General features: G+C 30.8%; 3 protein-coding genes and 1 long non-coding RNA gene across 4 annotated transcripts; 3 read left to right on the top strand and 1 right to left on the bottom strand.

Annotated features, from left to right (window-relative positions):
* The first annotated feature begins 18,865 nt into the window (after positions 1-18,865).
* LOC107886013 (probable protein phosphatase 2C 4) lies at positions 18,866-22,334 on the top strand. The gene is made up of 4 exons (XM_016809801.2): positions 18,866-20,828; positions 20,917-21,030; positions 21,589-21,853; positions 21,947-22,334. The coding sequence occupies exons 1-4, from the start codon at positions 19,131-19,133 to the stop codon at positions 22,060-22,062; spliced, it is 2,193 nt and encodes a 730-aa protein (XP_016665290.2). The 5' UTR covers positions 18,866-19,130; the 3' UTR covers positions 22,063-22,334.
* Positions 22,335-41,498: 19,164 nt separating this feature from the next.
* LOC121224388 (uncharacterized) lies at positions 41,499-46,978 on the top strand. Its single transcript, XR_005921995.1, has 3 exons — positions 41,499-42,379; positions 45,770-46,089; positions 46,169-46,978. It is a non-coding gene; the product is annotated as an uncharacterized lncRNA (long non-coding RNA).
* Positions 46,979-50,553: 3,575 nt separating this feature from the next.
* LOC107886014 (epsin-3) lies at positions 50,554-52,837 on the top strand. The gene is made up of 4 exons (XM_016809802.2): positions 50,554-51,127; positions 51,225-51,347; positions 51,437-51,598; positions 52,036-52,837. The coding sequence occupies exons 1-4, from the start codon at positions 50,985-50,987 to the stop codon at positions 52,553-52,555; spliced, it is 948 nt and encodes a 315-aa protein (XP_016665291.1). The 5' UTR covers positions 50,554-50,984; the 3' UTR covers positions 52,556-52,837.
* A 494-nt stretch (positions 52,838-53,331) lies between these two features.
* LOC107886016 (actin-like) lies at positions 53,332-57,070 on the bottom strand. The gene is made up of 5 exons (XM_016809803.2): positions 56,910-57,070; positions 55,894-55,966; positions 55,238-55,631; positions 54,371-54,984; positions 53,332-53,859 (listed from the first exon to the last, which is right to left on the bottom strand). Exons 2-5 carry the CDS (start codon positions 55,951-55,953, stop codon positions 53,794-53,796), a joined length of 1,134 nt encoding a protein of 377 aa, XP_016665292.2. The 5' UTR covers positions 55,954-55,966; positions 56,910-57,070; the 3' UTR covers positions 53,332-53,793.
* Between the last annotated feature and the right edge of the window lie 15,019 nt (positions 57,071-72,089).

Raw genomic sequence — 72,089 nt, 5'->3', positions numbered from 1 at the left:
GTAATTAAAATATATTAACTATTTTAAAAGCATAACACTAGAAAAACTATAACTAATCCTAGTGAAAATAGTAATGAAATTTTGTATGATTTTTTTTTGGTAGAAGAAAACATAAGTCAAGCCTAGTTACAAGAAAATATGCTAATTACTAATTAACTTCTCAAGAATACTCGGACGAGTATCCTCATTTAAAAAGGTCTTGATTTCATGCGACGGCTCTTCAAGAACCACAAAATGCTCAATATCACTACTAGTTATCTTGGTTAAACGATTCGCCACTTTATTATTTGTTCTTCGGATACTTCTAAATTTTACTCTCCAATCTTTGAAAGACAAGTCATGAATTAGCTGAACTTCAACAACACTACTCACCGATGCAAGACTCGTTTGAAAATTTTCAATAAGCAAAGCATTATCACTCTCCAATTCCACTTGCCTAAACCCTTTTATTCCAAACTAGTCACAAGCATTCGAAAACAACTTTGGCTTTAATCTAGAAAATATTTGTGATACTTACTGACATCTTGAAACCAAACAACTAGTCACCGCTTGGTCCTCGAACCACTCCGCCAATTGCTGCTATTGAACCGCATCCTGATAAGGAACCATCAACATTAATTTTGGTCCATCCAATAGATGGTTTTTGCTAACTATTTAATGACATAGTAGTGCATGCCCATCGCCCAATTGCACCTCCAATTTGCAAGGACTTAGTCTAAGCAGCAGTGGAAAAAATAATACCTATGGTATTTCTGTTCGCCCTGTTAAAAATGGCATCATTCCTACTTTTCCAAATAAACCAACAAGTAATCTAAAAAAAAAAAACCTCCCATTGGCCACAATTAAAAGCATAATTACCCTCATTCTTTAAGTTCCATGTGATCCACTATTCAAGAGGAAAGCTGAAAAAAACATCTCCAAAATTTCATAGGGAGAATTGCATTCCAAACTGATTGAGTAGAAGAACAGTCCCTAACAGCATGTAAAGTAGATTCCAATATAGCACCGCAATGTTCTCAACAGGGAAAATGGCTCATACCTCTTCTAGTACGTTCCTCATTTGTCAATAGATGACTTCTAATAAGCAACCAAAAAAATCTTGACTTGTTGAGGTGCTATAGATTTCCATATTATATTGTCGTTTCTAAAAGATTCTGAATCAAACTCGACAAAAAGATGCTTGTAAGTTTTCGCGATAGAAAACTTCCCTGTTGATGTCCATTTCCAAGAAATAAAATCCAATCCAGCAATATTAGAAAGTGTTTTATGGGCAATAATATGTGTTACAACTTCACGGGGTTGATCTAAAGATAACCATAGCATGTTCCAAATTCCATCCGAAAGTGCCACATTGCATACTAGGATGGATTTATCTGGTTCTCCAGATCCAAGGTAAATTTGTCTAAGAGGACCAATTTCTCACACCCATTCGTCGTTCCAAAAATCAACAAGATAACCATCCCAGATAATCCAAACTATACCTTCTTTGACCTTGTTCCAAATGTGCATTAAGGATCTCCATAAGTAAGACGGATTACTATGTCGAATATCATCATGTATCAAACTTATGACATTATATTTGTTCCTTAGGATCTTGACCCAAAACGCATCTGTATTAGCAATATGATTATAGCCAATCTTTATAAGGAACAACTTGTTTTGGACTTGCAAGCTTCTTAACCCCAGACCACCATTATCTTTGGCTTTACAATAGACATTCCTGCTTACTAGTGATGGCTTGTGATTAGAAGTAGAAGACCCCCACAAAAAAGTGCGAGCCAATCTTTCAATTTTATTACAAATCGTGATAAGAATTCTTGCAGTTGACATGAAATAATTGGGAATGAACAACAGCACAGATTTTACCAATGTGAGACATTGTATGATACTTGGGATGATGTGAAAGGAGGAAGCTTCTGGCAGTTTGATTATCTGCATTATTTGGTGGTTTAATCACGTTTCTATTCTAGCAGCTTGGTTGCAATACAGTGGCTTGACCACATGTATCCAATCTGGCAAATATAACTGCAAAATTCTGGTGGCACTACCCACAGTTATCTGTTAGTGTGATTTGGCTGGACGAGTTTTGGGGGGACTCTATTTTGGTATGTAGCTGAGTTGGGTAGGATGTTTTCTGATAAATATAAATTATGATTTGTTTTGAAAAATACCATATTTGTATAAACATACATTCTTTGTGTAGCTTTGTTTAGTTTTGCACTACTCTGTTCAATTCAGTTTAGTTCTGCTCTGCTCTGTTCTGTCCTATTCTATTGGGTTCGTATTGTTCTATTATATTATCATGATGGCAACCTCTGTGAAACTCTGGTCTATTCCGTTCTGGTCTTATACTCGCTATTAAGTTCTCTGTATTACTCTGATTTGTATACTATGTTTTGTTAATTGTAATTGATGTTGGTTATACACTGGACTTTATAGCCCACCTTTTGGTTTTGCATTTGTGCGTTCAGGTAAGTCTCTAACTTAGGACTGGACGACGTATGGGAGCTTGGATTATTTTGCAAAAATGTAAAAATACTTTTGATCTTTCGGATTTGTAGTGTGTTTCTGAGCTCATCTTGGTTTTTACTAAATTCACCAGTATTTGTTATTTTTAACGCAAAACTACAAAACCACTCAAGTCGACAAAACGAATTTCAGTTTTCAATGTTAAACTCATAAAAGATTTTTTATCACGAATCAAATAAAGTTTTGAATGTTTTCTGGATAATTTCTAAAATCAGTTTTCAATACGTTGGTGTAACTCATCCAGATTCGGTTTAAACTTCTAGGCCAAGTTTGGGGTGTCACACAAAACAATAGTTGATTAACATAATTAACTCTAATATATTAATTAAGTGATAATTATTATGCTTAGAATTCTATTCAAGTAATAACTCTATTTTTATATTAATAAAATTAGAAAAAAAATTAAAATAAAATTAGTTTACATAAAAAAATTCTTAAAATTTGAATTATAATTATCACAAGTTTTTCTTATATTTTCTCTATAGAGTTCTATTGTAAATTAAATTAGAATATTTTTAATGTGTAATAATTATCACAATTTTTATTAAATTATAATTAATTTTAAATGTATAGTTATCACAACATCTACTTCACTTTTTCGAACTGCCGCTAAATCCATGGGCAGACAAGAGACAACCTGGCGAACTGAAACATCTTAGTAATTGGAGGAAAAGAAAGCAAAAGCGATTCCCGTAGTAGCAGCGACTGAAACATCTTAGATATAATAAGAATATATAATAAGATTAATGTTAAAAAAAACTTATTTATTAATTTAAATATAATATAAATAAATTTTCAAATACCATATTAAAATTTGATATTTTGTAGTGTAACACTCCTCACCCGTATTTAATGCCAGAATAGGGTTACAGAGCATTACTGAACTTACAACATATACATTTCATATACATTTAGTCAATTCTTAAACAATTCATTCACAACCAAACGTTTTGGTCCCTAATACGAGCCTACGAAGCCCAAACATACATTAGGAGTGGTTCAAGACTAAACCGATAATTTCGAGAATTTTTTGAACACTTAAGAAATTTTCTCAAAAACAGGGGACACACGCCAGTGTGGCCTAGCTGTGTGTCTCATACAGCCAACAGACACACTCATGTCACAGGCTGTGTGGACATTCGAAATGGGATCACATGGCCGTATCCCAACCTGTGTAACTCTCTGACTTGGGTCACACAGCCAACACACACGCCCGTGTGCCATAAAAATAGCCATACACGCCCATGTCAGGCCGTATGCTAGGCTATGCCAAACCTATAAGGTATACTGACTTATGCCACACGGCCAAGTCAGGCGCTCGTGTGTGAGGCCTTATGAAGCATACTGACTTAATTTTAATCTCAACACCAGGGGACACACGGCCGTATAACATGACCGTGTGTCGCACACAGCTAAGACATACGCCCGTGTCTCTACCCGTGTGGACAAAAATAGACTATTTACGAAGCCATTTTGCCATCCAAACTTGTGCACACCTATATTAACCCATTTGACACCAAAACATAACATCAATAGGCATTTTAATCAACCAATTCAACCATAATTCATGCACATTCTATTTTCTCATTCTCCATACACACAAATCACAAAAACATGCCATACCATTTATACCAAATTCACATTTATAAATCAACTAATTATACACTTCTGAACTTACATCATTTTGCATCAAAATCACAATAATATAACTATTCTAAAATCAACCACTTAACATCCTAATCTTTATAATTCATAAGCATTATATATTCATCCATGAACTCACAACAGAAAACATATATGCACATATTTATAAATAACCAAAACAACCAAATTAAGCAAACTCTCATGGCTATATTTAGAAATAAAAACAAACACAATTACAAGCCATTTCACATGACCAAAATCATTATCAACCCATAATCAAAATGACTCAAAATACCTATACATGTCATATACTCAAAACATAAACTTAAAAGTACTAAATTTATAGCTTGATAGTGTGATGTAGTCTATGACGATCCCCAAATCCAAGCTAGAAATCACTATAAAACACGGAAAAACAAACAATGTAAGCTTTATAACTTAGTAAGCTTGTATGAAAATAAGAAATAAATATCACCATTCATTTACATTTCAATATAAATAACATAACTGGCATCTAAACATTAGTCACCAAGTTAACATAGAATTTAACCACATAAATGATCGTAAGCTCTCAACTTCCATTAACTCATTGTTCGAATAGTTTTCCGTACATACCTGTACTGATACGTATCTATTTCTCATCAATTCACATATTTAATATTCCCGTTGAACCATTCGGAATAGAAGTTGGATACTCAGGAATCTCGCACTCTAAGTGCTAATATCATGGCCCGAAGCCAAATCAATGAAGCTCGCACTCGAAGTGCCGATATCATGGCCCGAAGCCAAATTAATGTATCCCCTAATGACATGTCACTAGAATCCTAATCTATTCCTAAGGTTCAACCGGGATTTCGAATGCCGAATTGTTGTCGAATCATTATCGTACATATACGTAGTCTCGTATTCACAATTTATGCAATATCAAAGCATACAAAATACATTTGTAATGAAACTTTTAACATACGAACTTACCTCGGATATAAAAACGACGACACGAGTCAACTAATCTGAGACTTTGTTCTTTCCTCGATCTAAGTCCGTATTTCAATTTTCTTGATCTTAATGAGCAAAAATTAGCGTAGCCGAATGAGAAGAATAAAAATGGTTTCCTTTAGCCCGAATTTTTGATGGTGATAGCTTAATGAAGATGATGATATTATGTTATTATTATTTTAACTTAAGTTATTTTACAATTTACTAATTTAACCTTTATTAAAATATTAAAATTTCATATAAACCATGTTTATCTTTGTCCACTTATTTTCAAATGGTCTAAATGCAACATAAGGACCTTTACTTTTGTATTCCATAGCTATTAAATACCTTTAACTATGAGAACATCATTTTTACACTTTATGCGATTTAGTCCTTTTTATCAAATTGATTAATCAAACGATAAAATTTCTTAACGAAATTTTCACTCAATTATTCTATCATATTGGTAACATTAAAATAATAATAAAATAAATATTTTGACTTCGAATTTTTAGTCCCGAAACCACTTTCCGTTTTGACTAAAAACGAGTTGTTACATGTAGATCAATTTTTTAATATTTAAAAAATTTAAAATCATAATTAATGCATATGTACTATTTTTAACATACAATATACTTTTACTTCATGTAATTTTTATTTAAAATAATTACTAATAAACGTTATAAAAATATATTAGTTATTTTTATAATTCAAATATAGTATGGACTAAAAGCTTCTATTATTAAAGGATTTGTACAAATTATAAAAAATTAATATATTGTAAAATAAACTCTTCACTATTTAATTTTTATTTTCTTAATAGTTAATAAAATGACTATAATAACTTTTAAATAATATATAATTAATATGTAATAAAAAATAATATAAATGTAAAAATAAAAATATTTGTTTTAAAAAAACCTTTTCTAAACGATGGTAAAAATTGTAATTTTTTACATGAACTTTTACTTCAATTATAATTATTTTAACTAAACTTTTTTAAGTAATATTTGTAAATTAAATTATAATTATTTTTAAATGTATAATTATAAAAAATTATATTTTATGTTGTTAGGAATCGACCCGATTAAGTAACGAACAATAAAATAGCGGAATAAATTGAGAAATTGAACACACAAATTTAACGTGGAAAAACCCCTCTAATAAGGATAAAAAACCACGGGAAAAGATAATTTTACTATAATGGCAAAAGAACGAAGAGTACAAAAGATGGAGATTAAGACTAAACCCCGAAAACCCAAAAACAAAGAACCTTCAAAACATAAATACAAAATTCTCTAAATGTGTTATGAGTTCTAATCTCTAATAGGTCTATTTTTCTAAGGTTGTAAAATAGCCTATTTATAGGCTAAATTCATAGGTCAAATAATAATAAAATAATTTAAACTAATCAGTGTTTGATTGAAACTAATAAACTGAGTTTAACTGAAAGATTATTTCTCAAAATTGACTAAAAATAGAAGTCATATTTAACATATGTCAATTTTTTAAAATTATTAATTCTAAATTAAATATTATAATTATTTTTAAATATGAATTTAGTAATATAGTAGAAAATAAAAGGTATTTTCATGGATTCAATTTTGTTTCCAAATTCATGTTTATATATATTTATATATATTAAGGTAAGAAAAATCTTGAACACATAAACGGAACTCGAACATAATTTGAATAGAAAAATGAATCAATAGGACAAGGTTCCAAGGCGTGTATCAAACTACTATATTTAAGGTTCTATTTGTCTCTACCTAGCAAATGAGCTTCAAGAAAATGAATTTCGAGGATACAATGAAACTCTGTGGCTATTTGTGTCTTGCACTGATGAAAATAGTTTACTAAGTATTGAGCAGAGTATAATAAGAAAATCAATTTCTATAAAGAATTTCTGCAATAATTTTTTATATAACAATCTAAGAATAGTAAAAGATGGAGGAAGAACATAAAGAACTTTTGAGAACTTTTTAGGTACATTATCCAAATAAAATCTCACTCCTATTTATAAGAATTCTCATGTCTCTTTATAGATACATATCTTTTCAATAGGTTTCTTTTCTAAATAATCATATATCTTAATTAGACATGATTATTCAAATAAGAGATGTAATTATTCAAGTAACATTATAACTTGAATAATTATATTTCTTTGTTAAAAAAATCATGTGATACGAGTCTTCATATTTAAGAGACATTGAAACACGCTAAACCCGATCCTTTAGAAAGATTCAAGTATGACATGTCACTACTTAATAACCGATTTAAGTCTAAAACCAGTTCTGACATAAACTTTGCATAACTTCAATATTTAAATTGTTAGGATCGTCCCGATTAAGCAACGAACAAGTAAAAATAGTAGAAGAAATTGAGAAGATGAACACACAAATTTAATGTGGAAAAACCCCTCAAAAGAGGATAAAAAATCACGGGCAAAGATAATTTTACTATAATGGCAAAAGAATGAAGAGTATAAAAGATGGAGATAAAAACTAAACCCCGAAAACCCGAAAAACAAAGAACCCTCAAACGTAAACACAAAATTCTCTGAATGTGTTATGAGTTCTAATCTAATGGGTGTCTCTTAATTCTAAGATTGTAAAGGAGCCTATTTATAGGCTAAATTAGTAAGTCAAATAAACTATACTAATAAATGCTAAATATATTATACTAATAAATACTAAATCTTCTAGAAAGAAAATATATTTTTGTTTAACTTGACTTGCAAGCAATCTCTTAGAATTTGGGTCACATAATTCTAACAATTTCCACCTTGACACGAATTCTTTCAATGCCATCTTTGCCAAAACCCGCCACGGGCCTATCTTGAACTATGCAGGGAATTAACTGAGTCGAATCTATGCTTAGAAGCTGGAAGACTTCTAGCCTTCGACTTGTGCACTGCCAAATCAAAACTAACCCGGGTCTGATTTTCACGAATACAGTGCCATAACTTTTCAAAACCTGCATCCAAAAGAGAACCTCTCTTCAACGAAACGATCATACCTTTTTCCCTCCTATGACCAAGTTGCCTCCGCTTCAAATGAGTTGACTTTGACTCCGTAACGGACGAGGGACGTCCGATTTCACCGGTCACTGTAGAACCTTCCAGAATATAAAGACTGCCGGTTCTTTTACCTTTTAACAAAACGAGAGCTCCACGAGATACTTTAATGTCGCTCGACTCGATGTTGATTCTGCATCCTTTCAAGTCTAAAATACTCAAGGAGATGAGATTCTTTCGTAAATCAGGTACATACCTGACATCTGAGAGTGTCCTAATCGTCCCATCGTGTATCCTAATTTTAACAGTACCAATACCGATTATTTTACTAGATGAATCGTTTCCCATGTGCACAACTCCACCTTCAACTGAACTGTATGTGGAGAACCATTCTCTATTGGGACACATGAGGAAAGAACATCCTGAATCTAGGATCCACTCAGACGTAAGCTTGGAGTTATCGCTCGTTGACACTAACAAGAAATCATCACCGCCTTCATCGACCAAATTAGCACCAGCTACATCTTCTTCGTTACTCTCAGCAGCTCTTTTATTTCGCAGTTTATAACAATCTGCTTTGACGTGACCTAACTTTTTGCAATAGCGACACCTTTTGTCTCGTTTCTTTGATGCTACCAAAACGGAAACTTGTCTATCTGCTTTGCTGTTCAAATCAAACTCATTGTCGAGTTTGTCTCTACTCAACAAATGACCCTTCACATCTTCGAACGAGAGTTTGTCTCTGCCATAAATCAGGGTCTTCCTGAAAGACTTGTATGAAGAGGGTAAAGAGCACAATAATAGCATAGCTTGATCTTCATCGTCAATATGAACCTCAACGTTCTTTAAATCATTTAAAAGAGTAATGAATTGACTGATGTGATCTTTAAGAAGCTCACCTTCGTTCATGCGAAACGTAAATAGACGTTGTTTCAACACTAAACGGTTAGCCAGAGACTTAGTCGCATAAAGAGTTTCTAACCTTTTCCACAAGGCGAATGAGGTCTTCTCCATCAATACCTCCTGCAATACTGTATTCGCGAGGCACAACTGGATTGCAGACAAGGCCTTTTCATCAAGCTCTTCCCATTCTGTTTGATTTAGATTCTCAGGCTTTTTCCCTGTAACAACCTTTTTCAAGCCATTTTGAACTAGAATTGCCATCATCCGAACTTGCCACAGATTGAAATTTGTCTCACCATCGAACTTCTCAATTTCAAACCTTGTTGCTGCCATCTCTGACTGGGCTGATCTATGAAAGTTAAACTAGCTCTGATACCACTTGTTAGGATCGTCCCGATTAAGCAACGAACAAGTAAAAATAGTAGAAGAAATTGAGAAGATGAACACACAAATTTAACGTGGAAAAACCCCTCAAAAGAGGATAAAAAACCACTGGCAAAGATAATTTTACTATAATGGCAAAAGAATAAAGAGTATAAAAGATGGAGATAAAAACTAAACCCCGAAAACCTGAAAATCAAAGAACCCTCAAACGTAAACACAAAATTCTCTGAATGTGTTATGAGTTCTAATCTAATGGGTGTCTCTTAATTCTAAGATTGTAAAGGAGCCTATTTATAGACTAAATTAGTAAGTCAAATAAACTATACTAATAAATGCTAAATATATTATACTAATAAATACTAAATCTTCTAGAAAGAAAATATATTTTTGTTTAACTTGACTTGCAAGCAATCTCTTAGAATTTGGGTCACATAATTCTAACATAAATAAAACATTTAACAAATAAAAAATAAAAATGGATAAGCCATGTTGCGTATAGGTTGTAGAATGCTATTTCCAAGAACCAAAGTGTAGTTCTTTGAAACCAAACCATAAAACTTTAAAAAGACTTCATTAAGAACATAATTTAACAAATAATTGTTCTTTTATAAATTCTTCTCAAAATACATATAGATGTCACCCTTACATATCATGCACCGTCCAAATGAAACAGATATCTCACAATGGCAATAGCGCTCTGGCGTAGTCTTTTAGTCCTTTAAACATCAAGCTTGAGAAAAAAAAAAGGTAATGCTATAAGTTCATAAAAACTTAATGAGTTCCAAAAATATCTTAAATAAGAATATTGACTGCATAAATGGGCCTTTTAAAAAGGATTTCATAAACATTAACATAGAGTACGCCTAATGGTGTATATAGGTCACAAATAGACCCAATACGCCGATAGCGTGTCATATGGGTGAATTCTATACACTAACTCAACATAACTCAGACAATCCATTTTCATGTCAACCATATACCCAATTTTCAGAATCAGATACATAACATACAGTTTCAGTTCATTCATATGCATTCTCCCCCCTTAAATCCTCATTTTAGTATCATACGATATAGTATGTTTTATTGTGATTTGCCAATTCGCTTTGCAATATATCTGCCCTACCGGCAGCTACACAAACATATCTCCTCATCTTAATTTCCACATATTAGTTTATTTCATATATTTCTTATCAGTAGCAGATGGTAGTAGCTTAACATGAGAATGACTTTCACTTTATAACATAGACATACTTAACTCAAACCAACAATTCTAGACAATCACAATTCACACACATAAACTTTTCATACTTTACAGAGAGAGTATTTACCTTAATTAACTATCAAATAAAGAAAACCACAACACATGGAAGTAAGAAGGAACACATTAGAAATAATAGCAAAGTCTATAAAATAGGTCATTTGCCTTTATCATTCAGACATTCAGTAGCTTCTTAAGCTAAAATAAGGATAATTAAACATATCAGGTTACTGACCTATCAAATTAATTTGAACACGCATACAAGAAACATCAACATTTAATCCAGAACTAGGATCAATAATTACCAGTGAACTAAAATGAACGCTTATGTTAGTTGAATACAACGAACCCAACTAGAGAGGTTCTCTGGACTTAAGTTTTCAGAAAGTTCAAATAAAATCAAGGAAAAGAAGAAAACAAAGATAACACAAAGGTTTTCAGAGAAGACACAGTTATTCTTATATACTTAAGCTCGGAGACAAGGTTCAGTGAAAAAATCAGATTATTCCACTAACACTCTTGATTCCCGTGATTAGGTGTGCTTATCATAATTTAACTCATTTCATCTATAGTAGCTTAGTTCCATTTTAACTAAACTGCAACTTAACTAATTGAATTATCTTACTAAATAAAATAAAATAAAAATAAATCTATTCAACTGCGAACCTAATGAGTTTGCCAGAGCATACGAGGTGGTGTATTCTTAATAGAAGGATCCACCAAACCACAGATCTCGCCAAAACTAAGAGTTCACCAAGTGGAGCATAAATAGAATCCTATACTTAGTCAAACAAACACTTAAGTTACTCATATCTATGCTTATTTTACCAAAATAGATCAAACAGTAACCATATATAGAGACTTCGTCGGGCGAACTGTTACCGACATAATTTATTTTTTAAGAATAATTATTACTCTTGATTAATAATCAAAAGTTATAACTTTTAATTATTTATACCATTTCATTTATGGTGATTGAAACACTATAAATATTTAAAAATGTTCAAACATTATAAATATTATAAATTATAAAATGAAAATTTGAAAATTATGCTTCATCTTGTTGGAGTCATTCCAAATCAGAGTTCTTTTTATTGTTATTTATTATGGTTTCTTTGTTTTACTTAAGAATAGATATTTTTTATGTTAGCATTTGGGCAAAAAAATCTCACCAACAAATCAGATTAAGACTTTTTCTAAATTGGAATTTATCATATTTTTCATTAAAAAAAACAGATTTCAACCACTCCAAGTTTTGATTTTTTTTATCTTTATACCATTAGTTAACTCTCTTAATATTTGAAATTAGGTGTGCAAAATTATAAATTCTCAATTTTGCCCATACAACCAAAATTTAATTAACAAAATTGTTTATATTTTTATTACTTTATTAATATATATTTTTAAAAAAATCAATACTCGAATTGTTTTTATATTAAATTTATTTCATTCACGCACATAGTGCATGTACCATAAAACTAGTAAGAATAATTCAAAAATAATTTTTTTTAAGAAATGATAAAATAAGTAGAGTTGAAACATATTCTTGCTTTTGCATAAGCAAGGATTAATATATAAATAAAGTTTAAGAAGAGGTGGTGGGGTGGGTCAAGGGATTAAATTAAAGAGATGGTGGCTTAGCATTTAGCCAAGGTTTTCTCCACTATCAATTTCTGATATCATGATACCTTTGAATTCTTGTGTGTGGGATATTATTATGGAAGTGGGAAATCAAGCTTTACCATTGTTTATTAAAAAGAAAAATCAAATTAGCAATAATCTATGTCTTCTTGGACTCTCAATTTTATCTAATTATATATATATATTAAAATATTTATTTTAAGACTTAATTGGTATAGATATTGTTGTCAATGCATTAGGACATAGGTTCGAGTGCGTTGAAGCGCATTACCCTCTTATTTATGAGTTGAGAACAAACTGAGTAGTTCTAGACATTCTGTCAAAAATAACAAATATGATCAGAATTTATAGGATTTAACCCGTCTAATTAAAGTAACGATTAAAAAATATATAATAATGAATTAATAACAATAAAATTATAATTAATTCTTTTCAACTTATATCTATAAACATTGATTAATCATTTATTAAAATATTGGTATTAAAGCACTTAATAATAAATGATCAAATTATGGTTTTGGTCCTTCTACAGTTCTAAAGTTTAAGATTTTAACTTGACATAATTTGTATGTTATAATTTTATGATGTTATTAGTTAATTTAAATAGTATCAAATTTATTTTTTATATTAGAAAAAAAGGGTAAATAAAATATAGATATATAAATATTGGGGTAATCACTTAGTCTCCATCCAACATCGTTGTGGAGGTGTTGGCCTCTATCATTCAATTATTATGTACCTAAAAACCATTTAACTTTGTCTCATGATACACCATATATTGATTTTTTTAGGTGTCATGTGCCAAGCATTTTCTAGCACGTGTCCATATACTAAAATAACATAACCCAAGAATATTTCATATAAACTTTTAGACAATTTTTTTTGGAAATTATTTATTTTTAAATCAATCAAATTTAATTATTATTATTAAATTATGGCACACCTGAATAATAATTTTATAAAAATAAAATATAATTTTAATTGAAATGATAAGTTGAGTTAATGAAAGTTATGAGATTTCAAATTTAAATCTTATTATTTTTATGTAACTTTCTCTATTTTTATATAAATAATAATATTTGTTGCTTTAAATTAAAGTGCTATGATCAATTATTCACAATATGAAATGAAACATAATACAAAAACGAACATATATATATACATAAAAAAAAACATGAACTCAATATGGATATTCAAGTTAGTATAATGGCCAAATTACATTTCGGTACAAAAGATTCTTTCATTTCGGCCAAGTTAGTATAATGAAAATTTGCCCGTTTTAGTCCTTGAGTATTTGTAAAATTTTAAGTTAATTTAACGATAAAATTATATTTTGGTCCATTTTAAAATTTAGAATTTAATTATGCCTTCTCTTAAAACAAAAGGTTTATAATTTTATCCCTTGAAAATTGTAAAATTTTACATTAGTACAATGACGAAATTATTTTTTTAACTCTTTTAAAAATTTATAATTCAAATTTGACCAATCCCCCCTCCAAAAAAAAAAATCTAGATATTCGCCCCTGCATTTTTGGCCCCCTAAAACAACTTTTTAACTTTGCCCTTGCTTTGGCTCCATTCTTGTCCAAAATGATGCAAATTTGAAACGATAAATTAAAAATATTAGATAAACAAACTCAAATGACTCCAACACAAAACAATTTAAATCTAAAATGATTCAAACTTAAAATAACTCAAATATTTTAACCCTCAAATTCACCTTGGGACGATTAGTTTGATATATATACATATTAAATTTTTAGTAATGACATGATATAATTTTAAAGAGTTATTTCATCACAGTTTTTATAAAATTTAAATTTAAAAATAAAATGAAAAACATATTAAATGCATATGCTAAAATGAAGATAAAAATTATAAATAATAGACTAGACTTAATTGCTAAACTAAGGTAAAAAAAATTTATATTAAAAATAATGCCATGTGAAAAACTAATTTTAAAATTTAAAAGTAAAAAAATATTAGAATTTTATCCATTCTATTTGTGGCCTTCGATTTTTACCCATCCAATAAGTACATTTCACCTTAGACTAGTTCTCATATCACACGTGTTTATTTTTAAAAATGTTATATTTTTAAATTTTTATATATTTTTTTAGTTAAATAAAAAAATTGATTTAATTTATAATAAAAATCCATTCATTTTGAAAAATAATTGAGAAAATAAAATAACATTTTAAAAATAATAAAAATAAAAAGTAGAAAACAATTCATAGTAAAATATTAAGTATTATTAACATAATATTTAACATAATATTTCACAATATAATGGTAAACAACTATTTATAAATATGTAAATATTATTAAAATAAAAAAAATTATAAAACTATCAAAAATTAAATAATATTAAGTAATTTATAATATATTATGATATTTTTTAAATAAAAATTTTAAAATACATGATTAAATTAATGAAATTTTATATTAATATACTATCATATTAATTAATATTATTTTTATTAATATCAACATAATAATGTCAATAAATTATTATTTTAATATTAAATTTAATAATATAATTTTTAGTTTATATATATTATAGCAATTATCTTTTACTTAATATTGCCAAAAATAATAAATAAAATTATCATTAATTATATATTCCGTAAATCCTAATTCGTAATCAAAATTAATATAAACAAAAAAGTCAAGCAGAGCTGCGGGTTGTACTCGGAAAACCTGGCGTTGACAAAAGGGATTTTCTGTGGAAGTCAGATACTCGTGAAACGTGTCATTCATCCCTGCCTTATTCAATAATAAATAATCTCGATCCAACGGTGATGGTGGCACGCTTTTCCAGGCACAATTAAGGAGTGTTTTTCTTGTGGGTGGCTCTTTTGACTTTGATAGCTATTACCAGAATTTATGACCTTTCAATTTTTCTCACCAAAACCACTTCCCCATTCTCTAACTTGGCGCGTGCAATTAACTCTAAACAAAAAATTTAAACCCAAGTTTAAATATAATAAATACGTAATAAATTAAAATACGAGCAATATTTTGATCAGATTTGATTATATATGATAAATAACTATTGATGGTGCTCGCAATTTGAACGCAGGTTCTACATGGTCGGTATCGGTGGCACGAGATGAGCATGGTAATTGGATATGGGGAATAGAAAGAAGTATTGAAAGATGCAGTGCACTACAAGCTGAGCTTTAGGCCATTTATGATAGCCTCCAATTAGCTTGGGAAGTTAAATGGGCAAATATTATTACCGAGACAAATAGCGTTTTAGCTATCAAAGGTGTTCACGAAGATTTTAGAGGATATTCTAATAGAGATTTGATTGTGCAAATCCAACAACTATGCAAGCATGAATGGATAGTGCTCTTTAAGCAAGTATCTAGAGAGGCGAATTTGGCTGCTGATATTTTAACTAGATTGATGAAAGGTTTTCTTATAGGCACGAGAATATTTCATGTTCCCCCTCCACAAGTTGATGATCAGTTGCGAACAAACAGACAAGTTATGCCATCCAACCCAGATACTACTGTTAGCTTGTAATTGAAGCTTGTACATCTTGTTATCAAAAATAAAATTTTATTTAGTGACAACCCAAAGCAATTTTTTTTAAATGATGAAAATATTTAATTCTCTATAATATGTTTGAAATTGCATTTAAAAAAGTTATGACAATTAAAATTACATAGTACCAACTAATTATTTCTATAATAGTCTCATTTGTCTATTAAAATTTTAGATGTTACTGAAACGTGATTGTTATACACTTATAATGTCATTTGAGTCACCTATAACAACATTTGAGGTTTAGATCGTATTTGATTCTTTTTTAGATTTTAAAATTTAAAAATCATAATATATTAAGAATATTAATTGTTTAGATTTAAACAAGTTTACAAATATAATTTCACTTATTAAAAATGTTTTTTCTAATACAATTATTAATATATTTAGTATAAAAATTAAAGGTTTTATTGATATAGTATCTTAATTAAATTTTATAATTTATATTTGACTGAAGAACATAATTAATTGTACTAAAATTTGAGACAAAAAGATGTTATAGAGAAGAATATATTTGCACGATGGCTGTTTGGGGACATCGAATTCAGCTTTGCTTCGACGAATTCAATAGATGTTACAGTGCAAGGAACATTGGGTGCTTACGTATGTCCCTAGGGAGAGAAATCAATTCGTTGATCGTTTAGTGTTCAGAAAGATTGAGTGCTTTTGATCATTTAGTTTAATTTAGTTATCTCGTATTTTTATTCACCAAAAAATAAATAAATGAAGAGAGTGCTAAATTAGACAAAAAATAATATAAACACTATATTAAAAAATATTAAATTAAGCCAAGCTAATATAAAAAAACTGTAAGTATTATAATAAAATGATGTAGTTGAAAGGGAAATGTTAGCAAAATCATTAATCATTGGTAATATTTTTGTGTTTCAAAATGTTTGACTTAAAAACACTTATTAATACCATATATCTAATTAACAAAAAATAATATTTAATTTTAAATTTACAAATTGTTAAAACAAATAAGCCCGTAAACTATCACTCTCAATTAATGTACCATCAAAATTGAAAACCCTTTAACAATATTTGTCAACTTGTCCAAGAGCATGAAATCCACGCTCTCTAACTTACAAACTCTATTCAAACTACAATAATAAACCTTCCCTTAAACACCACCAAATTTATGCAAAGGTAAGATAATGTAATTTTTAAAATTTAAATATGAAATTATGTAGCATTTTAAAAATTCGAACTCTCATTTAATTTTGTTTCCCAAGCGGCTTTGTTTATATATGGTTTTGCCTTATGGTGGTGTCCGCCTTTGAGTTGTCTATTGTCCGTCTTTTTTTCCTTCTCACTAACCATTTCTTTATTCTTCTCATTCAATACACATGTTTTATCTCTTTTCAGTTTACAGATTTATTTTGTGGGTATCTTTGTTATCTTCACAAATTATGATGAACAGATGACAGCGCCTGTCGTTAGCTAAAACTCCACCGACCACCAGTAGTTTTTCTTGGAAAGTAGGTGCCTCTTCATTAGCTTCTTAATTTGTTTCTGTTTTGAGAGTATTTAATGATTACAAATAATTTCATGAGTTGATTTGAACTCGTGTTGTCTTAAGTTTTATATTTTTTTTTGTTTTTCCATTGTTTAATAAATTTTCAGTTTTAAAAATTTTTGTTTGCTCTTGTAGCAAGTTTTTTAGCCTTACTTATGCATGTAACCTTAGTTTTACAAGTGATTTTATAGATAGTTTTATTGTCATCCCCTCTAGTTTGGTAAATGCTCGACTCTTTTGTCGATTTTTGCTCGTAGCTTTGAACTATTCAGGACTAGTTTTTATATTGTATTAACTGCTTGTAATCACTCCAAATATGTCGTACTTAAGTTGTGACAAAACCAATTGTCAACGTGTCATGATGTTCTATTTATACTGAGGCTAGAGTCTTTATTATGTTGATGGAGCTTGTCCTCCACCATTTACAATGAATGTTTTGTTATTTTTTTCTCTTGCATTGTATAATTTTATTCATTAAATTAATTCATAAAATTACGTTTGAAACTCATAACTAATATTACACAAATAAAATGCTAAATCTTGGATTTGGGATCGAAAGGTTTCTAATTTTGGATTGGGGATTGTAAGATTTTTAAGTACAGTTTTAATAAATAGATTAATTTCAATTTATATATTATTTTCACAGAACTTAAAATAGTCACATGAGCAATTTTCTTTTAGAAACATCACAAATCCAATTTAATGAAAATTTCTTCAGAAAATTAAAATTTTAAAATTAAAAGTAGTACTAAATTCTAAATGAGAGAATAGTATAGAAAGCAAAAGCATAGTTAGACCTTAAAAAATTTTATTTTATATTAAAGGGTTAAAACATGCTATTAGTATATGTACTCATCCAAAATTTGAAATTTTGTAATTGTACTTAAAAAGTTAAAAATTCAATTCTATGTAAAGAGAGGAGAGCACTTAGACTATTTATTAGAAACCTAGTAATTTCTTTGCTTACACTTGTTAGCATAGGATTTCTAGGAGCAGAAAAAATCGCCTATGAATGGATCTTTCTTATAGTCATTCTATTAATAAGTTTCATTATTTTATATCGGGAAATAAATAAAAAAAGAATTGGATTCTTTTGTTGCTAATCCATTTTTTGTTAGTGATTTTGGCTTTTATCTTACGCTCTTTCCTATCCGAGATGATTTCGATATTATAGTCCAATAATTATTGTTGCTTGTAATTTTTGTTAAAATTTGTCAATTATATGCAACTTTTGATGAAATACTAACAGTGTTAATGAGTGGATTGTAATTTTTAAATCAGAAAAGAGAGTTAAAATTTTAACTTTTAAGTATAAGGACTAAAAGTTAAATTATGTCAAAGTACAGGGACTAACAGCATATTTTAAGCATATATATTTCAAATTTTGTGAAACTCGACTAATAATATAAACCCCTTTCTTAGTCAACGCCCCCACCACTCACTTCACCCAAAACATTAATAAAGTTAAAATAAATAATAAAAGCATAAAAACACTAATAAAATGGAACCCAAAAGAAAGTGTTTTTTTTTTCTTCAATTTGAAAAGCTTCTCTCTTTCTTCTTGCCAAAAGTCAACGCCTTTCTTCTTCACCTTCCTCTTCTTATCTTCTTTCTCTTTTCCCCCTGAAAATTTAAGAGCAAAATAAAAGAGAGAAAAAGGGAACACAAATATATTGAATTTTTATTTTTAATTCTTTTGGGGGGTTATGGGTAACGGTTTCGGCAAGTTAAGCGTGTGTTTCACCGGCGGCGGCGGATATGGCGGTGGGGAAGAAGCTCGACGTCGGAAGGAAATCTCCATGTTGCTATCGGATCCCCTCGACGAAGGCCTTGGCCACTCCTTTTGCTACGTCAGACCCGACCCAACCCGACTCTCTTCGTCCAAGGTCCATTCCGAGGAATCCACCACGACTTTCCGTACGATCTCCGGCGCCTCCGTCAGCGCCAACACGTACACGCCGCTCTCGACGGCGCTGGTGGACCCGTACGTCAGCTACAGCAACGGCTGCTTCGATAGGGCGGCGGCTTTCGAGAGCACCACATCGTTTTCCTCGATCCCGCTGCAGCCGATCCCTAAGAGCTTGATAAATTCTTCCGGTCCCATGTCCGGTAGCCTAGTTTCAGGTTCGGGTCCCTTGGAAAGAGGGTTTATGTCGGGTCCGATCGAGAGAGGGTTCATGTCGGGTCCCCTCGATAATGTTAATAACAATTACAGTCGTGGGTTATTTTCGGGTCCACTCGAAAAAGGCTTCTCCGATCAGTTTCAAAGAAGCTTTTCCCATGGCGCTTTAGCTTTTAAACCCAGATCGAGAAAAGGGTCTTTAATTCGGATCCTCCAAAGAGCAATCTCGAAAACCGTTTCTCGCGGCCAAAACTCTATCGTTGCTCCGATTAAAGGTGTCGTTTCAATTAAAGAACCCGAATGGATAATCGGGTCCGAAAAGAACCCGATTCCCCATCACAACGAGAATTTAACCGTCAGCAGCTTGAATCTGAGCAGCGAAGGTAGCTTAGACGACGAGGAGTCAATGGAAAGTCAAAATCTTCAATGGGCACAGGGGAAAGCCGGCGAAGATCGGGTACATGTCGTTGTTTCGGAGGAACATGAGTGGGTTTTCGTTGGGATTTATGATGGATTCAACGGCCCTGATGCTCCTGATTATTTGTTATCAAATCTTTACTCCAATGTTCATAAAGAACTCAAGGGTTTATTGTGGGATGATGGATTCGAACAAGCCCCTGCAACTTCCCCTGAAGATGAAAAACAGAGCAATGAACTAGAATCAGCTAAGGGTTGTTCATATGATGCTTGTTCCCGATGTTTAGAGCAAGAAGATGCCAATTTTGATTCGAATTCAATCTCGAAATCAAAGAAAGGAAAGAACTCGAAGTCAAAAAAGTACAAAGGCGCAGCGATGAATAGGTGGGAAGAGAATCAAAGGAGGTGGAAGTGTGAATGGGACAGGGAAAGATTAGAACTTGATAGGAAGTTAAAGGAACAGCTTAGTCGAAACAAGTCGGGCGGATCAAGATCGATGGCGATAAACCACGGGGACGTATTGAAAGCTTTGTCTCAGGCTTTGATGAAAACAGAGGAGTCTTATTTGGATATAGCAGATAAGATGCTGATGGAGAACCCAGAGCTGGCTTTGATGGGGTCTTGTGTGCTTGTTATGTTGATGAAAGGTGAGGACGTTTATGTGATGAATGTTGGGGATAGTAGGGCAGTTTTGGCTCAAAAAACTGAGCCTGATTATTGGTTAGGCAAAGCTAGACAAGATTTGGAGAGGATCAATGAAGAAACATTGCATGATCTTGAAGGTTTTGATGGTAATAGATCTAATGTAATCCCTGATTTAACTGCATTTCAGCTTAGTGTGGATCATAGCACCAGTATTGAAGAGGTAAAAATTTCAGCACAAAAACAAATGATTTAGATACCCTTTTTTTTCCCTCTCTTTGTCATTAATGATGGATTTTGATTTATCTCAGGAAGTTCAAAGAATAATTGATGAACATCCGGACGATGCGTATGCATTGATGAACGACCGAGTTAAAGGTTCTTTGAAGGTCACTCGAGCTTTCGGGGCTGGTTTCCTCAAGCAGGTAACTCTCTGTTGTCTAACTTTTATGATCAAACTACATCAGATTGGATTTGGGTTCCTTTGTGTTTTGAGAAAATGAACATGTTTGGTAAACTTTTGGGCATAAAGGTTTGCCTTTTTTTAAGGAATATTGTCCAGAAATGGCCTAGTTTAAAGTTGATTCTTTGGAGCATCATTTTAGAGAACAGCAATCACATGTGGAACATTAGTATATTATAGTTATAATCATGGTTATTAAATGGGACACATCAGAAAATAAAAAAGAGAGGATGTGGTACTAAGAACTATTGTTTACAAATTGGTCAAGTTAAAGCTGTCAGTCCAAAAGAATATGGCTTTTCCAAAAAGAACCGGATGATATTCTGCAAGTAGATTGAATAGCATACATAGAAATAGATCTTTTCTTTTCCCTTTTCCTGAAAAAAAAAAATCGATGTGCCTCAGGATTGTTTCTTTCCCTTTCTGCAATGTGGACCATATAGGAACTTAGAATTTGATTTTTTTTTCCGAATTCTTTCCATTTCTGATGACGGTCGTTCTCGGTTTCAACTTGTGGCAGCCTAAATGGAATGATGCATTGCTAGAGATGTTTAGAATTGATTACAAAGGAACTTCTCCATATATCACTTGTGTTCCATCTCTCCACCACCACAAATTAGGTCCCAAAGACAGATTTTTGATACTTTCTTCTGACGGCCTCTATCAATACTTAACGAACGAGGAAGCCGTCTTCGAGGTCGAACATTTCATCACCCTGCAACCCGAAGGTGATCCCGCACAGCATCTTGTTGAGGAAGTGCTGTTCCGTGCAGCCAAGAAAGCCGGTACCTACTCTATAGTAGTCTCATTTTCATCTTTGTTCCTCATTTCACTAAAAAACACTCAAAACTCAATATACTTGTTCTTGGTTATTGCAGGTATGGACTTTCATGAGTTACTCGAAATACCACAAGGGGATCGACGGCGGTACCATGACGACGTTTCCATCATAGTTATTTCATTAGAAGGAAGAATATGGAGATCTTGTGTATAAGTAGAGAAAAAAAAACAGATAGAAAATATAGAGATATCTGCTAAAAGAAAGTCCAAATTTCCTTTTTTTGAGTTTTTTTTTTTCCTGGTCACCATTGTAACATAGCTATTAAGTTCCTCAAAGACACTGAGGAACTTAGTTGTGAAATGTGCAGGGTGGTGAAAAAGGGGTGTAAAGGTGTAAAAGCTGGTTCATGTTGATTATATAAACTGTCATAAAAATTGTAATTTTCTACTAATAAATGACAATTCCTTTTGAAAAGAAAAAAAAAAGGGAGGGGGGGGGTTTGCCCTTTTTGAGTTTTGTTTTTCATCCCCAGTCACTTTCTATGGTTCATATATGTAAACTGTTGTGCTATCAGCATCTGCATCTTTTGCAACATTCTTTTAGTGAACAATCCAATACTCCAATGGTTTTATCAAAAGTGAAATTTGTCTGTGGTCTATATTCTCTATGGTTGATATGAACACCTTTTTTTTTTAATTTTCCTGGAGAATCTGAGCAAATATTGAAACTGGTTTTGTGCCACATCAAAAAGCCTTCAATCTTTGGGATTCACCCTTAGTAGCATCTAAAAAATCTGGGTTTTATTTGTTATGAAAAAAAGAAAAAGAAAACTAATTTTATCTTTTTCTTCAACATTAATACTTAGTGGTCTAATTATCATTTTAGTCATATTTACATAATTTGATCGTTTTATTTTATAATGTCATTAATAGCTTTAAATTGATAACATCATTAGTCGATCTTCAAGCATTTAACTAATATTTAAATTTATTTTATTATAGATTGTATAGGATTGATTGGATTTTCACATTTGCCTCAACTATATGGTTGCCTAACAACCTTATCAACTTACCATAAAATTCTAAAAGGGATCAAATTATAAAAAAATTAAAGTACAGGGATTAAAACCAAAATTTTAACGTAGTAATTAGACCATGCCTGAATAACACCTCAACATTTAGCCAATGGAGGCAAGTTAAAACTGAAAGATGTTAGATGTAAAATTGATGATGATTTCAAATCTCAGTCTGCAGACAATTATGACTGCTTTTCCCCACAGTCAGCAGCAGAAGCAGAAGGAGATGTATATATAAAAATTAAATGAAGTTGAATTAATTCCAAGCATCAAAGCAATGAGAGTGTGAAGTACTTCATTTCTGTACATTTATTGATTTTGAGAAGGTCTTAAACAATGTAGGTGAAAGTCATGAATGAACCTCTACAACCCCACCAACCCACCCAAAACCACACACCCCCATTAAATGAAGTACTAAAAATAAAAAAAATACAAAAACCCCTTTTTATGCAGAGCAAAGAAGAAGAAGAAGAAGAAGAAGATGAAGAATGAACTGAAAACCCTCAGCATGAAGCAAGTGGTGTGAATTTATATCTGTCAATGGATGAGTCCACGTAGCAAAGGGGATGAGGTGTGTATTACTACATAACAGGACCCTACTTCACTAAAGATAAAAGTTTTGCCCCATAATATGTCATAACTGCTAACCACTTTGGAATTGGAGAGTAAATGCATTGTGAATAGGATGGGGAGAGTTTGGTTTGGTGGTTGCTGAAATTCATCTCGGTCACCCATAAACACCACTCATTTTTCTTTGTTTATATAACCCAATACTACTTTCTATTTTTGTTTTCAACGATTTAATTATTAAAATTTGATCGATAAAAGGAATTTAGTTAAATTAAATTATGTGACACTTTTAAAACGAAAGATATGATCAACTTAAAACCACGTCCAAGTTATGTAAACAACAAAAAGTGAGAGAAAATATCAACTTCCTTTTTACTTCTTTAATTAGCGTCGAAAAAACTTACAACCTCATATTTAATATTTTCATTTAGTTATTTGGAGACCTATGCATGTAATATTGGTCATGCAAACAATTTTTTTTTCTTAAAAATGGAAAATAAATAGAATTCCTTTGGAATTGTAGTTTTAACTATTAAATCAAAAGTGTAGAAACACTAAATTAATGAGAATAAAAGTAGAAATGTTAAATGTTAAATTTAAGAAGAGTACAGGGACTGAAAATAGAATTAAATCTCGATAAAAACTGTAGCGGCCATTTCCACAGCAGCTGGGCCAGAACGTGGGCTGTCAGCTTATGAATGCTAAAAGATCCAAAATTGAATTGTTGGCAGGTCCTAGGGTTGGGTCAGTTTGATACTTTGATTTTCATTTTGGGCTTCTTTTTTTAAGACAAAAAATTAGTTAATTTTGAGTTAGTCATTGTCACCAATCTAACAGTCGGATATTGTTATATATCAGTTTTAGGTCTTGATTTAATTATAACTATTGTTATTGTATCAATAAAGATGTAAATTTTTCGATTGAATTTTAACACGGTTGATATCGGTAGTGTTACCAGTACAGGAGGATATGAGTTCGAGTGTGTTGAAGCACATTTATTTTCTTATTTAAGAGTTTAGATAAATTATGGATAATTCTGAACATTATATCAACTTAAAAATTTATTAAAAAATTATAAAAATTCAAGAATAAATTAAAAAAAATCTAAAAAAGGGTAAAGTTCTAAAAGTTTATAAAAACAAAATACCTAGAGAGCGATATGAAAAAGAAATTTTTTATATTAAAAATTTGAGATTAATTGTGCACGTGAAATGTTATTTTCAAAATTGAACATGATTACCTGACCAGATCAATTGGATCAGGAACCGGTCAGGTATTAGTGCAGAATAAGGGGTTAGACCAATTGACCTGCAAGCTAGTACGACCTAACAATGGAACCGTTTTCTCTATTTTTAATATATATTTTTAACAATTTAATCAACTGAACCGGATAAAACGGTTGGACCAAGAACAATTGATTTGAACAGTTCTATTATCAATCCAATTTTAAAAACATAAAATGAAAATATAAAATTATTATAAAAAAAATTGAAATATTTTAAAATACATGTCATTATTTCATTGATTGTAAATATAAAAATTAACTGTGTCAACCAAATGCCTAAAAGGTTTCTAATTTAATTAACGATTTCTAAATTCTAAGTAGTAATTAATTCCAAAAAATGTTAAGATAAGTTGAGAAGTTGGAAGGCTAAAATCATTCTCCAAACTCAACATGATTCAAAATATAAATTTCAATTGATGTTAAGCTGCTCATATTTGTACATGTTTAAATCAAACTTATTTTATTTGTTTAAATTAATATGTTATTATTATTTAATATTTCCTAAATATATATATTATTAAAATTTTAAGTATAAATGAATTTATATATTTTTAATATTTACGTAATAGTAATATATTTCTTTTTCTTATGATATAAATTACATACTATATAAATATATATATATTATAAATTGAAAATTGAGTAAGGTGGAGTCATGAATATTGTGGCTCAAGTTTGACACGTATATAAAAAGTTTTATTCTAGTTGTTTGTCTATGTACTATTTGTTTATTTGAAATTTAATCCTCTTATTCTTTTTATGTAATAATTTTAGTACAATTGATAATACTATTATAAAATGTTAGCTTAAATTAGGAGTGATCTAATTCAGTGAAGGTTTATTTGACTTCAGTTATTAAATAAAGTATGAGTAAAATACGTGTAGATACTTTAGTAATTAATTTCTAATTGCCGATGGACCGTTTTCAAAAAATAGAGAGCCATTTCCTCTAAAATACTGGTGTGTTAATTTAGAAGATCAAAATTATAATATTTCAAGATATCAAGATTTTGATGGATTCAAGTATTTTTTCCGCATTTAGTCTTGTCCTTAACTTGTTCTTGATGATCTGATATGACAGATACTTATTTTTCGAATTTATGTTAAAAATATCAGGGTTTTAATTTTTTTTTGAAGAAATTAATATAAATCATACCGTAAAAAGATGTTTGTGAGATGGGATTAAATGTATAATTCCATTGAGAATCTAATTTAATAGTTGGATGTATATATAAATTAATTAATTGCGCACAAAGCTTTTACAAATTCTGGTACATTTCAATGTGCGATTAGGCACTTTGTCATTGAATTCGATTTCCTTTTTCTCTTTTTTTTCTTTTCATACAACTACTTTGCAAATGTTAGAATCTGTATCTATGTATATATTTGTGCGATTACTTTTTTCTTTTTGCTCAATTAACTTTGCAATATTCGATAAGAAATGTTTTGGTATTTTGGTGGACTGTGTCACATTTTGTTGGATTCAAATTTTAATTGATTTTTAATGGTTTTTTAAATAAAATTATGTTATTACTTTTTAAATAAGATTGAATAAATTGGTTAAAGGTTAAATCAGTTAAAAATTAAGGTTTTCGGTTTTTGATCGCAACATTTAAATAATTTTATTTTGGGTTATTTTAGAAATGATAGCGCAATCAAAATTTTCAATTTTGACCTTTGGCTATTATGGAAATATTAAATTTGAATATTTGTATGTTTATATATATATAATAATTTGGTTAAAACAATAAGTTGTCAAAGTAACCTCTGTTGTTGAAATTATTTCGTTTTAAAATATGAAAATTGTATGCATGTAACTTAAGCTATATTAATATTTATTGATCCAAAAGAAGGTTAATATTTAACAAAATTACATGTGCAACCGTGGTAATAAACATGTGACGATTATTCGATTTTATATGTAAGTAATAAATTGGCCCAAAGGAAGATTTTTTGTTTGACATGTTCTTATTGTTAGTGTTTGATTACTACAACAACATCTTACTTATAAGTTAATAGTTTGTCCAAAGATAAAATATTAATGGAGTGTTTGATATCTTGAGATGGAGTTTACTTTTATTCAAATTTATTAGTTTGGTTTATATTTGAAGACTAATGTGAGCTTATTTTGTTTGATTCAACTACTATTATACTTGCCAACTTCATTGAATGAATTGAAACATTCAGGGGCATTATGTTCAATAAGATTACCATCGCTAAACAATTCACGGTCAACATTGAAAAAAGTTTTGTCAAGAATAACAAAACTAAAATTGATACATTCTTAAAAAAATGTAACTTTAATATGGTATACAAAGAAAAATACAAAAGTTGTGGATATGATACAACAAAAGAAACACTCAAATGATTCAACTAATGATGGTTGTTTATCTTGTGGTGCGAAAGGTGCACTACTTAATTTTGTTTGTTCTAAGGTTAATTTAACTTTGATACCTAGACACACTTGGTGGATAGATTTCAGTGCAACAACTCACATTAGTGTATCTTTGCAAAGTTGTCAAAACTACCGAAAGCGAAATGATGGTGAAAATACATCTATATAGTCGATGATGATTTGGCAGAAGTTGAAGCAATAGGAACTTTTAGATTATTATTAAGGACAAAATTTTATTGGATTTGAATGAGACTTTTGTTGTACCATCTTTTTAGGCGAAACTTGATTTCCATTTTAGCATTGGACAAATTCAATTATTCTTGTTCATTTGGAAATGGAAAATTTTGTCTATTTCATAATTCAAAATTGGTTTGTTTGTTCTTTATCAATTTATGATAACCTATATTTATTTGAAACTATTACTTCATTTAATAGATCCTTACATACCATCATAATAGGTAAGAAATACAAATTAACCACTAAGAATTTGGTTTCGTTGTGGCACAAGAGATTAAGTCACATCTTTAAAATAAGAATTAAGAGACTTGTGTCTGACGGTATTCTCAATCCCCTTGATTTTTTGAATTTTTATGTGTGTGTTAATTGTATTAAGGGGAAACTAACAAATATTAAGAGAGTTGGTGCAAACAGGAAAATAGACATATTAGAACTAATACACATAGATATTTGTGGACCATTCCCTATGGCTTCTTGGGATGATTTTTTCACAATATGACTACCTTAATCTCATTAATGAGAAATCACAATCGTTTGATATGTTTAAAAATTATAAGGCTGAAGTTGAAAATCAACTTGGCAAAAGAATTCAAAGCGTTAAACCTAACTGTGGCGGTGAATATTACGACAGATGTGATGGTGTAGATGAACAATGTCTAGGACCATTTATGAAATTCTTAGAGGAAAGTGGTATCGTCCCGTAGTACACTATGTCAGATTCACCCACTATGAATGGTGTTATTGAAAAACAAAATAGAACACTTAAGAACATGGTAAAAAGTATGATTAGTCATTCCACATTGCCTAAATCACTATGAAAGAAGCATTAAAGATTGCAGTGAAAGACTCTTTTAGGATTATAATGACTTTAGTGGCACATTTTGACCTTGAGCTACATCAGATGAATGTCAAGACTGCATTTCTAAATGGCGAAATTGATGAGACGATTTATATGGTGCAGCTAGAAAACTTTGTACCCAGTGATGTAAAGTCAATGATTTGAAAATTAAAGAAATCCATCTATGGGCTTAAGCAAACATCTCGTCAATGGTATTACAAAATTCACCAAGTGATTATCTCATTCAGTTTTGAGATAAATTTAGTTAATGATTGTATATATCGCAAGTTTAGTAGGAGTAAATATATATTTTTTTGGTTTTACATGTTGATGACATATTGCTTGCCAATAATGATATAGGCATGTTACATGCAACCAAGAGATTTCTATCAAGGAATTTTGAGGTGAAAGATCTTGGTGGTGCAACTTTTGTTTTAGGAATCCAGATATATTGAGATCGTTCTCGAGGTATTCTTAGATTATCATAAAGGGCCTATATTGGAAATATATTAAAGAGATTTGGCATGCAAGACTGTAAATCAGGTGATACCCCTGTTGCTAAAGGAGATAAGTTCAGTCTTGTTCAATACCCCAAGAATGATTTTCAGACTAAGGAAATGCAAAAGATTCCTTATGTTTCAGTAGTAGGGAGTCTAATGTATGCTCAAGTTTGTACGCGTCCAAATATTGCGTACATTATTGGATGTTAGCCAGATATTTAAGAAATCTAGGTATGGATCATTGGAAAGCAACCAAACAAGTTATGCGGTATCTTTAGAAAACCAAACATCACATGCTCACATATTAGATATTTGATAAGCTAGAGATCATCGGGTATACAAACTCTGATTTTGCAAGATGCCAAGATAGCATGAAATCCATATCAAGTTATGTTTATCTGCTTAGCATGAAATCCATATCAAGTTATGTTTATTTGCTTGCTGGAGGAGCTGTCTCTTGGAAGAGTGTTAAGTAAGCACTTGTGCTAAAGGAGACAACTGAGTTTATAACATGTTACGAGGCATCTATGTAATAGCCCAATTTTCAGTGGTGCCGGAAATAGTGATTCGAGATCACTAAATCTGACGAGTAAGTCTAAAAATTTAATAAATTAACATTTATAAGACAAGCATGATTTTAGAAATATTCTTAAACTAGTGAATTTTATGATTTAAAAGAATTTATTAGGTAAATTGGGTTAAAAACGAGGTATCGAGACCTCAATTTTATAAACCAAGCCGTAAATATTTTTATAAATATTTACAGAATGTCATTAAGTTAGTATTAAAGTTTCGTTAGAAAATTTTAACGTTTTGATGGTTAATTAATTAAAAAGGACTAAATTGAAAATGTGCAAATTTTGCTAAAGTGATTAAATAGTTTAAGAGATAAATAAGGGAGGACTTATAGGGCAAATTAACCCAAAAAGGATGGCTGAGGCAGTACTAGCAAGAAAAAAATCTGAAATTTTGGTGAAATAAGGGTAAAATTGAAAATTTTACAAAATTAAGTAAATGAAATAACAATTAAAAGAAATCTAGAAAATTCTTCATAAACTTTCAAAAAAAAACGCCATTGAAGAGTCCTCTTAAGCTGGTTTTTCATATTTTTGCTACAAATCAAGAACCCGAAGATAAACGTGGAAAAGAGAAATTAACAGATTAGTCCCTAAATTTCTACAACTTCTACAAGCTACCCTAGGTAAGTTCATATGGTTGAACTTTCATGATAAATTGTTGATTTAGGAATGATATAATGCATTATTTCATATCTTTGTTATTGATTTATGATTATTGTAATAATATGAAAATCGAATTGAATGTTTAAATTAAGTGGAACGCAAGATTGAGTACGATCGTTCCGTGATACAAGATGAATTTACGGATAAGACCATGGTTGGACCATGGCAATATTTAAATGTAAGACCATAACTGGGCAATGACATTCCAGTGAAAAGATCATAACTGGGTTATGGCATCGTGATTGTAAGACCATGGTTGGACCATGGTAGTGTATGTATAAGTGTAAGACCATAGTTGGGCTATGACATCCTGATGATAAGACCATAACTAGGTTATGACATTACAAGTGTAAGACCATGGCAGGGCCATGACAATATACTTGTAAGACCATAGTTGGACTATGGCATCAAGTAAATGATGTACTCAAATCTGTAAGACGTTCTCTAATTTGACCAAGATTGGTAAGTGTCATATGAAATTAAAGGATAGAATTTAAGTAGTTATTGATATTGAGCTCAATCAAGTGAATTCATCATTTGAAATTGTGAATGGCAGGAAGTGTTAGTGAAATGCTTGTTTAATGATTTATTAGAGTATGTTCGGTAAGACTTATCTTTAAAGCTTATGAATTTACTAAGTTTCGTTAAGTTTACTTGTGTCATTGAATTCTCTTTGTAGATTTTCAACAAGTTCGGAGGATCGGATCAACATAAGGATAACACTATCCAGATTGTTTCAGTAGATTTTGTTTAATATCTTTTGGTTTATATGACATATATAGGGTTGGTTTAGAAAATAGTTAAACTTGTAATATGGTTGTGAATGATACATATGTATATGTTTGTATGCATGTATTTAGTAGAAGTTTTTACTAATCAATAAATGAAGTTATTATCGTATGCTCATGCAAATAAGTCTTGTGATTACATATTATGTTTAAGACATGATTTTTGGCTTGTATTGGTTATTTGCTTGGGAAATATTGGTGTATATCAATGTTGTGTGCAGGTTGATATTAAAAAGGATGAGAAAAATGGCATTAAAATGACCTATTTTTGTCCACACGGGTAGAGACATGGGCGTGTGTCTCAGCTTTGTGTGAGCCACACGGTCTGGACATATGGGAATGTGTCCTCTGCTCCAAAGAAAAATTTTGAGATTTTGAAAAAACTTTCTTCAGTGTTTGGTTTAGTCTCGATTCACTTCTAAAGTGTATATCGGGCCTCGAAGGCCCATCTAAGGGACAATATGATTGTTTTATGATTGATTCTTGATATGAATAATAAAGGTTGTGAAATGTCTGTAATTAATTTGTAAAGTCCGGTAGTATTCTGTAGCCCTGTTCCGGCGACAGATAAAGGTTAAGGGTGTTACAATCTAACCATAGAATTTGGATATGAATTTTGTCACTGGGTTGCAAACTATAAATGGTATAAAAAAGACCACTTAAGTTGTTTTGTAACAATAAATCCTTAGTCCTTTATTCAAATAACAATAGGAGTACATCAAAGTTAAAGCACATAGATATTAAGTTCCTAATTGTTAAAGAAAGAGTTCAGAATAGTCAGGTGTCTATAAAGCATATCGGTACAGACTCCATGATTGTAGATGTTGAAACCATTTTTAATTTAAAAAACGGGAGTTGACTTAAAAACAAAAATGGAATCGCCACAAATCTTTTTTTCGAGGTGTGATCGGATCACCTTAAGATTGATCATTTTAATAAAACATTTGATTTATTAAAACAATGATTTTGGGTCTACGAAATTCGAAAAAAAAAGGGTTCAGGAGTCGGTTACGCATGAGGAAGGTTTGACACCCTCGTAATGCCCAAAATTGGTACCAATTGATTAATTAATATCCTAATGTTGAAAATCTGAAAAAAAAAAGTTAAAATATGATCCCTTTAAAAATGTGCGAACGACTCGAGTTGGATTTTAAGATTCTCCTGTTCCGAAAGAACAAAATATCACGTCCAATACGTTAGGATGCGACATTTTAAACCCTCGAAATCAAGATCCTCTTAGGGTTTACAAAACTCATGCCTTAAAAAAAAGGATATTCGGTTATTTGGTCAAACGAAAAATCGACAGCCAGCACGTTAGGGCACTATTTCTCGAATTTCCAAACACAAAATATTGCATTGTTTTTTAATTTAAGAAAGCACGGATGAAATTTTAAAAGGATACTTGGTTATTTGGTCAAACGGAAAATCGAAACCTAACTTGTTAGGGCAAAATCTTCTCGAAGATGCCAAATACCGAGAATTGCCTTATTTTGAAAACTTTTGAATAAAATGATTTCAAAACTTAAACGATATTAAAACACGACCTTTCAAGCGAATAAAATGCGATGGAATAATAATGTACAACGTAAAGTAATAATTCATAAACAAAATGTTATAATAATGAATCGCAAATAACAAATAAATTCAAAGTAAGAAAATCTAAAATAAAATATAAAACAATTCTAAGCAAATAATACATAAAAAGGATTTAAAATGGAGATAAGGCTTAGGGAGATAAGGATTACCGTCTGCTATCTGTTCCACTACTACTTAGGGATATAAGATCTGTAATTTTCAGCCTGTTTCTCTACTGCTTAGGGAGATAAGGCTCACGCTCTTCGATATGCTCCACTACTACTTAGGGAGATAAGATCTGTAACTTCTAGCCTGTTTCCCTACTGTTTAGGGGGATAAGGCTCATCGTCTTCGATCTGCTCCACTACTGCTTAGGGAGATAAGATTTGTAATTTTCAGCCTATTTCCCTACTGCTTAGGGGGATAAGGCTCACCGTCTTCAACCTACTCCATTACTGCTTAGGGAGATAGGGTGGTCTATCATTTTCAGCCTCTTCCCTACTGCTTAGGGGGATAAGGCTTACCGTCTTCGATCTACTCCACTACTGCTTAGGGAGATAAGATCTGTAATTTTCAGCCTATTTCCCTACTGCTTAGGGGGATAAGGCTTACTGTCCTCAACCTACTCCACTGCTGCTTAGAGAGATAGGATGGTCTGTCATTTTCAGCTTGTTCGTTACGGTTTGTCATTTTCAGCCTGTTCCCTACTGCTTAGGGAGATGAGGCTAGTGGCTTAAATCTGTTCCATTACCGCTACATGGAGATAAGATTCCCCGTCTTCGATCTGTTCCCCTACTGCTTAGGGATATAAGATCTACAATCTTCAGCCTATTCCCTACTGCTTAGGGAGATAAGGCTAGTCGAGATTTGTTGCTTCAACCAAACTTGCTACATCATCCTCTAGGGGACATACCTGTAGAATCGATTTCATAGGCCTATGTTTATGCCTAATGATGATGACAAGGATGCTATGATCAGAATGAGTTAAATGCTCCTAACTAGATGTGCTATGAATGATATATGTATGAGTGATCCCCTTTAATGTTTGGATTGTCATTACTCATTATTCATCAAAGTTCTGTCACCAATGTATTATCCTGTCTTCTCTACTCAGTTAGTATCTTTGACAGAAAATTATCTTTTTTTGACAGAAAATCATCTTCTTTATCCCACTGTAACTCAGGGGTATATGATTTGTACCATCTTCTTCAATTAAATGATCTGCTACACCCCTCTCTAAGTAACATGACCATATGCGTATGCAGAATATCAATTTTCTTTTTCGAGCTGATCCCATTTAATGCTTGGGTGAACATTGCTCGTTATTCGTCGAGGTTGTATCACCAATGGAATATCTTGTATCTGATACTTTTAACAAAAAATCTAAAAAGATAATAACAATTTAGACTCCTCTTTCCAACCCTTAAGTTTGGTAAGTTCTAAACAATAGTCCCGTTTCAGGTTCTTGTATTATTTAAAAGCTTCCAAAGTAATATGCGAAACTCCTTTTATGAAAGTATTATTAGTCCACTAATCATTATTTCGATGCAAAATGCTCGAAAAATATCATAACAACGGACCAGAAGCATAGCTCGAAGCAAATGAGTTAGCTAAGGACAAAAAATGCAATTAAAAAAGAAATTTATTGGGATGTATCTTGAAAAGAATAAGATAATTAAAAATAGCAAAAATGGGTAAAATGAAAGCTAGGTGCCCCAGATATCGCAACCTGAGCTTCTCTGTACAAACTTCTTGAGGACTATTTTGAGCTTAATCTGTGTTTAAGGGATCTAGAGTACTCTATCGATGCCCCAAGATGTAGCATACTTTTTTATTGTTAATTTAGGCATAGCAAGACTACTGTATGCCCCACTTTGATCCAAATTTGAGCTGCCCTTTTCGGGTTTTCAACTCAAATCCCCTTTGGTCTCAAGGCGCCCTTTGCGGGTTTTCGCCTGGCCTCTCTTGTTTCTTTTTCTTTTCTTTTTTGTTTTTTTTGAAACTATTAATTGTGACTGAATCTGAGTTCACCGGATTGGGCAAGTCCTTGCCATCCATCTCAGCCAATATCAATACTCCTCCAGAATAGGCTTTCTTTACTACATAAGGTCTTTCCTAGTTTGGCATCCACTTTCCTCTAAAGTCCTTTTGTATAGAAAGGATCTTCTTCAATGCCAAGTCCCCAATTCTCAAGGATGAACTCCCTTTGTCGTAAGCTTTGACCGTGACGGATATCCTTCAAATTCGACTGATCATATCGGGATTGGATCCATTCTACCTCATCTAACCTTTAGTTTTGGTAAGACTCGGAGAAAAGAAATAATAGACAAAACGCTTCTATTCCACAAACTAATGAGAAAGGCATTGCCCCGATAAAGGTCTTAGTCGAAGTTGGATAAGTATAGAGGGTAAATGGTAACTTCTTTATGTCAATCTTTACAAGTCTCAGTCAACTTCCACAATATTTTTTGCTTCTATCTTTTTGGCTGCCTTTGCTGCACTATGATATGGTGTCTAATCTTTGAATAGACTGCAAACTTTTGACATTGTGCAATTATATTAGACATGATCTTTTCTGATATTACTTGTCGGCACCCGATCTTTCCCCTTTTTTTTTTTGAAATTTGATGACTATTGACCTTGTAATATTGGCATATGAAGCGACCTTCACCCTCTTTGTGAAGTCATCGATGACTACCAAGATGAATCGATTAGACGAGAATGGCTTGATAACATCCATGCCCCCTTGGAAAGAAAGTCTGTAAAGAAATGAATGAGGCAAATGAATCTTATCTCTCTAAATACTGCCTAACTGATACAATCCCCCTCTATGGTGGATCAATAGTACCCAAACCTCATGATTAGTTTGGCTACCGTAAAACTATTAACATGTGTCCTTCTAACACCGTTTAAACATTAGCGTCCATAGGTCTTAATATCCAGGGCATATCCTGACATGATTATGCGAAAACATCTTTGAATTCTTGGAGTAACTCAATGATGATTCGCTTTGTCTTCGTGGCAATGCAGGCTCCAATCTTTACCTCTTGCTCACAATGTCTACTGACCCCTTGTAGAGTAGGATTTGTTTTTTATCATGTTCTACCATCCTTAACAAAATCATGACATATGTTACAATCTTTGTCATCTTCAAAGTCTTGAGATCTGCTTAAACACATATCTCACCCTAAAAAGGATTCAGTTACAACGTTGCTCGTGTCGTTGATATCTAGGGACCTATTGTAGGTTCAAAGGCATATTTCCAAAGAATAAATGATTTTAAGGATGATTATTTGTATGATATGATCATGAATGAAGAATAAAAGAATATTTAAAAAACAGTCCAAAGAACAAAAGAATGTATACGGTGAAATGAAAAAAATGAAAGAATATTTGCTTAAAAAGATGCATTTTATTGAAATAAAAATTCTGGACACAAGCCTATGTCACAAAAGGATTCTTAGTGCCTCTACGCTTAAAGTAACAAGCGTGTTTTGAATATTACTTTAAATTAGCTCTAAAAATACAGGGATCTCTTCCACAGTCCCATTATTCAAAACACTCCCAAGTATGCAAGGATTTGGAAACTTTTATACTCCGATTCTCTATTCGGATATGTCATTCAAATTCCCCGATATTCCTTCCCCGTTTGACTTGTTCAAGGCATTACAACCCTTTTGCCTCCATTTCCAAATATCGTATTTACTCCATTATCAGAGCGATTAGGTTCTAAGGAATCGTCGAACTTTACAATTCCCATTTTAATGAACCTTTCGACCAACTTTTTAAATGTAGTGCAGTTTTCGATTGAGTGTCCCGTTATTCTTGCGTGGTACTCGTATTAGGTATTCTCATTGTACCATTTTGGGATAGAGGTTGCACGAGTTCTGAGTAGAACGGTGACACCACATGCACATCGAAAAGATTCTGATACAACTCTTTATATGACATCAGGATTGGCGTAAATTAGAGCTTTTCTGTATTTGGCCTCGAGTTGGATTCCTGCCTTGAAGACTCTTGATAACTAGTGGTTACAGCCCTCGGCTGGCCTATGTTGACCAATTTGGAAGGCATGCTCACGATGTTCACTTCATTTTCCTTGTTTATCAGGGTTGACTTTTTAGTGCTCTTTCCCGCATCTATCTTTTCTCTTCTTACCGCGTTTTTAATTATCTCACCGGACATTACTATATCTGAAAAACTCAGAATAGTACTTCCCAACATATGGTTAATGAACGGGGCTTTCAGAGTATTGATGAAAAGTATAGTAGTCTCTTTTTCTAGGAGAGGTGGCTGAACTTGTATGGCAACTTCCCTCCACCTTTGGGCGTATTGCCGAAAACTCTCATTCAGTTTCTTTTCCATGATCTGTAGAGTGATCTTATCAAGAGTCATATCCGTCACATGACCATACTGCTTCATGAAGGCCTGTGCTAAATCCTTCCATGAATTGATCTAGGTATGGCTCAATTGATTGTACTATTTGGATGTTGCCCCAACCAGACTTTCTTGGAAACAGTGAATTAATAATTGGTTCTTATTGACATACCCAGTCATTCGTCTACAGAACATGGTGATGTGAGCTTCGGGACAGCTAGTCCCATTATACTTTTCCAATTTAGGCATTTTGAACTTGTAGGAAAGTATTAAGTCGGGACCAAGCTCAGGTTCCTGGCATCAATTCCATGATAATCATCAACATTTTGTACCGGTCTTCTAGTTGCTTTGGGAGTTCCCTCTTTGCTTTTTCCTTTTCGTCTAGATCAGGAACTATAGGAATGATTGGATTGCCCCCCGGATTGGAGCCTGACCCTATCGGGTAATCCACTGGTGCCGAGGTACTGGCCTGACATTTCTGGATAGGTACACCTTGCGAAGATGTTTGAGCATTTGTCGGGGTGAAATCTGGAGGGTAGATAAGCCCCTCGTTGTCCTCCTCGCATTAATCATGAGGCTTTTTCCTTTTCCTAGCCCCTTAGTTAGTAATTGGGACAACCGATTCATCATATTCCTTTGAGACTCTAGCACTTGGTCTCTCATATCTTGTCGGATCTTTGTCAGTTGCTCTTGTATTTGCATTTGTAACTGGTCTTGCATCTCTTTTTGAAATTGTTCAAGTCTTTCCAATCTTTGGTCCATATCTTTTGTCTTAGCACGGGTACTGTAACGACTCTTGGTTGGTAAGTTTTTATCAGTTTCCAGATTATCTAAAATGATTTCAATTAATTAGGGTCCTTTTATGAAAATCTAATGCAAATGATGCAATGCAATGCAAATGCATGGGATGAATGCAAAAGAAAGATAGACGTTGATTTTGAATTCAATTCTATTATAACAACTTTTCTAGAAAACAAATTCATTTACATAAAACGGATTACATAAGCAGCCTTGCCCTCATATTCCTAGCAAAGACACCGATCCCTTTTCTTCGTAAAAGTCAAATCTCGTAAACTTCCAATAGATGCCTCCACTAGCTCTTTTTTGCTTGATCCGGGACGCGACTTATTACTCACTTATCCTCCGATGCTTGTTAACTCCTTTAAGAAAGTCGAAACGTGACGGCTCTCGAATAATCTTTATCGGCTTGAATCTTCTTGTTTTCCTTTGCGAACTATCAGCCTTCTTTCGTTGTGCTTACTTGGTCCGTATTCAAACAACCGTATTATAATCCACTTTATCAAAAAATTCGTTTTCCCATGACAAACTGTTCTATTTAACAATTGAATATGAATCAACACCTCCATTCTATGATGATGTAATGCAATGCAGTTATAAACAAAACAAAAACAAACACGTTAGTACAGAAGAAATAAATAAAAAATAAAGCACCTATTTGGGTGACCACTAGATTTCGGGTATAGTTTTACCTAAGGTGGACTCTTAAGACTCGCTATATACGGTTTGGTTCTAAAGACAGGGTACCTGAACCAGCAGATTTCTTAATCCTCACCCATTATAGGCTCATGTGGATCGAGTTCAGTTCAGGGGAATACATTTCCTTATGGCTGCACGGAGATGAAAACCTCACGAAGACATAGGTACGAATGTATCCCGAAAGCGATCCACTATCCTGAACGGAGGTGAAAACCTCACGAAGGAGTAGCTTCTCACTCCCACTTAAAAGGAGTAAAACCATATGGTTTTTATGCGATATGATGCAAAAGTACCCTAGAAACTCAAACCACAATAATCATACAAAATGACCCAACAAATGCAATAAAAGGATCGTAATTTTCAAATCTGATTTTTAATTTTCAACAAAAGGACAAAAATTAAGCAATTTACGGCTTGACTCTCTTAAGTCCCTAGTGGAGTCGCCAAGCTGTCGAAACTATTTTTAATTTGAAAAACGGGAGTCGACTTAAAAACAAAAATGGAATTGCCACCGATCTTTTTCTCGAGGTGTGATCGGATCACCTTGAGATTGATCATTTTAATAAAACATTTTGATTTATTAAAACAATGATTTTGGTTCTACGAAATTCGAGAAAAAAAAGGGTTCAGGAGTCAGTTACGCACGATGAAGGTTTAGCACCCTCGTAATGCCCAAAATTGGTACCAATTGATTAATTAATGTCCTAACATTGAAAATTTGAAAAAAATGTTAAAATATGATCCCTTTAAAAATGTGCGAACAACTCGAGTTGGATTTTAAGATTCTCCTGTTCCTAAAGAACAAAATATCACGTCCAATACGTTCGGATACGACATTTTAAACCCTCGAAACCAAGATCCTCTCAGGGTTTACAAAACTCATGCCTCAAAAAAAAGGAAATTTAGTTATTTGGTCAAACGAAAAATCGACACCCAGCACGTTAGGGCATTATTTCCCGAATTTCCAAACACAAAATATTGCCTTGTTTTTTAATTTAAGAAAGCACAGATGAAATTTTAAAGGATACTTGGTTATTTGGTCAAACGGAAAATCGAAATCCAGCTCGTTAGGGCACAATCTTCTCGAAGATGCCAAATATCGAGTATTGCCTTATTTTGAAAACTTTTGAATAAAATGATTTCAAAACTTAAACCATATTAAAACACGATCTTATAAGCGAATAAAATACGATGGAATAATAATGTACAACGTAAAGTAATAATTCATAAACAAAATGTTATAATAATGAATCGCAAATAACAAATAAATTCAAAGTAAGAAAATCTCAAATAAAATTTAAAACAATTCTAAGCAAATAATACATAAAAAGGATTTAAAATGGATGTTATAAAAGCGATTTAAAGTATATAAAATAATTTAAAAAAATTAGTATCCATTCAAGATAAAATAATATATAAAACTCTTTAAATATATAAACAATTCAAAATATATAATGTGTAAAAAAAGTTTAAAATACATAATATATGAAAATATTAACGTAAATAATGTATAAAAATTTGAAATGAACGTTATATAAAAGTTAAAACAGATAATAACAAAAAATGTAAAAAAAATAAAATAACAAATAGAATGTTAATAGCAAGAGTAAAAAACATATATAAGAAAAATAATAATGAAAATAGTAATAGTATATAAATAGAAATAGAAATATAATAAATAGTTGAAATATAAATAGATAAATAATAATAGTGTTAGAATAACAAAAGAAATATAAATAGAAACATAATAATAATAACAATAATATATTAAATTAGTTAATTTGATAATAAAATAGTGAAAATAAAAAAGATTAAATCGAACCTTAAAGCAAAATTTTGGGACGAATCAAAAATTAAATAAAAGGAAAGGAAAGGAAATGGACCGATTTGAACGTGCGAATACCAAGGAGGGACAAAAAGGGAAATAATCCCCCCTCCAGAACGCACAGCTTCAAGGAGGACCCAAAATGAAGTCAAAACTAATTTTAGGGCCAAAAAATAATAAAAACTTAATTGCAAAACTATAAAAAAAAACGGAAGGGCTAAAAGTAATTGGACGATTTTAGAAAAAAACAAAGAAATTGAAATGAAATGGACAAAATTAAGACGTAATTGAAAGGGAAAAGAAAATAATTCAATTCCAACGGAAATAGGAAAAGAGAGAATAATCTGATTCCAAATTGAAGTAGGAATATCAAAGTCAGTGATCCCCTTTCAAAGAACAAAGTACCCTTATTTATATACACAGGGTTTACTAAAAATAGCCTAACTAATTTAATAATAAAATAAAAATAAAAATCATATCTTCCTATTTTTAGCCTTTTATCAAGTCAACCAAATTTCATAACTCCTTGGCTTTCTCGATCTTTTTTATTTGGCCACAATTTAATGATTGTCTGTCAATTTGGCCCTTTTTGGCTTGTTTTCGACCGATTGCATCCTTTGGCTTCGGTTATTATTTTTTGGGGGGCCCAGGCCAAAATTAGCCTATTATAGTAGATTTGCTTACTAACGGACTACCACCCAAGGTGTTTCATGTGCACACCTCATATGGGTATAATGTCATTTGTGCATATTTTATTTTTAATATTTACATAATAATATTATATATTTTTTATGACATAAAGTACATAATATATGACTGAGTCTTAGCTTGGTTGGCATCAACATTACTGCTATTTAAAGGTTAGGGAGAGATTATAGGTAGTTCTAGGCATTGTATAAAAAAAAGTACACAATATATAAAAATATATATTAAAAATTAAAAATTTAGTAAGATCGGGCCATGAATATTGTGGCTTGTGCTTGACACGTATGTAAAAGGTCTAATTATGCTATCAATCCATGTACTATTTATTTATTTGAAATTTAGTCCTTTACTCTTTTTATTTAATAAGTGAAGTACAATTGATAATATTGTTGAAGGAAATTTATTAAATTGAATCATGTGGCTTCTTTAATTTTTCTAAATTATTACATTGCGTAGAAAAGACCAAATAGGCAATTAATTGTTAAATATAATGTTATAAGGTTTCTGATTCTAGCTCTAAGATTTTACATCATGTTTGGTTGGGTGTAGGAATGAGTTACAGCCTAATACGACGAGCCTACCACCAAACTAATGTTTGGTTGGCTGTAATGACTTATTACATTTGCTTTGAAAACGACCTTATTCTATGAAAAGGCAACATCCATGTACCCTTCCCTCATCACTGAATAACAATTCAATGCAGATAGAAACCTTTCTTTTTCCCATTTCCAATTTTTGCCCCTCACCTTTTTGAAACCATCCTCCCTTGCTTGCTTGCTTTCTTCATTTTGTTTTCCCTTTCATTAGAATCATGTTATTTGGTGGGTTTTCAAGTTTACTGCAACTGAAAGCTAAACCAAGGTTTCCAACTCTCTTTTGCTCTCATACTGCTTTAATGTTTGCAACTCTAAAGTTATCACTGATTTTTTCCCTATCGAGCTATTAGGTTCAAGAAATTAAGGTTTTTTTTTCTTTAGATTTGATTTTGAGTGGTTATTTTTGTTCTTGACCATGCCAGTTTAGTTCCTTTACTTTGATGGGTTTGTGTTATTAGGCCTCTCTGTTCCTAGGATTGATATTCTAAACGGGTTTTAGGTCTACTGGACACGTGTTTCACTCTGGGTCTCTTGCAGAACACGTGATCTACCTTTAGTGAGCACCTCGGGCCATCAGTGAGCACCTTGGTTATATGCGAACTAAGGCCGTAATCCTTACTCGGTTCGTGCAATATAGATCCACGAGCTAGACCAGCGAACTCCCCTGTTGTCCTCTCGTGGTTTGCCTTGCACTTAATTGTTCGGTGGGACCTATTCGGGTCACAGGTAGCTGACCCATGTTTTATCTAGGACTCAGGTTAGCTATCATTGATGTATAACAATTTTTAAAGCTTTCTCTTTACTCATTTTCTAGTTTCAAAAAATTCAACCCAAAAATTTCAAGATCCCAAAACTCTAATACAAACCAAAATGAAATCAAGTTAAAAAGCCATGTTTTCTACTTTAGAAAATTCATCAATTTTGGTCACTGGTGTTTCAATGGTGGCTGCAACTTTACTTTGATTTTTATATTTTCTTGGTTTCTTGGCCCGTGACAAATGAGGAAATTAGGTCTACAGCAATAAGGTTAATTAGTTGTTGTTTTTTTGTTTAGTTGTAGTTTAAGTTTACTTTTAAATTTATTTGTAATTAACTTTTTTGTTTGGTTGGCTTGGCAGTTAACTGATGAACAATTATAGGATTTTAGGGTTAAATCTAAATATTGTAGATGAAATTGGAATGATGAAACTTCAAAATGTTATTAAGCTTTCATCTCTTCTTTTTCTTCTTTTATGTCGTAAATGTTGTAGATTAAGAACAATTTTGAGACTATCTTAGAGTTAGATTCTATAATATTCTATCTGCTTAATTTTTGGTGAGTTTTTGGAGGCTTTGTTTCTACTTTTTAATGTGTTTTTTAGCATCTTTTTGAAAGTTGTACGTTAGAAGTAGGGGAAAAAATCTTGATGTATTGATTTATACGAAAATTTGGTTAGTGAAAAGAAATGTGATTCTTTTCACGAACATGTTAGACCTTTTTTCTATTGTTTTCCAGCTAGTGTTCTTGGCAATAGAAGCCATTGATTTAGCAGTAGACTTGAAGATTTGGTCTTTGCTGAGTCTTTTTTTGCGCAAAGAGTGGTTCAGATTCAACTTGATTGATATTTGAACAAATTATAATATATTTCATTCTCTGCAGTTTTTAATAACCAAATTATTTTTTTGAAATTTTTGGTTTTCCATCTCAACAATGCCATCTAAAGTTTGAACCTGAGTTTCTTACTAGAAGTATAATGCATATTATAATTGCACCTAACTCTTATTAGTAAATTCAATTCAATCCCATTTTTTTGGGCAAAAAATTCAATCTCATTTTTAATCCTTATTTGTTACACTTATGTCATATTTCTAGCTTTGTATATTTTATAAGTTGAGACATAACTATCAATTTCATTATTTACATTTGTTCTATTATTTAAATTTTATTTTATCTTTATTACAAAATTTTTTATTTTAAACAATATTATTTTTATAATATCTATAATTGATTAGCATATTTCTTAAATAATACATACTCACACATCTTTCACGATTTTTTATTTTGGATATATATCACATCAATTAGACAACGATGAATACCATAAAATAACATACAATCATACCGTGATGAACATAAAATCTAGGGATAACCCACAAATATCATATTAATGTTTAAATATTAATATATTTGATAATTTTATATCATATTTACAAAATTTAGAAAAAAAAATACAGCATCCAGTCATGGATTGCCAACTCTGTAATAGAAACTATATAAAAAAACATAGCCCAACAACCAACATCAGAGACTTAGTTAAGTAATTGGTGTAAAAGCAGTAGAGTAATCATGGTTTGGATTGGCATTGTTGAGTCTTTTAATCCAGTTATTAAAAACTACAGTGAAGGAAATATGTTATAACTAGTCCGAATATCAATCAAGTTGTATATAGCAGTATTTCCTAGGCATAAAACAAGTGTAGAAGTTGTCTTTGGTAGAGATGACAATGTTTTGGGTTGTTTGATATGGAATTTTAGATGTAAAGTGAAATCATGTAGTGGTAACAACTTTGTCATGTAGCTGTAGCTGTCCACGGTTCCACACTATTGCTAAGCTAATGATTATGGTGCTTTTTATCAGTATTTGCTAAAATTATATATGATTGTTAAAGGATAATTGAGTTTATACATATATGATTGTTAAAGGATAATTGAGTTTATACTAAGATTTGAAGATATCTAATGCTTTAATATCTTGTAGTAATGGCTCATTTGCCTTTAATAGTACAAAGTGAGAGGTGAAAAAAAATTGGTTTTGCGCTAACAATATGGTTGCAAATGTGTACAGTTGCGAGTTGGTTCTTAGTTACATTGTGTGACGTCTCTTGCTAAGTATTGACCAATGATTAGATAATATATTTTAGATTTTTATGCACAACGAGATTATGTGAAAAAAACTTGTACATACTAGTGACGAGACCTGTATTGAACAAGTTAGGAAGAATAAAATTACTTTTTTTAAACAATGTGAGATGTTACAAATTTTAGGAGGATTGAAGTCATCAAGGAACATGCTTGTTGATGAGCAAGTGACAATGTTTTTACATATCATTTCTCATCACCTTAAAAACCGAGTTATCAATCATCACTTTAATAAGCCCGAGGAAACCGTTAGCAGATCATTTCACAATGTTTTAAATGCTGTCATACGCTTATAATATGTGTTATTTAAAAAGGCAGAGTCAATTACAGCTAATTCTACAAATCCAATGTGGAAATGGTTTAAGGTATTGGACTAAGTTCCATATATAGCTCGTACATAACTTAATTGATTTAGATTTAAATATAGTATCCTAACTTGAAGTTTTATACATGTGATATAGAATTGCTTAAGTGCTTTAGACAAAACCCACATCAAGATTAGGGTTCCAAAAGTTGATAAACCTAGATATAGAATGCGAAAAAGGTGACATAACAACAAATATATTAGGTGTTTATACACTTTATATGCATTTTATTTATGTTCTTCCTGGTTGAGAAGGTTCTTTTGCTGATGGATGGGTTCTTCGAGATGTCATTAGTAGGAGATATGGACTAAAAGTTCCTCATGGTAAAGTGTAGAATTGGAGGAATTTGAATTAATTTTTAAGATCATACTTTTTTGGAAAAGTTAACCATAATAAATAATTTTTCTTTTCTTTTTTATAGGTTGTTATTATCTAGTTGATGCTGGTTACACAAACTGTGAGGGATTTCTTGCGTCTTTTAAAGGACCAAGATTTTGTTTGAATGAGTGGTGTTAGGGTTACTAACCAAATATTCCAGAAGAATTTTTCAATATGAAACATGATTCAGTGTCTAATGTTATTGAAAGATGCTTTGGGTTATTAAAACTTAGATGAGGAACACTTAAGAGTCTATCATTCTATCCTGTAAGGATGCACAATAGAATCATTATTGCATGTTGTTTACTCCACAATTTTATTCGAACCTATATGAGTCTTAATCCTATTGAAGCGGAGTTGGGAGAATGATTACTTAGTAATGTGATAGGTGACGTTGAAATGAATATCGTAAATATTCATCCATCGGATACATGAGTTACTTGGAAGATGAACTAGCCAATCAAATGTTCTATGAATGACAAACATTTAGGAATTAGTTAGGTTTATTAAAAATAGTAGAAGGTTAATTTGTTAATGTTTTTTCATGTATCTAGATTACGAAACTTTGATGTTGATTGAATTGTCTTTATGTATTGTACTGAACTTGTTGAATTGCAACTTTAATTTATTTTCTTTTGGTTGTTATGTGTTATAATTTTATAAAGGTGTTAGCCTTCTAATTTATAATATTGAACCTAATTTTAATTTGCATTTTTTCTTAAGATAGTTATGTCAAGCTTTTCACAATGAATTACTTCTTCCTAAAATTCTCTAGGAACAGAAAGGAAATGGGTTCTAGAAGAAGATGTTGTGTTGGTTGTCTGTACGGTCGACTTGTACAATGTTAGAGCCTATAACGCAGATATGGGATTTAAGTTCGATTATTTAAATGAGCTGGAAAGAATGTTAGAAAAAGTTTTACTTCATGTTATGTTGAAGGTTAAACCTCATCTTGAATTGAGGATTAGGACATTGAAAAGGGATTGGGCAATCGTTTGTGACATGCTTAATGGAAAAGGCAATAGCGGCTTTGGTTGGGACGAGCATAGATAGATGGTTGTTGCTGAAGATGTTATGTAGAACTCATATATAAGTGTAAGAATTATTTACTGTCTTTTATTATGCTGTTTTGACCAAACTTATATCTAATGTGGATTTCTTCTTTTTCTTATAGAGTCATAAAGCAGCTAGTCAATTCAGACATTGCAATTTCCCTTATTATGACCAACTTACTTCCATATATGCAAAAGATTGAGCCACTGGGAAAAGATGCTCAAACAACTGCAAATATTGTTGAAGAAATAGATGTTGAGGATGTAGTTACTGTAAATAATCTTGAAGAAGAAAACAATTACCATGGATGCGAATATGATGTTTCTTTAGATGAGTTGGATGTCTCGACTACACAATCGCAACTGTCAAAGCCAAACCAAGAAGGTTCCATGTCTTCAAAGAAGAAGAAAAAGATTTCTGACGGAAGTGAACAAATTTCTACTTCAATTGCTGATGCTGCCATGTTTTTAGGGGAAAACATACAGATTGTTAACCTTGAATTAATTAGGAGTATAGCCTCCGAGAAAGTTCTTCAAGAAAGTGCCAAAAAATTATATCTGGCCTTATGTGAAGTAGAAAGATTAACTGAGGATAAGCGCTATTGTGCGTTGAGTAAAATCCCAAACCATCCAATGCAAATGCTCATTTTCTTTAGTCTACCTTTTTCTGTGCGATTGAAATGAGTGAGAAGATTTCTTTTGGACCATTAAAAATCATGGTTGTGTTTGCGATGTTTTAGTAAGTTTTTGTATATGTAATAATTGGATGGTAAGATGCCATTAGTAGAATGTCACGGACTGTTGTAACTTTTTTATATTGTAAAATTTAACAAATAGATTATGTCATATAAGTTAATGATATCATGTAATTTTTTTGTTAATGTATGAACATTATGTTTGGATGTAAAATATCATTCTCAAGCTATTTATTACTTTTGATCTTTTGCTTTTTAGTTTAGAAGATAATTAAATTATTTGTTTCGCTAATAATATTGTAGCATATTAAATATGCATTGCAATTTAAAAATAATAAAGTAAGTTATATATTAATTTTCTAATATTATATATTATGATTTTTATTAATTCATATTTTAATAATAATTATATTAAGAACGTTATTAAATTATATATTATTTTATTAAATTGTATTTAATAATAGTTATGTTAAGATATGATTAAATTTTTTATTTTTATTTTTATTTTTATTAAATTATATTTAATAATAATCTTTTTAAAATTTAATAACAATAACAATAATCATCTACCTAAAAAGAATTCTGCTAAGGGTATTTTGGTCATTTAAACATTGGTTATACAAGAATACTATTACAGCTCTATTCCATTTTATTCAACCAAACAATTGAATTACTGATTACAATTCTATTCTATTACAGTCTTATTTCATTCCCCCAACCAAACGTGATGTTAAAATTCTTCAACAGTGCTTCAAAGAAGTTGAAGAAAAGTCTTGTTTTTCATTTTTGCTTACATGGCTTCTCATGGTTTTAAATTGACCATGTGAATATTTTTTTAAATCACATAATTCAATTTAAAGAAAATATTTTAATAATTAATTAAACTTCATTTACTAAATCAAAAGAATAGAAATGAGTGACCAAAATAAAAATTTATTAAAGTTTGGTGATTAAAATTAGTGTACAATAATATTGAATTAACGACAAGTAACCAAAATGAGATTAGTTTTTAATGGTAGTGCTTAAAAAAGAATTTTTTTTTTATTTTTGGTATTCAAAATGAAAACTTGTGAAAATTTGATGACTAATTGTGTAGTTTATCCAATTAAAATACTAAATTTCTAAAATTATAATTAGGGAGAGTAAATTTTTACTTCCTATATAAAAAACTTATTAACATCGTTCAAAAATTAAATAAGAGTAAATTTGATTTTTTTTGGTGAATTATCATAAGAGGAGAATGAAATCCTAACAACAACATTATTAGTGTGACTCGAACTTAAGTCACATACTTAGAGCGATAAGCACCTTAACTATCAGGTCAACACAGAAGTTTCAAAGCCAATTTTGATAACATTATCCACCTAATTATATTGATAATTGGTCATGCATGGATAATCTTATTAATAAACGAAGTTAAATATATATATTTTCACTTTTTAATTTGAATTTTTTTTAATAAAACAGCTTTTCATAAAATAAATAAATAAATTTAATACTTACGCTGCCGTCATTTTCTTTGTTATTTTCAAAGTTAAGTTGTTTTCAAAAACCTTTTAATATTTAGAAATGAAAGTTATTAAAAACAATTTAAATGATTAAGAAATTTTATCATATGAAATCATAAATATAAAACATAGATATGTATTTAAAAGTAATATATAATAAATAATAATATGTATGGTTTAAAATTAATTAATAATAATTATATATAAAATATGTACGAAATTAAAATAAAAAAAATATTTAATTGTTTATCATCATATTGTTATCAATCTTCAATCTGTGTCAAATTAATTTGTGATACTAATTCAATCACAAACATTATTAATATATACAATTGATGGAAGTAATAAAGTGTGCATAATTAAAATAAAAATAAATAAAAATATCTTAATTTAATAAAAAAGACTAAAATACTTTTGAATAATATAACTTAATTTAATTAAAAAATATTTTCACAATTTAATAATTGAATCGGTGACCGACTGAGAGTAAAAATAACTCAATAAAACACTTAAATAATATATATATATATATAATTGATGTGATTTGTCAACAAATTTGAATTAAAAAGTCCAAGAAAACCAGTGACGACATGGCTGATGGAGGGTTAAGACTAGAAAGGAAAAAGAAAGAGTAAGGGGTGGTGGCAGGCGATGTGGGATATATAAGAAAGCTTCAAAATGCCGACATTTTCAACTTTTAAAGTAAACAAACAAAAAACGTAAGATTGAAGGTGGTGGTTTGGGAGAGAGGATTACAATCTTGATTTTATTATAAATAAATAAGGCGGTTTGCAGTCTTATAAATTAAATATGAGAATAACCAAACCTAATACACTTTTCTTATTTCCTACTTTGGACCAACATTAATCTTGTTGTTCAAAACACTTTCTTATTTTATGTTGCCTTTGGTTACTTGCAATGTTGTATACCTTTCAAATTTATACAAATATCCCCCATTTCTTTAAATTTCAAAACTATTCAACCATAGTAGAATTATGACCAAATTTTATGTGTTTATATACTTATGCTTATATTTTAAACAAAAAAAATTCATAATTCATATTTAGTTATAATTGTGTTTTTATTTATACATTTTAGCACACTTAAATTCACGTTTTCTTAGATTAGTAATAATGTTCATCGCACACTGTTACCCAAATCCTATTTTTCAGAAACGAATTAAAAGAATTGTAAAAAATAAAAAAAATCAAAAAAAATATTGAAGTGTATGTAAATTTCTAAAATTTTAAAAATTTTTATTTTTATTTTTCTGAAAATACATAAAAGACAAAAACATATAGAGTTATATAAAAACATGTAAAATGTTTTTCTTTATGTATTTTTAAAAAATAAATATTTTTTAATTTCTCATAATTTGATATTTTTTCTTCTAATTTTTAAATATTCTTTTGAGGACTTTCTAAATTTTTACTATTTTTTATTTCCCCCCTTATTTTATATTTTTTAAATTTATTTCAAGAAAAATAGTATTTCGGTTGACATGTCATACTTCAAACCATATTTTTTAACACCGTTAACGATTGGGGTAAACTGATAACAATTTGGAAACTTCAAGTACTAAACTGACACAAAAAACTCTTTTAATACTAAAGTGATAATTAGGTACAATTTTAGGGGGCAAATAGTATATTAACCATTTTCTAAACCTCTAGACTCTAAGCTATTAAAAATTCAAGCACCAGTTGAAAAGAGCAATATCTATGTTACAGCAGCATACAAATGTTAAAAATAATAAATATTTTTCTCATTATTTTATAATAATAAACATTTTATCAAAAGAAATTTTAATCTACCATTCCTTGAATTAATTACTTTTAGATTATTTATTTTAATTTTTAATTATTTTAATTTAAAAATGTTAAAAATTTCCATTTTATATAATAAAATATGGAAGATATATTTTATATTTTATTAAATAAATTTATAAATTCACATATTTTTAATAATTTCATAAAAGTAAAATAATTTTAAAAACTTCTATTATATATTATTTTTAATATAATGTCCTTAATAGCTATTTTCTATTTTCACCTCACCGCTATAGCTGCGTTTAAATCCAAACACACACTCCACCGCTATTTCTAATCTCACCGTTACAGTATCTAATCTTACCGTCACCGCTGTTTTTAACCACACCGCCCATCCAAACTAAGCCTAGTTATATTCTTACTTCAACTACTTAATAAAAAAAAAAAAGTAGTGAGATAGAGAACAAATTTTACATACTTTCATGTTACTTACCTTATCAATTCCCAAACTCTCAAAAGTATCAATTCTCAAATAGTAGAGAGTGGAGACTACTTCAGTCCTTTGCTAGGTGTTAAAATTGAGGTGGAGCTACCCATTCTTCCATTCCTTTTCAAATTCAAAACCAAGCACCCGCTGCCCAACAGCATGTGGATGTTGACTTTACCTCCATTTTTGTATTCAATCTACAAATCCCAAGGTTAATCCTTTTTTTTTTGGGGGGGGCCGTGGGGGAGTGGGGGAGGGGGGTAACTGAGACATTTCAAACCTATGTACTCCAAAATCCAAATCAATGAAATCAGCTTTGAAATCTTCTCCCCATGTAGTAAACCATCCATTGTACACCCAAATTTCCTTCCCTTCTTCCTTCTTTTTCATACATATTAGGTGTAGCATTTTTCACTGTTCCTTTGAATCCCTTCTTCATCCAAAATCTTGGCTTAGAGATTTCAAAGGGCCTTAAGATCATGTCCATCTTAAGCAAGAGTCCAAGCAGCAACATGGGTTCTTCTCCTTTCTTCCATGAATTCAAGAAACAAGCTTCTTTCTTCCTCAAGGAGAAGATCAAAACAGCTCGTTTAGCTTTAACTGATGTCACCCCTGCTCAGCTGTATCTCCCTTTTTCTTTTTGCCTTATTATTTGCTCTTCGATTCATGATTATGTACTGAGTCCGAGTGAAAGACTATTATTAATCATTTATCTGCAGGTTGACTGAAGAAGCTACGAATGGGAATCCATGGGCACCAAACACCCAGTCTCTTGGTTCCATCTCAAGGGCTGCTTTTGAATTAGATGATTATTGGAGGATCGTGGAGATTTTACATAACAAGTTTGTATTTAATTATATTTGCTTTTTAAAATTTTGATGGGATTTTACATGGTCTGACATGTGTTCGATGTTTTGCTTGTGTGAATCAGATTGGACAAATTTGAAAGAAAGACATGGAGAACCTCTTACAATTCTCTGATAGTGCTTGAACATTTGTTGACTCATGGACCAGAGAGTACGGCAGAGGAGTTCCAGGATGATAAAGATGCCGTCTTAAAGATGCAAAGCTTTCAATATGTAGACGAGAAAGGGTTTGTTTTAAACTTGATCTAATTCTGGTTTTAGTCCCTCTACTATAATGAATTTTTGTATTTAGTTTCTCTGGATTGATTGTGCATAATTTCATCATATTAGTAGCTCCAAATAGATAGCAATCTTAAGTTTGTTGGCATCAAGTTCAGTGTTCGAACCCCATGTTTGGAAACCATTCCCTTTTCCAAACAGAAGTGGAATTTGTAAGCTTGTTTTGATACCAAAAAAATGCTTGAATACACAATTGAATTTCCCTGTGATCTTGACTCAGTGATCATTTCAATTTGGACCTACTAATAACATTATAAAAATATAGGACTAAATAATACTAAATTAAAGTAGAAAGATTAAATCTAAAACTAGAATTAGACCTTTAAATTTCATCAATCATATGTCTTGGAGTTTTATGAATCTAAATATGTACTTTGATTTGCAGATTCAATTGGGGATTAGCTGTTAGAAAGAAATCAGAAAGAGTAATGAAGCTGCTTGAGAAAGGGCCTGTTTTGAAAGAAGAGAGGAACCGAGCTCGGAAGCTAACAAGAGGGATCCAAGGCTTTGGCAGTTTCTCCCAAAGGTCTTCTTCTTCTTCTTCAACACAACAAGCCATTTTGCAAGAATCGTCCAATGCAACATATGGAAGGAGCAACTCTGATTTTAACGACCACGAAAACCAAGAAAATCAGCTTCCCCCTATGAATAAAGTCGATAAATCAGAGTTGAGCAAGAGTTTCAGTAAAGGACATAATTTGCCTGAGAAGCCTAAAGTTGAAACAGGTTTCAAAGAAAACATGGTTCCTTTGAAGGAAGAAGTTCATAACTGGACTGCAACTGCGGAGTGTAATCCACTTTTGGGGAGTGAAAACAATGAACCCAAGCCACCAATCACCATAGAAGGTGATCACCCTTTCAACAACAATGGGAATCAAGCTTCTTCACCGATGCTTCGATGTTGAGAGGTACACTATGCAGATTCTGTTCTTATTATACACTCTTTGAGTGCTATCTTTTAAGCAGCTATATGGTGTTTTGAGCATCTTATGCGCAAGTAAAAAACTTAATTACTTGTTCTTGAGATTATATATATATATATATATATAAACTGAAATTTGTATGTTTATTAGTTCATCAAATCTACTTGACAAGAATGTCTGTGGTATGTAGAGATTAAATGGTGGCTTGTAGCATATGATATATATATATGATTTATATATCTAAATTAGCATCTTTTGTTTCAATAGTTTACAAAAGTTGAGATTTACAAAGCCATGAATAACCTAGAGCTTTCATTTTTATAGTAAGATTATGATGTACTAATAACTTGTGATTCCAAATTGCTTAACCGTCTATGCTAACAAAGATTGTTAGAAGGGTTAGAATTTGGTACGCTGTTATTGTAATTTTTTTTATTTCACAAATAATTTTAAAAAATAAAAATTTAAAAATTTATCACGTGTCTTTATTTTTTAAATATTTTACTATATATTTATGAAACACTTGTCAACTCCTAAAAAATTCACTGGTAGTGTAGCAAACATTGTTCATTATTTAAGATTTCTCTTTAAAAAACAAGGAAAGAAGTCAGATGACACCTTTTGTTGAATTTAATTATAAAAGTCGATTGAATTTTAGTTTAATTGATATTAGCATGTTTTTGTTCCAATTTAAAAATTAGGGGATTATGAGTAAGAATAATATTGTATAAAAAATATATAAAGGAAAAACAATATTATTAACATAGGAAAGAAATCAGGATTACTTTAAATCAACAATAATTAAAAATACATTTATTGTAAATATCTCCTTAATCATACCACAAAGCGCTTACTAACATTCTTAAATAACCAAAAACAAAAAAATCAACCAAAAGGGAGAATTAAAAGAGCATGAAGAAACTAAAGAAAATACAAAAGAGAAAATAGGAGAGAAATAAAAAAAAATGGCGTTGAATCAAAATCGTTCAAGAACTGCTAAAGGGCATAAAAAAGGAATTTGAAATCTACCATAATCTCTTGTAGTTCATTTTTTTCGACTATGATCATCAAGAAAATCTTAGAAATAGAAGGAAATGAAAAAGAGAAAATTTTAAGAGAAAACAGCAATGGTTTAAGAACTTAGGAGCCTGAAATCGTTTAGCCAAAAAAAAAAAAACCAAGACATTAATTACTTTTAGGCCTTTTTGCATTCTGAAGCATTAGAAGCATTTCCTGTGCACGATAGATGGGCCAGATTCATCATACTCTGCCTTCGCAATCCACATCTGCATTACAAATTACAGTGACTAAATCTCTCTGCATGCATGCCCCAAATTGAATCATTTATAACAAAAACATGTCCTAAATTGCCTCCATGATAAAAATATAATGCACTTTTATGTTAACTGCAAATGCATTTAGTCCAGACCTGACAGGTCGGCTCAATTGGTGGTCTAAAAATTTCAAGGTCATTTTGATCCAGGTCATTATAGGTTTAGATCATTTCGAATTCAAATTATTTTGGATTGAGTTTATTTTCCGTTGGATTTATTCAGGTTTGGATGTTAACTTTTTACAATCAAATTGAGTTAGAATGGATCTTGATTCAGGTGTGTCTAGTTTTCAAGTTTGGGCTCAGGTTGTTAACTTTTCAGGGTAGTATTGGATGGGAACAGATTTGGGTTCAAGTTCATTGGATCAGATTTCGGGTTCTAAGTCAGAATTAGCGGGTCTAATTTATTCTGAAATTGATCTTTCAGTTTATCATTAACAACAACTACATGAAGTCAATAATACCTGCTGGAAAGTACTGAGAGATGCTAAGATGGAGCCTCCAATCCAGACACTGTATTTCCTTTCAGGTGGAGCTACCACCTTAATTTTCATGCTGCTTGGGGCCAAGGCTGTGATTTCCTTGCTCATTCTGTCAGCAATTCCCGGGAACATTGTAGTTCCACCACTAAGAACAATGTTTCCATACAAATCCTTCCTGATATCGACATCGCACTTCATTATAGAATTGTATGTCGTTTCATGAATGCCAGCGGCTTCCATTCCGATCATGGAAGGCTGGAAAAGGACTTCCGGGCAACGGAAACGCTCAGCACCAATTGTGATCACCTGGCCATCAGGCAACTCATAGCTCTTCTCGATGGAAGAACTAGTTTTGGAAGTTTCCAGCTCTTGCTCGAAATCAAGTGCAATATATGCCAGCTTCTCCTTCACGTCCCTCACAATTTCACGCTCAGCCGTAGTGGTGAATGAATAACCACGTTCAGTCAAGATTTTCATAAGGGCATCAGTAAGGTCACGGCCAGCCAGGTCAAGTCGGAGAATGGCGTGTGGTAGCGCATATCCTTCATAAATGGGGACAGTATGACTCACACCATCTCCAGAGTCCAGAACAATACCTACATAAAAGAATTGTAGAGATTGGTTATTAGATATTACGAGCACTAAACATAGATTAATAGATATTACGAGCACTAAACAATCCACATTATGAAAATCATTAAATGGACACAAAATCAATAGAAACAAGACATCAACGAGAAAAGGCAACCTAACTTGTAGTCATTTCACATTTTTCACAATTAATCCACAAGAAAACTCCGGCAGATGATCAAGTTATATGCATGAGATCAAGAGTAGTCAATGGCTTACCAGTTGTTCGACCACTTGCATAGAGGGAGAGAACAGCCTGAATGGCAACATACATGGCGGGAGTATTGAAGGTTTCAAACATTATTTGGGTCATTTTCTCACGATTGGCTTTTGGGTTGAGAGGTGCTTCAGTGAGAAGAACCGGGTGTTCTTCAGGAGCCACACGAAGTTCATTGTAAAAGGTGTGATGCCAAATCTTTTCCATATCATCCCAGTTGTTAACAATACCATGTTCAATTGGATACTTGAGAGTAAGAATACCACGCTTGGACTGAGCCTCATCCCCAACATATGCATCTTTCTGACCCATGCCGACCATCACACCAGTGTGACGTGGACGACCCACAATACTAGGGAACACAGCCCTTGGAGCATCATCACCAGCAAATCCAGCCTAAAAAGAGTAAAATGCATCACTAGGAAAAGATCATATATAAAGTTAAAGACCAATGTTACTTGGACTTGGGTTTGAGTATCAAATACGAGTATGTACCCGATACAAGTATGGTTATGCACTTTTAAGTTTTCCATGTAATTGTAAGATTTTGGAGGTAATAACCTCATATCCATGTATGAGACAACAGGGCTGTGAGGAAAAATAAAAAAATACAAGCAACATAGCTTAGAACATCAGACGGTGAATCCTAACTGCATACCTTAACCATTCCAGTTCCATTATCGCATACAAGTGGTTGAATATCCTCACCGTCAGCCATCTTGTGCCACCAGCTGAAATGAGGGGAAACAGTCACAATTCAACAAGCATGATTTTTTTGAAAATCATTTATATGCCATGATATAACACCAAAGCATCCCCGTTCATCGGGAAATTGGAAAGATTCAAGCAAAACATAATGTGGGAGAATATTCATAGCCCACAATAAAAAAAGTCCATCACAAACTTTGTGTTCAATAATACTATGATGAAACGGAAGAACAGAATTCATTCGTGAAAATCACACAATTTTATCTTCTTCAATCATCTTGATTGATAAATAAAAAGAAAAAGTTATTCCATGAAATTAATGGAAATAAAAACAATAAATCATCCTATATTCAATCACTAGAGGCCAAAGAATCATAAATTATCCAAAAATTCCGATCAAGAACAAAAAAAAAAAAAACCCTAATTAGTAGACGTATACAATTCCTACGAATTTTTCTCAATGCTAACAGTATATGACTAAACTTTTAAATTTTGATTTATTATCTATTTTTAGGATATTTTGTTGGTTGATTAGTATCTTTTATTGCGTTTTGATTTATTTTAAATTCTGTTAGATGTTTATTGCTCTATAAACACTCTAATTTCAATCAATAAAAGCATGCTTCATTTTGCCTTATTCTCACTTTCTTTAAATGCCAAATGAAAACCGGATCGAAAACCAACAACATGAGTATTAAATGATAAACAGGAGGAATATTGAAATATACGCTTACTGCCTTCTTTCCTATTTCCTATATTTTCTCACGAACCAAACAGAGAATCATCCTAGATCCAATCATTAGATGCTAGAGAATCATAAATTATCCAAAAAATTTAACTAAAGATCAGATAACACAAATCTTACAAAATTAACACAATGCCAAATGGCAACTAGACTGAGAACCAACAATATATCGCATTACGTGATGAAACAGGAACCAAAGAAAAGAGAAACAGAAAATTTACCAGCGCCAAAGCAAAAGGAAAATGAGAGAAAGATGGATGTGAAAGCTGCCCGCCTTCAAAAAAATGAAATGGCAAGTGCAAAAATGATAGAGACCTTTTGAAATTTAAAACGAATATGGAAACTTTAGCACTAGTTTTAAAACATTTTACCGGGTCCTTCGGTTGCATGCTCCTTTTATGGTTTATAAGGAGCGCTTCCACAGTGCTCCAAACCGGTAAAACCGTTTCCAATCCATCCATTTCTTTTTCTATTTTCTTTAATTTCTTTAACGAGTATTTTCACTTCAAATTTTCAATCAACAATAAAATTTTGGTTAAACTATCCCGTTAGTAACCCTCAAATATACTCGTTCCTATTTTGGATACTTAATTTTTTTTGTTAATTTAGACACTATTGTAAGTATTTTTTTTAATGATATTTTGTTGAAAAAATTACAAAATAAAAAAATTATTCTCTTAGTCCCTTTAAAAATTACAAAATTTTAAATTATACCTTAAATTCCCCACTATCTCTTCCATTTCCTCCTCATATCTCAATAACGAGTGGTTGTGAGTTTTCTAGCCATTACTTTTCGAGCTCTATCATGGCACAACCACCACTGTCAATCAACCAATGATTCAATGTACTGACTGATGATGGTGGTTGTGTTGTGACGGAGCTCGGAAAGTAATGGTGGAAAAACTCACATCCAGTCAGTTTCAAGATCGAAGGAGAAAACAGAAAAGATAGTGGGGAATTTAAGGGATTAACATCAAATTTTTAAAGGGACAAAGAATAATTTTTGACTTTATAATTTTTCTATAGAATGTCGTGAATAAATGTTGATGTGGTAGGTTCAGTTAGCAATCCATTAATGAGATAACAATTGAGTGACAATTTTGAACAAATTTTCTAATAGTAGTGACTAAATTGACAAAAGAAAAATTAGAGTAACCAAAAAAGGAATGACCTTATTTTAGAGTGACTAAAGGGATAGCTTATCCTAAAATTTTATAAACATTTAATATATTAAATTTAAATGTCATAAATATATATATATTAAATTTAAATTTAAACTACCAATAAATGTTGGTTGCAATAATAAGTTCATTCACTCTCAAGGGGAGAATAGGGTTCGAGTCTTATAACATTGTTCGATTAGGCAACCTCGAACTCTAAAAATAGACCATAAAAATAGACATGAAAAATAAAAAAAATAATTAAACTTAAATAAAACTCATTAACAACTATAAAAAATGATGCAAGAAAATAAAAAACAAAAATAACATCATAAAAAAATTTGCTCTATAGAATGAATATAGATTTTTTGATAATTTCTCAAATTATTTATTCAAATAATAGTATAAATATATAATTCAAATTTAAGGTTTTATAATTTTATAAGCACCTGTCCCAAATTACATTTGAAAGAGGAAAATTGGGTTTGTAATTCCATGTAAATTAATTAGGTGACTAAAAAATTGTATTAACTCACACATAACCCCAATTGTACTCCTTAATTAATCTCTTTAGTTTTAAAATCTTTCACAATTTCATTTTTGATACATTTATTAAGTTGTTTATAAATTTTCCAAACCTCAAATTAATAAATTATTGTAATTATAATTGTGTATATAATACTTTAAAATACATAAATTAATCATATATTTTTAATTGCTTATAAATATGGCCTTTTTTTAATGTTTAAAATAATACAGTTTTTATGCTTCGTGTTGGATTGATTTAAAGTATATATTTCAAGTCTGTATATATTTTGTACATTAGAAATTTAGTCCTTTACTTTTAAACTTAGGTGTAGTAATTATCTCAATTTTTAAATTTTTCTATTAAATTCATTGGTATGACATTTTAAAATAAAAAAAAATATTCACTTAATAGTCATATAACAATAAAAATAATGTTATATTGAATTATAAATGTGTAAATAAAAAAATTAAAGTATATAAATTAAATATTAAGTTTTAGTATTATAAAGAGTCAAATTTAAAATTTGACCATTACCTTATAACATAAAAAACAAAAGAAAAACCCAAAAAAAAAAGTGTCAAAGGGACTAATTAATAATATTAAAAACTCTAAGTACCAAATTATGTTAAAAATTAAAATATATAGATTAAATCTCTAATTTAAATATATTAAAAGAACAAAAACTGAAATTTAATTTTTTTTAAGAAAAAAAAGAACATGTGGTGAATGCCACGTGTCAGAAGGAAAGTCCTTCCTTTAATATATAGGTATATAAATTACTGAAAATTAAAATTTTTATTATTAAGGCAAAGCCCAATGCAGTAGGGTGGACATCGGCTGCCTTTGCCCGATAAATTAAAGGAAATTAAGGACCAAATCCGTTTTTAAACAACATCCCAAAATAACTGAAGCCACGTGGAATTATTAAATAAATTAATTTAATTTTATACTAATAAAAAGTATAAAAAATAAATTTTAACATATTTAACATTTATTATATTCTTTTTTATTTCAACTTCAAATAAAAAATAATAATTGCAAAATTAAAAAACCTCGACGGATCATACTAACAGAGAGTGAATTAGTAATTAAAAAATATTTGATAAGATGTGAAAAGATAAAAAAGATTAACATGATCAAATTATAATGTGTTGGCCTTAGTTGGATACCTCTACCACCTTACCTCATCAAAGATGTTGCCTTAGAAGGATAAAATATAATATTTATAATCTCTATATTTTACTTAGGTTAAAATGGAAACTTCTTCACCTTAGTTTTCAAGATTAAACTAGAACCTCGCCGAAGATAATATGTACCTTTGGGTTGCTACATTTCAATGACAAGATATAATCTTTACAACTAACAATATTTTATTTAGGCAAAGATAGAAACATTTTTCACCTAGCTTTTAAGGCTATACTAGAACCCCTCTTATTTTACTAAAATATGAATGAGTAAACAAAAAAAAAAAAAACCTCTAATAAAGTGTTTACAATCCTCTCATTGTACAAATCTTTGCAATAAAGCTCTCTAAAAGATATTACAAGAAAAAGAAAAGTAAATAAAGCTCAATAGAATTTTCTCTTGATTTCTTGAAGTGTTCTTGAAATGTATTTATAGTAAGGAATGGATTTCTTATTCTTAAAGTGTTCATATTAAAATGCAATAACAAATTGGGAGATATAAATACCTAAACAGAAAATATCTATACTTTTGATAAAACTAACAAGTAGAAAATAACGGTAACAATACCTTAAAAGTTAAAAGTAGATATTAGAACTTTTTTAAGTATCGATACTTGAGTATAGATATTGATACTTAGTCAAGTATCAATACTTTACCCTTTTATAAAGGCATCGTCTTTTTTTTTTTCAATTTTTATAGCTTTCCCTTTTCATTTCAGAACCCAAACCTCACTCTTTTGATTTTGGTATGTTTGGTGGAGATAGGATTATAAATTAATAGGCGTGATGGGGAAGGGAGAGGAATAGCTTGATGATGGTTTTGCTATGTGGTGGAGAGAGAGAGAGAGAGGAGACCAACACCCTTTTACTCTCTTCTTATTCCTTGTTTTATAGAAGGCAAAGCTTTGTAAAGTTGGGCAAAGAGTGGCGTGTGTACAGGCGATGTAATAAATGGGTAAGGGTACCAATAAGGGCTGGTCCTAACTGGGTTCCCAACCCCAAAATTTAAAATCTGAATAAATTATTCAACACTCTCCTTTTATCAACCGTATTATAAGATAAAAGAGAAAATATTGTATGAAACAGAGATATTATCTATTTTCAATAGTTTAATATCATATCATCAATTTCATTTTAAATTTTGTGATTCTCATTTGAGTTTAATTTTTTTAAGATAAAAATATTGATGTAGTATTAAATTATTAAAAAAGAAATACAAATAAGGTGACATCATTATTTAATACAATCTTTTTCCAAAAATAGCTATAAAGATTAGACCGAAAGCATTTAACTCAACATCCCAAATGTTTTTGAAAAATCATTTCCATTCTTAGCCAAATATTAATGTAGCTTTACTTTGATTCAATAAATGAATATGAATTTAAATGAAATGATTAAGAATTACAAAAATCTTAGACGTAGAATTCGAATTAAATTATAAATCAGATATAAAATTAGTTTTATAAATTCCTTTTAAAATTAATTCCAATTATCAATTTGTTCAAATATATTATTCCTATAAATGTACATGCCAAATTTGGTTTCATAAAATATGCTAGTCTGTGATATATACTATAAAATATTTTTCATTTAAAATATGTTTCTGAATTAATTTTATTTTACAAGAATGTAAAAAATTTATAAAACTTTTAGCATGTAATTTTATAAAAATTAATATTCATTTTAAAATAAATTAGAACTATATTTATAAAATATATTTTTAAGATATTTTATCAAGTCATGATAAAAAATTATCTATAAGAACAAAAGTGACATTTCATAAAGTAGTACATTAGATTTATATGTTCAATATTTTTGCCTACCAAGTAATTAATTATAATTTTTGGTTGAAATCAAGGTATCTATTGCCAGTAGCAGAATTTTTTTGCTGTGAATATTTTCCGAAGAGGTAAATAATTGACTATGAAAAATACTCCATTTTCATAGGCGAGAATCCATCTTCCAACTTCATGATTAAAGGATAAGGTGAACAACTATTACACCATACTTCATAATTAAAATTAATTATTTTTAAATTAAAATTAATTATTTTTATACTCATGTTATTTAAGGTATTATAAGGACTGATGAGTAAAATAATGTTATTTCATTAAATTTTTTAAAAATATTTGATAAATTTATATGTTGTTGGTCCACTTGATAATATCATAACATTACCATATTTAAAAATAAATTTAAATAATCAACCAACTCACTAAGAATACATAAGTTTGTACATTTTAAATGAAGTAATATTAAATATCATGTGATGACATGATAGTTAAGGGTGTTTACCGCTTTAATTATGGCCTGAGTTCGAGTTGTGCTAGTCACGTTTGTTGTTCGGGTTTTCCCTATTATTGTAATGCATAAAAAAAAAGCAGGTAGGGTTTAAAAAAACCCACAGTGTAACATTTATAAGTTAGCTTAATATTGACCTCAAAATAGTAAATTTATAATTTAATTCTGATCTCTAGACTCATTTGGAAAATTATTCAAATACATTTTTATATACAAAGTAGGTTATACTATTATGAGAGTAGTTTTATTTTTTTATATTTTATAAAAAATCAATAAAAACTCAATTATAATAAGATTTGAACTCGTAATATTAGGGGTGAGCAAAACTTGATTCGACTCAAAAAATTGTTTTTTTTTCTAATTTCAAATTAATCGAATCGAATTATTAGTATAACAGGCCAATTCTGTCCGTCCCACTACAAACAAAAAGACAAACCAACAAAAAAAATAAAAAAAATAAATCCATTAAAATCCAAAGTCCATTTATAAGGCCTGAAAGCCCAAAATTTATAAACTCAAATAATACAAAACCTTAAAGCTCAAATGACCCACAACCTAAACTATTTTCAGTAAAATTAAAAACCTTAGCCGTCGCTCCTCTCGCGCGCCCGAGGCACCTTGTCTCGAGGCCTAACGCCACTGGCACCATTGCACCAAAACGGCAAAGGCAACCCTTCTCTCCTCTCCGTTGACCGCACGCTGATACCTGCAAAAAGAACGAAAAATGACAGCAACAGCAGAGAAATAGCGTAGAAGAAACAGTAGAAACATTGAAAATATATAGAAAAATCAAGATCTAATGTATTATTCTACTATAAAAGCCAGATCCATCATGTATTTTTTTACACACACAAAAAGCAATCAAAAAACAACAGAATAGAAAATTTCAAAGGTGATTTTTTTCTATTTTCTTACGAATTTATTTTGTAAATAAAACATAAAATAAAAAGGGAAAGTTTAAAAACTGTACCTGACAATTCGCGTTCCGTTGCCGTGAATGGCCAAGGCCGTCACCTTCGATGAAAGGTGACTCCTTTTCAAAGACCCTAAAATCGAAGGGTTTTTCTTTTCTTTTTTTTTGCGATTTTAACATTTTTAAAAAAGTAACTCCAAATCAGGGTTTGGAGAGCCGAAAAGTAAAAAAAACCGGCCTTTTTGCTTTTCCAGCCACTATGGGCGGCGGCGCAGTCGCCCGTGACCGATTGCAGCCACGATGGCTGATGGCCGGAGCCAAGGCTGGACTTGGGGACTGAGAGAGAAAAATGAGAGCTTTTTGAGAGTTTTTTTTTGGGTATGAAATGATTTTTTTTTGTGAAAATTTTGGTTTAAATAGACTCTTAAAACGATGCTGTTTTAGGGCTGGTTTCAATAGCCCCAAAACGACATCGTTTTGTCCCTTGACTCGAGATCTGACCCAAGACTCCCCAAGATCTGCGTGTTTTCAACAAAGGGTATATTTCGCAATCAGTCCTTCCTCTTTTATAGCGCGTTTCAATTTAGTCCTATTTCATTTTTTTTCTTTTCTTTTTTAATTTTACCCTACAATTTTATTTTAGTTCATTTTAGTCCCCTGGGGAACAATGTCGTTTTGAGGACAGGGAATAATTTTCCAGTTAGTCTTTCACCTTTTACGCGCATTTTATTTCAGCCCTTTATTCTCCCCTTTCCTTTTTTTTTATTTTTTACAACCTATCCCTTAATTTTGTCTAAATTACGGTTTGACCCTTATTTATTTATTTTCAACCCTTTATAGATTTCATATATATTATTTTATTATTTTACTTATCTATTTATTATTTTTTATCCTTTTTATACATTTAAAGATTATAATGTTTACATTTTCTTTATTTATGCACTTGTTGCACGTATTATTTTTATTCTTATCATCATTCTTATTACTATTATTTATTTATTTATCCATTTATTTATTTACTTGCTTATTTTGTATATATTTAAAAACAAGATTGTTACATTTTTCTATTTGTACATTTTTATTCATTCATTATTATTATGATTGTTATTATATTATTATTTTTATCTTATTTTTACTATTTTGTCATTTCTTTTATCATTCTCACATTCTTTATGTTTATAATCGTCATAAGGCATCTTGTATTTTTTTTATCACTTTATTTATTTTATACCATGGATTAATATTCTTACTATTGCTATAGTTATATTGATATTATCATAGCATTTCCTTATTCACTTATTATATATCATTCTAATATTCTACCCGTATAGCCATTTTATAATCACTACATCATGCATTATCTTTAAATGTAATTGGTTGCTTTTATATTATACCCTAAAATAAGATAAATACCCATCGTTTTAAATATTACACTTGTTATTAGTCAAAAAAAAATGGAAAAATAAGATAATGTTCCATATTTAGAGATTCGAGAACTGGTGCCCTAACTTACTGGGTTCCGACTTTCTCGTTGAACCTAGATGATCGAATATCATTTTAAAATTAAAATATTTGAGATTTAATATAAAAAATAAAAGGCAAACTTATTTTTGAGAATTTGAGACGTTGTGTCCTAACTTACAGGATACGACCTTTTGTTACCTCAAGATAAGAAAGCCTTTTACATACGTTTCGATCTATTTAAGGGATTTTACTAAAAATATATACATTAATACAAAGAGAGATCGTGTTTTAACTCCTTTCAAATTTTCAATTTTCGACACTAAAGGCACCAAATAATTAATTAGGTACCAATTTTGGGTGTAACAAAGGTGCTAACCCTTCCTCGTGCGTAACTGACTCCCGAACCTGTTTTCTAAACTTTGTAGACCAAAAATCGTTGTTTTAAATCAAACATTTCATTAAAACAATCAAATTACTAGGTGATCCGATCAAACCTCATAAAAAATATTAGTGGTAACTCCATTTTCGTTTTTTTTAAATAAAAAGTCGACTTCAGAAAAAAAAGGTTTCGATAATTAGAATTATTTGGTTTTTTTGAGTGAACTCGAATAAGTAATTCAAATTTCAAGTTTAAGTCGACTTGAATTTTACAATTTGAATAGCTCGAATAACAAATTGGTGTAAATATTCCTTTGGCCCCGTTAGTTTTGAAAATGAACAAATAGTTTCTCTCTCAACAAAAAATACAAATTAATTCAAAATAAATTTAAATATTTAAATATTTATAAAATTTCCAAAAATTATATTTTTAAAAAATTATAAAAATTAAAAATTCTAAAAAAATCTAAAGAATATATAAATTTTTTTTTGCACCCATATTATGAATGTTACAAAATCTTATATTCTTTTATCATACTTGCACAAGTAAATAATTAACTCATTTTTACAATTTATCATGCTTAAATTATTTTATTTAAATGAGTGTACATATCTATACAACTATACCTGTTCATAAACATTATGGTAAATTTTAATTCCAAGCCCTTTATTTTTTTAGATTATAAGAATGGTTAAATTTCAATTTAATCTCTATATTTTATTTAAATTTGAGATTTAACCTATATATATATTAATTTTGACATAATTTGACACATCAACTTTTAAAATGCCATTAGTTAGCTTAAATACTTTATTCTAATTAAAATGATGTGAATTTTTAAGAATTGTTAGTATTGTTAAAATTCTCTATTAAATTCATGTCCGTTACAATGCTATTTTTTGTTACGAGAATACCAAGTTTATTTTATATTTTCAAAATGCCATACCAACACAAAGGAATTTTAACATAGTTAGCGAACGGACCTAAATTTTTAAATTTAAAAAGTAGAGAAACTAAATTCTTAAAAAATAAAAATATAAAGATTAAATTTCAAATACTATAGGAAGAATATAAAAAGTTTAAGTAAATTATAACCTTTAAATAATTTAATCTAAGAAATAAATAATTAATCCGAAAAGCATACCAAATTTTAGTTAAAAAATTTAATCATACGATAACCCAACATATCAAAGCCAGTTGGTTGGAAACTGATAATTCTATCAAACCATAAAAAAGAACAAAAAATATTTGAAAGGACCTACAAAATATTGTGTGAAATTTTGTTTGTTTCGGCTTAAGACTAGAACAGAAAGCATCCCTTCAAGAGGCCTATGTGCGGGGCCATGACCCATGAGTGTCTGATCATGGTCTAAAAATGATCATAAAATTAATTATTAGCTTATAAAATGCCTAAATTTTTAATGATCAGGACAACGAGATATAACTCAACAATAATGAGGAAGGGCTGGTACAATTTTCAATTTTGAGATTTTAAGTTAAATGGTTGAAATTTTAATTGAAATTTGAGATTTAATTCAATTGCTTTATAAAATAATTTATTTTTCTATTATGTGAAAACAAAGATGTAAAGAATCTGACAATTATTTATTAAATATATATTTAAATAATGTTTTATTATTTAAATAATTTACTCACTTTCAATTATCAAAAAAAAAAAAAAGAGTGAATGGTATCCTCTCATTAATATTATATAAATTTTGAAAAAAAAATGTGACTACGGCAAGTTGCCTAGGATGAATGGTTAATCACTATAATTATAAGTAATGATCATTTTCACCATGAAAGATAAAATGATGACCATGAAAGAATTAGATAAATGGATTTAACCTAAAAGGATCATGAATATCTTATAAGGGTAAGACACATATGACAAGGTTATTGGACAAAAGCTTAATAGTTGTAGCTTTCATGACGATTATAACGCCCCAAACTTGACCTAGATGTTACGATCGGATCTTGAGGGTCACATTAATTACTTGAAACCATGGTCATTTGCTTACTATAACATATCTTACTTTTTTGTCGTAATTTCAAAGAAAAACTCATCTTATACCATTGCCTAGAACACCTAAAGATATCGTGTGTGTGTGTTTTTCCAAAATATTTATACAAACCAAGCCGATTAGAAAAACTCTGCATTTTACTCTATTTATTCCTTTAAATAAACTCAATTCCTTGTTTTAGCAAAAAAACCACATTTTGTTTAATTTTGAGAACAAGCGTCAAATTTACATATAAAAAAAAACAGGTAGTTTGTTTGAGCTAGTTACTAAAAAAAAAAGCCGAAACAAAGTCCAAAAATACCAACACATTCCAAAGGTTCGTAAAACATGAGTAAAACCTTATTTAACCAACATAAGTGTGAGACCAACCTGAGCTCTCGAATGCCACAAATTCTAAGTTTGAAGATTACCTGAAAAGATTAACGAATTGAGTGGGCTAAAAAGCCCAATGTGTGATTTGACCCATAAACATAACAGATAACAAAAATTTAATCATAGATTTTAGGATAACAAAACATATACAGAAAATATATCATGTAAGTGATGCAAAATGTCAAACAAAATCATATCCGACCCACATCCCCTATACACCAACTCCGTCCCACCCAACACCCCAATTAGGGTATTTAATACCCATCCAACCTAACACACCTAAATCGTGGTCTTTAGCCACTAGAAATTATGCAGACAAGCAGCCAGATTTGTTGTGAAAAACTGTTAGAATTCACAGAATGTAGTTTGCCAGATATTCCTCCTCCTTATAACCATAATCGAACCTAATGCACATGCATAGTCATAATATGGATTCAAATACAATCAGAATAAATATTCTCAAACTTAACATGCTTATCTATGAACATAGCAAAACAGAAACATGCCAATAGTGAGTACGAATTTATAAAGTAGATATACCATTTTACACAACTAAGCATGCTTTCTGAAAATGTACATACATCATTACATATCAGACAGTCTCTATTGGTTACATATGTAACCATTTAATAAGTACAATAATATTGCTAACCACGAACCAAAGATCCAAAACACTACCCAAAATAATTTGCTCGGAATAGGCTCACACGCCTGTGTGGCCTAAACACTTTAACCTGATGGGCCCATGTGGCCCACACAACGAACCACACGCCCGTGTGGCTTACACGGCTTGAAATACGACCGTGTGGTGTCGTCTGGCAGATTTGATTTTTGCATATTTTTTTTAAAAAAATTTCAAGCTAAAGTCACACACCTAATTACTTTTGATATGTCGACAGAATAACAACACACCAAAGTCTGCACATACGACACCCACACCAAAGTCACACACCTGATTACAATAATATCGCTAACCACAAACCAACGATCCAAAACACAACCAAAAATAATTTGCTCAAAATGAGCTCACATGCCTGTGTGGTCCACACGCTCTTACCTAATGGGCCTGTGTGGCCCACACAACGAACCACACGCCGTGTGGCTCATACGGCTCGAAACACGACTGTGTGGCGTCTGTTGTAGGCCAATTTTGACTCTATTACATCAAAGCCCAATAAGACCCAGACTCAAATAGCTAAACCCAACTAAAAACTTAAACCCATTTTAACCTATCCTAACCCAAGCCCAAACTAACCCTAATAGCCCAAATCACACAAAACAAATCAGAAACCCTAGCCCCCTGGGTGTGCCGCCCCTACCACTGCCACCACCACCTACTCCACTGCCCATGTCAGCACCGTTCATCCACCTGTAAGAAACAAAGACAGAAGTGACAACAATAATAACTAATCTTGAAAAAGGCTATATAAGCCAAGCAAAAATCACTGTATGGGGGTTTCATTTTTTTTTTGACATACAAGAATATAATAAGTATTGAATACAAAGAAGAAGAAAAGATTCAAAGATCAAACCAAAAATCCCCAAAACAGATTCGGAAAAAAGCAATATCTACAAGGGGAAAAGGTTGCTTCTTTTTCTTTTTTATTTTATTTTTCTTTTTCTTTCCCAAGTTATTCATAAACACATATATATTAAAAACACAAAAAAAAAAACAAAAAATACCTTTTGGCGATTTCCGACCACCGTGTAAAGTAAAGGGACGGCTTCCGCTTGAAAGGCTAAAAAGTTGAGTGACTACGCTTGACCTTTTTCATTCAATTGCTTGACTTGGAAAAGACCTAAAGATTGCTGTAAAAGAAAGATCAAATAGATTTACGTTAGAGAATTCTCTTGTTGAAATAGCTTATCTGCTTTCTTACTTGCTGATTAAGAATTTATGGATGTAATAACTCGGATTTCAAAAAAGGCGAGGGCTCTTATAACTCCATTGTTAAGCGGAGGGATGTTCTAAATCTGTCTATTTTAAATAGATTTTAGTTTATTATTACTACGTTTAATATTCAAAATAGAAGATATATCTAATATTTCGAGGTTGAGAAACTACTTTCCAAAGCTTTTTGTCTATCCTTTGCCTGATGGCTTTCCTCAAATAAAGGTCTTTCCTCAAATAAAGATATATCTAATATTTCTATTGGCGGCGACGGCGGCGGGTTGCTGCGGCAATTGGCCGGATCCCTTGCCGAATCTTCAGCCCTTCAGAGAAAAAGGGGAGAGGGAGAAGTTTTTTTTTAAAAGGTGTTGAAATGAATTTTTTTGGGAAAAATTTGCTTAAATAGAGGGCCAAAACGTCGTCGTTTTGGCCTGGGTCCTTAAGCCCCAAAACGGCATCGTTTTGAGCCTTAACCCATGGCCGACCCGAGACCCGACCCACTCCAACTTCAGGATCCTCGTGTTTTCATTGGAGGGGCTATTTGCGCATTTAGCCCCTCCGCTTCTTTTCTATTATGCAATCAAATTTTTAGTTGTTTTAAATTTGGACCCGAAATTTATTGTGCTTTGTAATTCGGTCCCTCTGCTGCTGTGCGTTTTAGGCCAAATGGATTTATTGCATCACTGGTCCCTGTATTATTATTCGCGCATGCAATTTAATCCCTTTCCCTTTTTTTTAAATTGGCCCCAAAACTTCATTTTTGTTTCGAATTTAGTCCTTTTTCCAGATTTAATTTGGTTTTTATATTATTTTCACCATTTTTTATTTTTAATGTTATTTATTATTATATTTATTATTATCGTTATTATTATTATTATTAGTATATCTTTACCATTATTAGAATTATTATTATTAGTTTCAATTAATACTTATATATATATTTTATGTATATATTTATAGTTGTTTTTTTAATATTATTATTATTCCTAATATATATTATGTATACATATTTAAATACTATATTATACCCCTATTTTTAATACCACGTTATATACATATTATTATTATATCTATTTTTACCCCTATTATATTTGTTATTAATATTAGTATATGTTTTATTATATATGTATATATCTTTAATATATATATATGTCTATATTTATGTAGTATTATTAATAGTTGTTTTTAACATTATTATTATTTCTAATATGTATATATTATGTAAATATTTTAATACTATATTATGTATACATTTTTTATATATATTACTTATATATATCGATTTAATATTATATTTTATATATATCATGTATATATTTTTAATACTATATTATTTATATATATATTAAACATATTATTTTATGTATATATTTTTAATAACTATATTATGTACATATTTATAATACTATGTATATACCTTTTATTCCTATTATTACGTATATATTTTAACACATATATGTATATATTTATATATCGTCATTATTAGTTTTTTTTATATATTATTATTGTTTTCAATAAATATTGTATATATTTTTTTAATCTAGTATTATATGTTTTATTTATATATGTTCACTACCATTTCATATTTGCATTATTATTATTATTATCATGTTTAATACTATATGCACTACTATTGTTTTATGACTATTATTATCACATATACATTGTTAATGTTTTATATATTATTTGCTTCGTATATTCTTAACTTTTTATTATTTGCCTGTTCCGAATTTAGCCTATTAGATTACATCTTATTTCAACATCGATATTAGTTTTCTTTTTATTTTTGTTCATTTTTTTATTTCAATAAATAAGGCAACGCACCGATTTAACCTTAAGTCGTAGATTTCATCGCTATGTTGGGTGAATATCAATCGGCTTGTGTTAAAAACGGAACGTCCTTCTTAAAAGAAATCGAAATTATAAAAATTCTTGTGTTTTGATCGGATCACGATTAAAATTTAAATTGAACTCGTATTTTTGAGAATTGAGACAACGCGTGTTTAATAAGATACCAATTTTGGGCGTCGCGAGGGTGCTAATACCTTCCTCACGCGTAACTGACTCCCGAACCCAACTTTTTTCTGGCTTTTGACGTAGACCTAAACTCGGCCTTCTTTTTGTTTAAAAAATAAATTTTATTTTAAAAAAAAGATTTATTAGGTGTCCGATCACACCTAGGAAAAATGATCGGCGGCGACTCATTTTTTTTAAAATCAAAAGTCGGTTTTCAAATTTTCAATAAATCGCCTCAATTAGTGACCAAAGCAAAATTTTTATGTCGCTACAGCTGGCGACTCCACTGGGGACCCATTTTTGAGAGTCGAGTTGAATTAGACGCATGTTGTCAAAATTTTTGAATTTCCTTGTTCAAATTAATATTTAGTCGTGATCCTCAAATTTTGTTTTTAAAAAATCATGCATTTGCATCATGTTGTAAATATTTTTCTAACTTGTTTTATCTTTTTCTTTTCAGCTCTAAGTTTTTATAGTTTTAGTTTCATAATTTTAAAATAAGATGAAAGGTTTGTGAGTTTCTCCCCACACAACGTGCACTTGCATTTTGCATAACATAAGCTCTCTACCCGAGCTCCGTCCGTTTAAGTGAAAGTAAACGCTATGCCTTCGTGAGTTAACTCGTCCCTCCGCACAGGCTAGTGAATACTTTCGGGTTACATATGACTTATACTTTCGTGAGTTAACTTGTCCCTCCGCATAGGCATAAGTAAATGTGATCCCTCGAATTGAACTCGTAAGCCTGTGATAGGCAATGACCGAGGCTTCGTACTAATCTTAGCAGATGACAGTACGGACAATTCGAGTACCTATCTAGAATCGAAACAGCATATAGTGAACCATATGAGCCACCTAATTAGAGCCATGCTGAACCTCTGTCCGTTAATAGTCACTAAAATAAGTACATGGGAGAAACGCCTCTTACCTTTTATTTCTTTGACATTTACACTTTTTATTTGGATTTTCCGTAATTTTCCTCTGTTCATATTTGTTGTACTAACCAAGGTATTTGTCTTTGTTTTTATTTTGCATCATGTATCATAGGCATCTTGATTAGGAAGGTGTTGATTAGAGATTGGTTGCCAAAAACGGGTTTCTGATGGAGGAGTCAATTACACAAGTGACTAAGAAAAATGTCATGGTTCGAGACTGGTCTTTGAAAATTCAG

Source organism: Gossypium hirsutum, chromosome A03 (genome assembly GCF_007990345.1).
Source record: "Gossypium hirsutum isolate 1008001.06 chromosome A03, Gossypium_hirsutum_v2.1, whole genome shotgun sequence".
Taxonomy (NCBI): Eukaryota; Viridiplantae; Streptophyta; class Magnoliopsida; order Malvales; family Malvaceae; genus Gossypium; species Gossypium hirsutum.
The sequence above is the reverse complement of the archived record's forward strand: the minus strand, read 5'-3'. Positions and strand labels throughout refer to the sequence as shown.

What these genes read in the sequence shown, in the direction of transcription:
- LOC107886016 (XM_016809803.2), bottom strand. Translation starts at nt 55,953, where the DNA reads ATGGCTGACGGTGAGGATATTCAACCACTTGTATGCGATAATGGAACT. An exon ending in ATGGAACTGGAATGGTTAAG is followed by an intron (nt 55,632 to 55,893) that starts GTATGCAGTTAG and finishes TACTCTTTTTAG; the next exon opens with GCTGGATTTGCTGGTGATGA. An exon ending in CTCTCAGTACTTTCCAGCAG is followed by an intron (nt 53,860 to 54,370) that starts GTATTATTGACT and finishes TTTGTAATGCAG; the next exon opens with ATGTGGATTGCGAAGGCAGA.
- LOC107886014 (XM_016809802.2), top strand. Translation starts at nt 50,985, where the DNA reads ATGTCCATCTTAAGCAAGAGTCCAAGCAGCAACATGGGTTCTTCTCCT. An exon ending in GTGGAGATTTTACATAACAA is followed by an intron (nt 51,348 to 51,436) that starts GTTTGTATTTAA and finishes TGTGTGAATCAG; the next exon opens with ATTGGACAAATTTGAAAGAA. An exon ending in CAATATGTAGACGAGAAAGG is followed by an intron (nt 51,599 to 52,035) that starts GTTTGTTTTAAA and finishes TTTGATTTGCAG; the next exon opens with ATTCAATTGGGGATTAGCTG.
- LOC107886013 (XM_016809801.2), top strand. Translation starts at nt 19,131, where the DNA reads ATGGGTAACGGTTTCGGCAAGTTAAGCGTGTGTTTCACCGGCGGCGGC. An exon ending in ATAGCACCAGTATTGAAGAG is followed by an intron (nt 20,829 to 20,916) that starts GTAAAAATTTCA and finishes GATTTATCTCAG; the next exon opens with GAAGTTCAAAGAATAATTGA. An exon ending in CCGTGCAGCCAAGAAAGCCG is followed by an intron (nt 21,854 to 21,946) that starts GTACCTACTCTA and finishes TGGTTATTGCAG; the next exon opens with GTATGGACTTTCATGAGTTA.